The sequence below is a fragment of the Giraffa tippelskirchi genome, chromosome 2 (assembly GCF_054371585.1).
Source record: "Giraffa tippelskirchi isolate mGirTip1 chromosome 2, T2T-mGirTip1v1.2.pri, whole genome shotgun sequence".
Classification (NCBI taxonomy): domain Eukaryota; kingdom Metazoa; phylum Chordata; class Mammalia; order Artiodactyla; family Giraffidae; genus Giraffa; species Giraffa tippelskirchi.
This window is the reverse complement of record NC_137276.1, coordinates 13,626,953-13,699,041: the sequence shown is the minus strand read 5'-3', so window position 1 is coordinate 13,699,041 and position 72,089 is coordinate 13,626,953. Positions and strand designations below refer to the sequence as shown.

Below are 72,089 nucleotides of genomic sequence, written 5' to 3'. Positions count from 1 at the left end.
GGGCTGGGCCCACCTCCCGTGTGCTCTTCCTCTGATCGTTAAAGCCGTGGACAAGGTGAGCCTGGCTTGGTCAGATGTGGCAAAGATGTGGCAAAGATGCAGAACTGACCAAATTCCACAGTGACCATGGACCCAAAAGGCAGGGATGGCAGAGAAAAGCCTAAAGGCATTCAGGGTCTTCCCTCCTGGAGACCCCATGCCCTTTTCTAAATAGGCATTTTTTTTTCCTAAAGGAAGAAATGGAAGAGTCTGCTGAAAAAAAGAACCAAAATCATAAACTCAATTCATTTGCAAGTTTCGTTAGCTCTTCTGCTTGATCTTTGGACTTGAACTTAACGCTGGCTACATTTAATCAACCCGCATAGTTTCTCCAAGCACTTCGTGACGATGTGTTTTTGGAAGAGTTATGGAGAGAGCAAAGCTTAGGATCTCAAATCAGAACACTATCCAGGTGACATACAGCAGGCCACTGCCGCTCTCTGAGGGTAGTGATGCTCAGAGGATAAAATCCTTGTCCTGAGATGCTGGGGGAGTAAGCTGAACCATGGCAAGGATGATTAACTATTTGTATGGAGGTCTCTAGTTTCTATAGAGTTTTCACATTTACCTTTGTGTTCGGCAAAAGACATGTAAATGAAAAGCATTATACAAATATAAGGGGATTTATTCCTTTAAATTCTTTCCTGGTCACTTCAGGCATTTCTTATCTCCCTAAAAAGTTAATTCTTTTGATACATATTTACTGAGCATCTACTACGTGTGCAACCTTTTGCTAGGTGCTGAGGGTACAGCTGTGAAAATGAAAATGTGGTGTCAGCCTCATGATTCTTTAATTCATAGTCTCCTTCACAGGGGCTTCCCTGGTGGCTCGGAGGTTAAAGCATCTGCCTGCAATGCGGGAGACCCGGGTTCGATCCTTGGATCGGGAAGATCCTCTGGAGAAGGAAATGGCAACCCACTTCAGTATTCTTGCCTGGAGAATCCCATGGACGGGGGAGCCTGGTGGGCTCCATGGGGTCGCAGAGTTGGACACGACTGAGTGACTTCACTTACTTACTTACTTACTCCTTCACAAAACCAAAAAATCCACAAGGGCAGACCCCATGTCTGTTAGCCATCCTTCCACCCACCTATCCATCCATCCATCCATCATCCACACATCCACCCAAAACAAACATTTTTGAGTAGTGCCATCCATGTGCTAGGCATTGATCTGGCCACTAGGGAAGTTGCAGTGGACAAAACAAAATCTCTACAGCTTACATTTTGGTGGGTGGAGAGAGACAATAAATGAGAAACCAAATACATGAGGAACCTATCCAGGATAATAAGTGCTTTGTAGAAAAATAAAACAATGTGGTAGTAGTGGGGGATGTAGCGTGATGAGCAATGGGGGTTCACCCCCAGGACCTCAAAGAAACCTACAGATTTACCTCCCAGGATTTTTTTCACAGGACAGGAAGTCCTGACTGTCACTGGTCCCCAGCCAGCAGGTGGCCCATTTTCTACTGGGATTCCTGCTTCTGTCCTCTTCTTAGGAAAGAAACAAGTGAAAAGAAAGAAATAAGGAGTAAAATTTCTAGTATCCAGCAAAGGGCCTGGTATTAGTGAACACTCAGTATCAGATGAATGAATGTACAGATGGATAGATGGGTGGATGGATGAGAGGGTGTTGTCATGGAGATATATGGGATGAGTTGAAGGCTGAGGGCAGCCCCGAACCCATCCAGAGCTGAGGTGGACTTTGGGAGTGTGGATGCCTCACCTTCACCTTTGCCCACCGCCCACGGAGTTATGGAGAGAGCAAAGCTTAGGATCTCAAATCAGAACACTATCCTGGTGGCTTACAGCAGGTCACGGAGGATCCTCTGGGGAAGATGAGATGGGTGGAAGTGGCACTTACAGGAGACTCCCTGAGTCTCTTGACGACCCCTCCCCCAACTCCTCTGGCATGAAAGGCAACTCAGCCTGATCCCTGGAGCAATGTCCTGGCCCAAAGCCTCGAAGCAAAGGGTTTGGTCCTGGGGTGAGGCTCCAATCCAGGTGACCACAGGAATTCCTCTTCCTGGATCCACTCAAGTGCAACAGAGGCTCACTGGCAGCTAAAGTAAGTTAATAAGAAAGCCATATTGTGTACCTAATGAATTTTCTAAATCAATTATGAAACAGTCTCATTGGTCATTTGTTAACATCTTGAAACCTTTACAAATTAATTTTACTGTATTTAAAAAAAAAACCAACCTCTCACAGTCTGTTAACTCCATAAAGGTGTTTTAGATTTGTTTTTGAATGCAACAACAAGCTGTATGCGTGTATGTTTGTGTGTGTGTGTGGTTCAGACTGACGATTCCCAGATAAACTGCTTGGCATTTGAATGGTGCCCACCTGTCCATTCACAGACAGACTGTTTGGTGATCAGTGTCAGTGACAGTCCTGTCCTGGAGAGTGGCAGCTATGGTACAGTTGCCCTATGTGTCTGACCATCCTGGGCCAGCAGGGTGGCACCTCTGGAGATACTGCTTAAAACTGCCACCCGGCCTGAGGCCAGGTCTTCTCCTGGGGCAGACTTAGTGGCTGATGACTGCAGTAAGCAGCACTGGGAGAAAGGGACCATGTGACTGCAGCCACACTGAACTCTAGAAGGCAAAGAGACACAGGAATCAGAGCTGGGAGGCCTGGTTAATGAGGAGGTCACCAATGCAGTCCCCAGAGGCCAGGCTGCCCGGAGAAGCTCGCAGCGGTCCCATTTCAGTGAAGTGCTGTTCTCTTAAGCCCGTGACATGGGAACAAATCGATAGGAGGTGGCTTTGCAAGACCCCAGAAGCAAACTGCTCGGCCATCTTCGCTTTGGCCAAGTCCATGCCCAAGTTCTGTTTTAGGTACCCTGTTTGGAGAAAGATGCAGGGATCCTGGAAAGAGGCCAGGGGAGTTCATACTCGCTTGGAAGTGTTGAAAGGCAGGATTAAAGGAGCTAAAAGTATTTAACATTTGGAGGGAGAGAGGGACAGAGGATGTAGAGAGGTGGGGACGGCTTAATGGCTCCCCACTTTCAAGTCTGCCAAGGGCTTTGTAAGCACATCACCAGTCATTTCCATTAAGACTAATGATGGGCTTTCTTTTGAAACTGGAGGGAATTAAGTTAGACCTGAGGAAGGCTGACTTGAAGTAAAGGAGATTTATCACAGTGATGACCTCTGACCAGGGGTATAGAATCTGTCTCTTCCTGGAAACTCTGAAGAACATCTCTTTCTTCTGAACAGTAGGTACAGTCTTCACTGCAGACAAGAGTCTCATTCTGATTTGATAGGCTTTATATATACACATATATATGAACTATATATATAGTTTTTTCCTTTTTATTTTTTATTTATTAATTAATTTATTTTTAAATTTATTTATTTATTTTTATTTTTGGCTGTGCTGGGTCTTTGTTGCTGCACAGGCTTTTCCCTAGTTGTGGCAAGTTACGCTATAGTTGAGGTGAATGGGCTTCTCATTGCATTGGCTTCTTTTTTTTATTTTTTAATTAGTTTATTTATCTATTTTTTAACTTTACAGTATCGTATTGGTTTTGCTATACATTGACATGAATCCGCCATGGGTGTACATTGGCTTCTTTCATTGTGGAGCACCAACTTTAGGGTGCATGGGCTTCAGTAGTTGTAGCTTGCCGGCTCCAGAGCACAGGCTCAATAGTTGTGCACAAACTTAGCTTCCGCAGCATGTGGGATCTTCCTGGAGTAGAGATCAAACCTGTGTCTCCTGCCTTGGCAGGTGAATTCTTCACCACTGAGCCACCAGGGAAGAGACAGTTTTTTAAAAATTAAAATTTTCTTGTTTCCCATCTTATATGTCTATATAATCACATTTCTCATAGTGAAATATAGCTATGTTAAATTTGTATTTTTAAATAAATCTTTTTTTTCCCTTCACTATATGTTTATTGTAAGTAATTTTGAAAACAGACAAGTACCAAGCAGAAGAAACAAACTGAGGTAAGCCCTGCTAAAATTTCTTCTTACTTTGCTGGACATGTAAATCTATAGAATTATTCCATCTAAAGGTTTGTACTTCGAATTTTTTTTAGCTTAACCCTGCTTCAAAATTATTTTCCCATGTCATTACAAAAACCTTCAAACTTTTCCCTACATTAAATAACATATTTTTATTGTTTTGTTTACAAAAGAAATACAAAGTAATGTAAAATTTATTTCAGAATTACCTAATAGGAAAAAGGAAAGACACAGTCCCTCCTTTAAAACTACCCCCAGGGATAATGACTGTGAGCAGTTCGGGGTATATTTCATGACATGAACCCTTTTTGGTGACTCTATAATATTCCTTCAAGTAGATATACTACATTTTATTTACTTCTGTGTTCCCATTGTTGAAGAGCTACATTTTTAGGTTTTCACTGAATTTCTGGTCTTCTTTTTTTCATTGTTGATGTGTTCGTTTATTCAGTAACCATGGGCGAGTTCCATGGGCACTGTCCGAGAAAATGAGAATGAAGGAGGGAGCAAAACAGATGGAACCCATGACCTCAGGAGGCTTCCAGTTTGGAAAAGGGCACTTGACCATAAACAAGAAAACACAGAGGGTGTCGGAGGTGGTAAGTGCCCAGGAGAAAACTCTGCGGGGAAGGCAGCAGAGCGTGCCGGGTGGGGCCCGCTGGAGGGGCTGCTGCGTGGGTTCCTGGGCGTGGGCATAGCGCTCAGCCTGCCCTCTGACCTTATGACCACGGCCCACCCCCTCAGCAGACCTGGGAAGGCCATGCCCCTCCCCCTCTGATGCCAGACCTCTGCCTGCCTCCTTTCCCACATCTGTTAGAGTTGAGTCTGGAGAATTCGACCTCAGGCTTTTTCTTTCATGTGAAAACTTATCAGAAATTAAATTAACATCAGCCCTTTGCCTGTTTTCTCACCTGCTCAGTAAATGACACAATTACAACAACCTTGGAGACAGGGCAGAGACCAAAACTCCACAAGAGGAGACAAGCCCCTCCCTCAGGACTCCCAATCCTGCCTCCTCAGAGATGGCCCCTCAGACTGGGCTTTCCACAGCCTCAAAGCCTGGTTCCCAGGTGGCCAGAGTGGTGGAGGGGCCACCCCAGCCTTGTCTACCCATCAGAGGACCCCTGGTTTGCATGAGGAAGGCATTTTCACCAGCACCACGTCCAGGCCTCCCCAAGTCTCTGACAGGAGGCACCGGCCAGGGAAGGGGGTCCCAGTTGCCTGGCCTGGGTCTTCGCCACATTCAGCAACAGCCATCCTCTCAGAATACCACCTGTTTGGGTAACAAAGAATCACTTAATATTTCACTCAAAGTCACCAAATAATAAGCACGTTGGAACACTGAAAGCACCGTCAATTTGATAACTTTTTAGAATGCAAAAATTAAGTTTTTAAAAGCATTTTGTGAGACAAGAATAAAGTACAGAAAGAAAAGTTGTCTCCATCCCAGCCATCTCCTGAGTGTCCAGTGATGCTGGGTCTGCAGTCTCTCCTCTGCTGTCTCTCCTCCTCCTTCTCACATACACACATACTCTGAAAGAAAGTGAAAGTGTTAGTCTCTCAGTCCTGTCCAACTCTTTGCAACCCCACACACTGTAGCCCACCAGCCTCTCTGTCCATGGAATTCTTCAGGCAAGAATACTGGAATGGGTAGCTACTTCCTTCTCCACGGGTCTTCCATGACCTAGGGATCAAACCAAGTCTCCTGCTTTGCTAGCAGATTCTTTACTGTCTGAGCCACCAGGGAAGCCTGCACATACCCTTTTGTTGTTGTTGTTCAGTCACTCAGTTGTGTCCGACTCTTTGCAACGCCATGGACTGCAGCATGCCAGACTTCCCTATCCTTCACCATCTCCCAGAGCTTGCTCAAACTGATGTCCATCGAGTTGGTGATGCCATCCAATCATTTCATCCTCTGTCGCCCCTTTCTCCTCTTGCCTTCTATCTTTCCCAGCATGGGGGTCTTTTCCAATGAGTCGGCTTTTCACATCAGTTTCAGCATCAGTCCTTCCAATGAATATTCAGGTTGATGTCCTTTAGGATTGACTGGTTTGATCTCCTTGCAGTCCAAGGGACTCTCAAGAATCTTCTCCAACTCCACAGTTTGAAAGAATCAGTTCTTCGGGGCTCATCTTTCTCTATGGTCCAACTCTCACATCCATACATGACTACTGGAAAAACCATATCTTTGACTACACAGACCTCAGTGGCAAAGTAATAGGGGCTTTATTTGTTGTTCTTATGGAGATGGAATCCTACTTTATAAATTTCTCTCAACCTAGTTTGCTTTGAATACTTAATGGCCCTACAAGTCAGTGAATCTGAATCCATCTCAATCTTTAGTTTTTCAAGGTCATAAGCACCCACACACAAATAATTTGTATATTTAAGATTTTATTAAAATGCTGATTTTGAGAGCAGGCTTTTGAAAAACTTGCTTTCCCCCTCTTATTCCCCCACTCCCACCTTCAACTCAGGCTAGTAATCTGTTTTCTGTCCTTCTACACCCCTTTCCCAGGTGCTAAGCTAAGTCGCTTCAGTCGTGTCCGACTCTGTGTGACCCCATAGACGGCAGCCCACCAGGCTCCGCCGTCCCTGGGATTCTCCAGGCAAGAATACTGGAGTGGGTTGCCATTTCCTTCTCCAGGTGGCACAGTGGTAAAAAATCAGCCTGCCAACGCAGGAGACTGGGTCGAGAAGAACCTCTGGAGTAGGAAATGGTAACCCATTCCAATCTTATTCCACAGACAGAGGAGCCTGGTGGGCCCTCTGGGGGCCCCTGGTGGGTCCAGGGGGTCGAAAAGAGTCAGACATGACTGAGCGCGCGCGCGCGCACACACACACACACACACACACACACACACACACACACACACCCTTTTCAGTGTGATATAATGATACATAGATAAATATAGACACGTACAAGATGATGCATCTATGAAAGGCACCGATGCATCTATGAAAGGCACCGCTGCCTCTTGCTTTTCTCGTTCACCACTATGCTACGGAAATCCACCCCACCCCCCAATCTCATAATGAGGTTCTTATTCACTCATAGTGGGCATACATCTGATTTATTTGGCCATTCTTCCATTGATGGAAATTCATTTAGTGTTTAGCTTTTATTCTTGGCTACTATGAACAATGTTGTGCTAAACATCCTTATGTGTTTGCATGCAGATCAATATCTTTTAGGTAATTGCTTTTCCTTCTGTGGAATAGGTTCCCAGGAATGAAAGTTCTGAGACTTCGGTATGATTTAAGATTTAAAAGGAAAAAATACTAAAGGAGGAAAACAAATGATGCATGTGATATAAACCCTTAGCTAGGAGCTTCTGAGGCTGGGACATTTTTCATGGTCTTACTTTTCTACCCTCATTTCTAAATGGTTCAGAGTGTTCCTTCTGCCTCTTACAGATAGAGCAACAGGGCTCTCAGGCCACTCTCACATTCCCCCTGAGGCTGGTATAGGAGGAAAAATACCGAAGTAGGGGCAGAGGCCTCTCACTAGCCTTGTGATCTTGGGTAATTCTCTCCATCTGCAAAGAGCCCAGAGGATCTGGTGCGGAGAGCTGGGTGGTTGGGGACCCCTATGAGGAGGCGAAGAGTTCGGGAAGGTGCAGGCATCAGCCCTAGTAAGGCTCCAACTTGAACTTGCTTTCGGAGGCCTTGGCAGGGGATCAGTATGACCAGCCTGCCTCTCCTTCCCATACCTACAACTGTGGCCTCCCTGGGGGATTCCACTTAAGAGTTTCTTTTCCTTGATGAAAAAAAAAAATCACTGCAATTGAGCAGAATAAGCAACCATCCATGTTAGTCTCCACACAAGAATGAGTCATGATGAATGAGAAGGAAAAACCACAAAGGTTTAAGGTGATTTAGAAAAAGAAATCTTTGTTTGAAGCTGGTTGATACAATCTCCACCCCTTCATTTGGCCCTGTTGTTTATTAACCACGTAGCTAGACTGGGATGAGCCAAGGGGTGGGGCAAGCCGAGGGTGGAGCTGTGTCTCACAGCTCACGGTGTGTCCTGCACACACAATGGAGACTTGGACAAGAAAAATGTGCTGAAATCTGGAGTAACATTCGCCTGGTGTTCTGGCGCCTATGCTGTGATATATGCCATTGGTATTACGACCTGGGGGAAAGGGGTGGAGACAGAAGCAGTAAAGGGCACCTTTGATTTTGAGCCAATCGAGAGATGCTGAGCTTTGCCGGGAGGGAAGGGGGTTTCATGCAGGTGACTTTATGAAAACAGTTTCTCCATATTTATAAAAATCCCAGAGACATCTTAGGACTTCGTGGAAAGAACGGGAATAATCAGGGAACCTGGCTCTGCCACCAGAGAGCTTTGATGACCTTTTGGAGGCACTTCACTTCTCTGGGCCTCAGTTTACCCACCTGGAAACTAAGGTCATTAGACTAGATGAATTCCAGCTATGATCAGCTGTGAAACTCTAAGTATGTTTTTTTTAATTAAAAAGAACATTTAAAAAATATAACAGAAGAAATCATTTCTTATAGAGAAATCAGAAAACACGAATGGACCAAAGAAAGAAAATCGAACGAAATGTGAAATCTGAAATTACAGTGCCAAGAATAAAATCAAAGAAAAATTATAAAAAATTGAAATCATGTGACTGAGCAGTAAACATTATTAATCAACTTATGTGTCCCCTCATGGGCTTTTTAAAATAGGCCTTTATATCTTTTAATAAAGAGGAAAAAAATATAAAGTTTGTTTTTCTAGTAAACAGGGGATCAGTTTAGACACAGAGCATTACAGTACGCTTATTTGTAACTTAGTGTGACCCATGGATTTCTGTTCATGTACACAGTGAACCTCTTTCACATCACTATCAACCTCATGTAAATAACACCTGCCTTGTTCTTCAGCCAAACTAGGATGAATGCTCTAAATTTTATTAATGCTGGGCGCTTAAGATGTTTTGCATTTTCAATATTATACTAAGGCTTGAAGAACACCCTGGTAATTACCTCTGCACATACATCTTAAAATTATGTCCTTAAATAGGATGGTTAGAAAGGTGTAAATGCCTAGATTAAGGCTGGTGTGTGTCAAGGGCAGAGAGTAGAGACCAAGTGGGGTCTAACACGGGTTTTGAAGGGGAGGAGATGAGAGATGTCTGAGTCAAACACTCACCGTGATTTTGTTGAAGGGAATCTCTAACTGTGCTGATCAGGGTAGGGGCAGAGCCGGCGGGGGTTGGGTGGCTGGTTAGTGAGACGCGTATAACTGTGTTCACGTGGTGTACCAGCCATGTGGGGAAGGGTCTATGTGACACGTCTACAAAATCTTTCAGAGATGTGTACCAAGTAGTGGGTGTTGATGAGGGGGAGGTGAGTAATCCTGCATGGCTGGGAACTCTGGAGAATGTTCTCTGATAACAATCACTTGTTCAGCTATTCCCTGAGGAAAGAACTAAAGGGTTCTCCTCCATTGACTCTTGGAATGCCATTTCATTGCCCTCCTCATTATAAGAGGGAAGAATAAAAGCTGAGGTCTCATAAACAAGTGCTTGCAAGATTACTGAGATAATATGTAAAAAAGCATTTGAATTCCTTCATGAACAAGAAAAAAATGCAGAGTAGGTGCGGTGGTCCTGATAACTGAGCAGATGGTGGAGGCGCCAGCTCCTGAGGATGGTGTGTGCTGTGATTCACAGGGAGCTCCTCTGTACCCATTTCACAGATGGGTGCCCTCAGGGTGTGGCAGTCCAAATGATGGGACCAATTCTACGCAAGGGACCCACAGCAGAGGTGGAAACCCACTGCTGGTCCTTGGATGATCATCCCAGTCTTGCCAGCTTTAACCGTTGGGAGGTTGGAATGAGGTAACGTCTCAGAACGTCCTTTGTAAACTATAAAATATTATATGTCTATGTGAGAGATTACCGTGACTTATAAAGCTAAGTTACAGCAAATTCTAAATGAAAAACTCAAATGGCCAGGCTGTCTATGGCTAACTTTTCACGTTCATTTTTCCTAATGGGACAATAAGGATGGTGAACATGTACTGAATTCTACTATGTGATCTAAGAGCTTCTAAGATGTTAACCCATTTCATCCTCACAAAATCCCTGTGAGGTGGGTGCTACAGTTATCCCCATCTCAGAGATGAAGGAACTGGGGGCAGAGAGGTTAAATTAATTGCACAGAATCATGCCATCTCTGGAGAAGGAAATGACAACCCATTCCATTATTCTTGCCTGGGAAATCCTATGGACAGAGGAGCCTGGTGGGCTACAGTCCATGGGATCGCAAAGAGTCAGACACGACTGAGTGACTTAACAACAAAAATGCCATCTCTACGTACTAAGTTGGCTGACTTGCTATCTTTGGGGCATCTGTAGATCACAGAATAATATACTCAGAAAAAGAGGCCTTGGATTTGTGTTGACCATTAATGCACTTTTGGAGAGTCTAGACCAACCCAAAGAGGTGTCCTCCTGCTTTGCCAGCGCAAGGCTGCCCCTCCCAGGATGCTCTGCGCTCTATGCATGTGTCTCTCCTGGAACAGAAAGGGTTAAGTTGACCCACAACCCCACAGGACCCTGAGACATTTTCCTTCTGGGCCACATATGTAGATGGGCTCTGAAGACGAACCTCTCTCCTCCTTGGAAATCATGAATTTTTATGAAGCCAGCCCAGAATTCCCAGAATTCAGCCGGGTGCACTTTGCAGACCCTAAAATGCTGTCACCATGGAAGGTTTCATTGCTTGCACCTGCTAAAACATTTGAGGCATTTGAGAGGCAGTGAAACACATTTGCTTTTCATTTTATCTGACTTTGGAAACCTTTGAAGTGTTTAATAGTAGAGCCCAGGAAAGATCCCCGCCTCTTAATCATTTACTGGTAAGTCACATTCTCGGCTGGTAGCCTGTCAAGCAGAAACTGACCTGAGCCCAGTTTTATTAAGTGTCACATGCCCAGTCACTGTTCATTAAAGGTGTTTTAAGGTTTGAATTATGTAATTTATGAGAAAAAGAAATAAAAATTCCATTGTTTTATTAATATGCAGCCCAGGATCTCTCTCTCATAACAAATGAAGTAAAGTTGGGTGAAAGGATGGGGGTGGATGATGGAGGTGGCCTTCCGTTCTCTGGCCTTCCTTGGCCCCTAGCACCCCCACGGCCACTCCACCCAACCCCAGGCAGGAACCTGGCGAGTAGGCAGCACTCTGGGAAGGGAGTCATCTCAACCTGTCTTCCTGTGTCCTCTGCCTGAGACCTGATGACAAAGCAGCCACCTTCGTCCTCTTTCCAGCTCTTCTCTTTTCCAGCAAGGCAGGAAAAAGCATTTCTAGAATGACCTGGGGTGATGGTGTGAGTCACAGTCATCGAGAACTCAAGCCCCTTGCTTTCAGGAGAGCTGAAAGAGGGTGCAGTGCTGGGCACACGGCTGCCTGCTCCAGGCAAATGATTTCATTGCATCCTCACCTTACCTAAAGGAAAGGGGAGACTGTCTCCATTGTACAGAAGAAAACAGAGGAGCCAAGGTGGGATTCCTGGGCTGCACTTGTCCTTTTGTCTCTGTAACTGAGGGCATCCTTAGCCCAGGTCAGCCTTCTTGGACTCATTCAGCTGGGCAGTCAGGAGGGGGGGCTGGATTGGACCAGTCAGCTTGTGCCTTCTCTGGACTTGGGCTCTGTGCACAGGCCCAGCAAGGTTAGGCTGCAAGGTGAGCAGCCTTCATGAAGGACGTTTTTCTCCCGCAGATTCTCCATTTGTCATCAGAGCGCTTGTAAGTCTGAGCCCACTGAAGGCTCTGCATGCGGGGCTGCTCTGGGTGGGGTCTCCCTTATCTGACACAGTGGGAACTCTGCTTCTTCTTAGTCCCTCATTCTGCTCCCTGGCATCTCAACAAAGATGAGGGAGCCAGCCCTGCCTGCCCTGGGGTAGGGTGGCTTTGAATTCCTCCGGGGTTGTTTGCCTGTGTGCGTCTCCCTGTGATCAACCCAAAAAAACACCAACAGGGGAAAAGTCATTTTCCCAAATGGGGACAGCCCAGAATATTGAGACTGTGATAAGAGTTTGAAAGCTGATGCAGCTGAAGGTATTTTTCCCCACCTACATGCTCCCCCTGACCACCAACTTTCCCCACAGGAAAAACATTTTGAACTTGATTTTAATTTTGAACTTGATTTTCTTAATCAAGTGACTCATGTGTTACAGGTGTGAAGTTGTACCGGACTTTGCCCCCTTGGTTCAAATTTGTGAGTTTTTAATTCTGAAAGGGGATCTCAGGTGCTAAGGCTTTCTAAGACATCACACAGGAATGGTGTAGAGTTTTGAGAACAAGGGCCTTTTAAAATCTGGGTGGAGTGGGGGCAGGGCATGGCAAGAGCTGAATGAACTCCTGTTTGGGAAGCTCCCAGCCGAGGCAGAAAAGGAAAGGCCCTGTTTGGAAGAGGAGTGTTGGTGGGCCAGGTTTTGCAAACGGACCGTCAATCATTAACCCACTTAATTTTGAATTACCAATTTCACTGTTATTTCAATAGCTGGCTGCTGGTGACCTGAACTGTAGGGGCTGTTGTCTTTGATCTGCCAGGCCAATTTCCATTAGCAGTAAAACCACAGACCTCTGCTGGGCCACAGGCCAGCGAGTTCTAACATCTCCCAGTGTCTTGGAGGAGCTCTGAACTGCTGGTCCTGATGCCGAGAGAGCCCTGGGTAGAGTCTCCAGAAGCAGTCATCACAAATCAATCAACTCATTAATTTTGCACAATTTTCAGTTCTTCAGTAGGCACTGGGAAGCAGAAAGAACTGACTTATTTCAGACAGTCGAAGAGGCAGGGTGTCAGTACATAGGGTTCAATACATGCTTTGGTGGAAAAGAACAGGCAGCTGTGGGAGCTTTGAGAGGTGCATCAGGGAGGACTTCCTAGAGGAGGTGACACCTAAGCTGAGACCTGAGGCTGGGATAGGAGTTAGCTGGGCAGAAAAGCAAAGGCAATTTCAGAAAAACCTTCTACATCCTGGGAAGGAGTTGGGAATTTCAGTCAGTGATTGGTTTGAAGAAGGGATGGGTAACTGGAGTAGATTCATAGTCTAGAGCAGGGGTCCCCATCCTCTGGGATCTAATGCCTGATGATCTGAAGTGGATCTGATGTAATAATCATAGAAATAAAGTGCACAATCCTGAAACCATTCCCTTCCTCCCCCAGGCCTGTGGAAAACTGTCTTCTATGAAACTGGTCCCAGGTGCCAAAACTGTTGGGGACCACTGTTCTAGAGGATCAAGTGTGGCAAGAGGGGTGCAGAGGAGCAGGAATGAGAGTGGGGAGGCCAGAGAGGAGTCTTTCATTAAGAAGGAGGCTGCCCAGGGGGGATTTGGGGTTTCACAAATCCTAATTTGAGACTTCCCCGAGATGGCTCAGTGGCTGAAAAATCTGTCTGCAGTGCAAGAGACACAGGAAACACCAGTTCAATCCCTGGGTCAGGAAGATCCCCTGGAGAAGGAAATGACAACCCAGTCTAGTACTCTTGCCTGGGAAATCCCATGGACAGAGGAGCCTGGCAGTCTACAGTGCCAAGAGTCAGACACTAATGAGCAACTAAGCAATTAATGTGTGTGCGCGCGCACACACACACTCACATACACTCACACACACACACACTCACACAGACTAACTTGGGCAGATGTGGTGCAAGGGATTGGAGGCGAGATCCTCCTTGGAGACCTGGCTCTTGGAGATGACAGGATCACTAAAGGTGGGGGCCTCCTGGCATCTGTCTGAGCCTGAACCTACTGAGCCCCTACTCAGAGGTGGAGACCCTCAGGGAGGTATAGATAGACAGAGGGAAGAAAGGACTTGAAGGTTGATGGGAGGAGAAGTGGCTCTCTTTTTTCAAGTCGAGGAAGATTTAATTGGGCTGTTGGATAATTCTGAAGACTGAAAATTGAGGAAATAACTTCCCATGGACTCTAGACACACATTGGGCAAGAGCAGGACCAGGGCAGCCATGGACAGTCATGCAGGTTTACTTAGTACAGAGCCTTAGTACACACAGGTTTACTTAGCTGTGGCAGGTGGCCCTGGGTGTTATGGAACTTGTGTCAAGCATCAGGGAGACTTGACCTGAGGGTTGGAGGCTAATTTTTTCCCCTCATAGAGTGTGGTGAGGTTGGCAGAAATACTCACTATACCCAAAGGGACTCAGCCTTTTGTTTCAAAAAATGGTGTTAAATGTGGCCATCATCTATCAATCATAATTATTTTTTTAATTAATTGAACACTTCCCTGATAGCTCAGCTGGTAGAGAATCTGCCTGCAATGCAGGAGACCCCAGGTTGATTCCTGGGTCAGGAAGATCTGCTGGAGAGGGGAGAGGCTACCCACTCCAGTATTCTTGGGCTTCCTTTGTGGCTCAGCTGGTAAAAAAAATCCACCTGTAGTGTGGGAGACCTGGGTTTGATCCTTGGGTTGGGAAGATCCCCTGGAGAAGGGAAAGACTACCTACTCCAGTATTCTGGCCTGGAGAATTGCATGGGTCCATGGGGGTCACAAAGAGTCAGACACGACTGAGTGACTTTCACTTTCTTTCATTTTACTATGTGCTGGCTCTGTTGTGTGTTTTCACATCTTAGTTCATTGAATTCCCCCCTATTCCTGAGAAGTGGGCATCATTATTTATGTACACTTTCACTGATGGGAACATTAAGGCTCAGGAAGAGTAAATCATCGGTGCCAATTCTCATGGCTGATACATGGAATAGTGGCGGAAATAAGACAGGGTCAAAGCATGAAGGGCTGGGGGTTGGGGGCTTGTGATCCAATCTTCTCCAGCCATTCCCTTTACCAGACTGTGGAACAGCAAGGCACTGTCTGCCAGCTCGCGCAGCACAGTTCTGATTCCCGCACATCCTCCCCTTCACTCTGACTGTGCTGCTCACTTAGATGAAGCCACTTATCTTGCTTTTTCAAGGCACTGAATACAGCACTTCCTGCAGATCAAGCGGGCAGAGGAGAAGAGAGGTTTGCTGCATCCAGCCCTCCCTCTAACCGCTTCTCCCGCAGTCGGAGGCCTGGTAAACGGGAGGAGCCCATCGAGGCTGGAGATGAGGGCATTGCATCTCCTCTTCCACTGTCAGCTCTGCAGCAATTCCTGTGGCCCTGGGAACAGCACATGGGTGACAGCATGCTGCCGGCTAGAGTTGGTGGTGGATGTTGACCCCAGAAAAGCTAAGGGAAATGGGGGAGAATACTGCTTATCACTCAGCTGCCACAAGTTAGAGCAGTCTGATACCATCTCTGAACAGTTGACAGCCTCCTCTGGATGATGCCTTATCCAAACAGACTGCTTTTTCCTGGGGTGGCTAGGAGAGAGAGCCCACTTCTGATTTCACAGCAGGTTCTAGCAGTGAAGCAGGAGGCAGGTGTGCGTGCACGCCAAGTCGCTTCAGTTGTGTCCGACTCTGTGACCCCCATGGACTGTAGCCCACTAGGCTCCTCTGTTCATGGGATTCTCCAGGCAAGAATAGTGGAGTGGGTTGCCATGCCCTCCTCCAGGGGATCTTCCCAACCCAGGAATCGAACCCACATCTCTTATGTCTCCTGTATAGGCAGGCCGGTTCTTTACACAAGCACCACCTGGGAAGCCGAAGAGGATGGGCTTAGCCTCTATTCTGTGCTGGCCTGATAGGCACCTTATTTATTTCACTGACCCCTCCTGGTCACTCCCTCATGACTAATACCACCCACATTTTCCTCAGCTGAACATCAAGGTGGGAGGCTTCAACATAATGTCCAAAATCTTGGCAGCAGAGTTGGTGCTCACTTGCTTCTGGCTCATTCTGAGGGGTGTCTGGGGGGTGCGGCCTCATGCAGAGGAGACAGTCTGGAAGTGCAAAAATGTGTTAACAGTCCAACAACAACAAGCAGAGTGCCATCATTTTAGATAGATCTGTTCTTCATAAAAGCGGTGACTACTTTCCAACTTCAGGACAAGGGATATTTTCAACATATCCAAGTTTGAAATTTAACCTAACACCATTGAGATTTTTACCCAAAGGTGACAGTTATGCTGGGAGAAAAATAAAACACAAAAACTCTACCTGCCCCCAGATGAGAAAAGGACAGGTGCTGGCTGGCCAAGCGAGGGAGGCAGGGTTAGTGTCATGGGAATTAGCTCCTAGTTGCCACCTAAAGGCTGGGGGTGGGCACAGGGGCCCAGGCCAGGTGTCCATTCCCTGAGGCTGAGAGGTGACATGATGGATGGGACAGGGTGTCGTGGGCCATCCCTCCAGGCTGCCCTGGCCTTTCACAAATGACCCCCACACTGCCATTCTCCCTAATCCGGTGACTTTCAAATTGTTTATACACATAGTCTCGGGAAAGCCCTAAGTCCCCCAAAAAACTTTTAAAACATCATATTTTATTTCAATAATATAAAAAATAGATCATTAACAAGACATCTAAACATATCTTCTCTGTTGCAATGATAATCTACATTTTTGTAGAATAAGCCATTCATTTTGCTGTATCTCAGATGGGGGTTCAAGAGGAATTCTCTAGAATCTCTGAATTATTTTTTCCTTTAAATGGAATCCACACACAGTTGGGGTTTGAGAAATCTGGCCCTCATGCAACACTACAATACCAAGCCCCCAAGCTCAGAAACGGTGAACAAATGACCAGGAGAGACCCGGGTAACCCTGCTCCATGCCCGCAGGCTTTGGCACAGGGGTAATGGAAGAAGATCCATTTGCCAACTTGGCTCTTCTTGCCAACTCTAAGCAAAACCTGGCTTCAGAAATGATGAAACCCACTCCAGTGGCATGGCTGCCAAACTAGGGGGCACAGCAGTGTCCCCGGAGACCCAGCCCACGTTGAATGGGAGTAATTTCCTGACTAACCCCTGATTCTCCTGGAGGTGGCTCCTGGAATATTGCTGAGTATCCTGTTTGGCTGCTTTGGTCTGAAATGGCAAACATGTGCTTTCACCTTCTTGTGCACTGTTAGAGATGGAGGACTTGGGGTGTTGCCCAGAGCACCGTGTGGATCTGCAGCCATCACAGATATTGGCTGGACATAGACCGCTGGGTTTGCATCAACAACAATAGAAATACAGTAGCAGTGGCAGCCAGTGTTTACCAGGGTCCCACTGTACAACGTTGTCTCATTTTATCCTCCTTTGGAGAAGGTGGGGGTGTTGTCTCTACCCTCTTTATAGATACCCAGCCTTGGACAGGTCAGGTAACTCGCCCAAGACCACCCTCTATAAACCTGCACCCACAACCACTTCTCCCAAATTCAAGCTTCATGAAAGGGGTTTGCTGAATACCTACTGTGGGCAGATTCTTTTTCTTGCATGCAGCTGGGGATGACATACCTTGCCATTTAGAATCATGTCCAAACAACAGTCATTTGTCCCATGTGGCTACTGAGCACTTGGAATGTGGCTTGCCCTAACTGAGATGTATTGTGAATGTCAAGAAACTTTAGTGTCAGACGCGCTCTGAATTGAAAGATGGTGCAAATCAGAGAATGCAAATCATTTCATGAATATTTTGTATTGATTATATGTGGAAATGATAATGTTTTACATATATCGGGTTAAATAAAATGTATTATTAAAACGAAGTTTGTCTATTTCTTTTCACTTTTTTTTAAATGTGGCTGCTATTAATGACATTCCATAGGACTCTTGCCCTTTTTCTACCGACAGCACTACCTTGAGGGTCTTTCTGCTGCTCAAATGCACAAGGTTTCTGTCTTAATCTCAGGCTGGTTCAGACAGTTCCAGACTTCAGGCTTCTCTGCTTGTGGCAATGAAAAGGATTGGGAGGAAAGAACTGGGTTTTTCATCCTGCCCTCCAAGAGCAACAAGCAGAGGCCTGTGTGCACAGAAGAAACTTCAGAAGTACTGCTGCTGCTACTAAGTTGCTTCAGTCATGTCCGACTCTGTGCGACCCCATAGACAGCAGCCCACCAGGCTCCGCCGTCCCTGGGATTCTCCAGGGAAGAACACTGGAGTGGGTTGCCATTTCTTTCTCCAATGCATGAAAGTGAAAAGTGAAAGTGAAGTCGCTCAGTCGTGTCCGACTCTTCACAACCCCATGGACTGCAACCCACCAGACTCCTCTGTCCATGGGATTATCTCGGCAAGAATATTGGAGTGGGTTGTGATTTCCTCCCCCAGGGGATCTTCCCAAGCCAGGGTTCAAACCTGTGTCTTCTGCATTGGCAGGTGGATTCTTTACCACTGCGCCACCTGGGAAGACACATATACAAACAAGCAGGTATATATAGTTGGTATATATAGTTGATTCGCTAACATTGAACTCACAGCCACCAACACTATGACTCATGCTTGACTGAAGCTTATCTAACACTCCATAAGGCACATCACAGTCTTCTTGAGCTTGGAGGTAACAGACAGTAACATGCTTGGGGACTTTTTTAAACAGAGAAATCACCACCAACAGAAAGCACAAAAACATGAAAAACATGGCACTAAATATATTGCAAAAAGAACATTTATGAACATGAGTCTGGTGACTCAAAATTTTCTCCATTCTGCGCATGTCTGCACATGACCACAAAAACACCTGTGAATACTGATTTGGGTGTTACAAATAAATTTTAGCCAGGAGGTGAATCAGTTCAGTTCAGTTCAGTCGCTCAGTCGTGTCTGACTCTTTGCGACCCCATGAATTGCAGCACACCAGGCCTCCCTGTCCATCACCAACTCCTGGAGTCTACCCAAACCCATGTCCATCGAGTCAGTGATGCCATCCAATCATCTCATCCTCTGTCGTCCCCTTCTCCTCCTGCCCCCAATCCTACCCAGCATTAGGGTCTTTTCCAATGAGTTGACTCGTCGCATGAGGTGGCCAAAGTATTGGAGTTTCAGCTTCAACATCAATCCTTCCAATGAATACCCAGGACTGATCTCCTTTAGGATGGACTGACTGGATCTCCTTGCAGTCCAAGGGACTCTCAAGAGTCTTCTCCAACACCACAGTTCAAAAGCATCAATTCTGCGGTGCTCAGCTTTCTTCACCATCCAACTCTCACATCCATACATGACCACTGGAAAAACCATAGCCTTGACTAGACGGACTTTTGTTGGCAAAGTAATATCTCTGCTTTTAAGGTGTCTCTGCTTTTAAGGAGGTGAATACAGAATCTACAAATAATGAAGATCGATTGTGTTTGTTAATTGAGGTCAGTCTTGACTCTCACCTGCCACTGGCTGCTGATCTTTTGTGCTCAGAATGTACCATAAGAGTCCTGCTTGTGTCCGTTTAGCATTAGCATACTCCCCTCCATGGTAGACCAGGAGGTGGTGAAGCCCTGAATTCAGAGGAGAGGAGAGCAATTGGACTCAGCCCTGGACTCACAGTTTGTAAATCTCATGGGACTTGGGCAGGACGTGTCACCTCTTCAAGCCTCAGTTATCCAATCTGTAAAACAGGGGTCATAATGATTTATCTTCCCACCTTGTGAAGATCTAATGATGACTTTGCAAAAGTGCTGTGGAAGCAGTAAATAATCCACAGACATACAAGATTTACATGCTTTCCTAATAAGCTTTGAGCTGGGGAAGGCAGAACCCTACTAGGGTTTGAATCCTGAATGGCATTGACTGCTTATGTGAGCTTGAGAGAGTGACTGAGCCTCTTAAGGTCTTAGATCCCACCCTGTGAGATAAGGATGATACTAACATAGTATGTATAGGGATGCTATAAGCTTTCAGTGAGACATGCATGTAAAGCACTTTAACTCCCAATGAATGATGGCTATTCCTACTGTAACAAGTGACTGTGCCCCTCATTTGATCTGGGTGATGGGTGTAGTGGAAGTCAGAGTGAAAACCACAATCACAGAAAACTAACCAATCTGATCACATGGACCACAGCCTTGTCTAACTCAATGAAACCATGAGCCGTGCTGTGTAGGGCCACCCAAGATGGACAGATCATGGTGGAGAGTTCTGACAAAATGTGGTCCACTGGAGAAGGGAATGGCAAACCACCTCAGTATTCTTGCCTTGAGAACCCCATGAACGGTATGAAAAGGCAAAGAGATAGGACACTGAAAGATGAATTCCCCAGGTCGGTAGGTGCCCAATATGCTACTGGAGATCAGTGGAGAAATAACTCTAGAAAGAATGATGGGATGGAGCCAAAGCAAAAACAATACCCAGTTGTGGATGTGACTGGTGAAGGAAGTAAAGTCCAATGCTATAAAGAGCAATATTACATAGGAACCGGTAGACAGAGTGCCTGAAGAACTATGGATGGAGGTTCGTGGCATTGTACAGGAGGGAGTGATCAAGACCATCCCCAAGAAAAAGAAATGCAAAAAGGCAAAATGGTTGTCTGAAGAGGCCTTACAAATAGCTGTGGAAAGAAAAGAAGCAAAAGGCAAAGGAGAAAAGGAAAGATATACCCATTTGAATGCAGAGTTCCAAAGAATAGAAAGGAGAGATAAGAAAGCCTTATTGCAAAGAAATAGAGGAAAACAATAGAATGGGAAACACTAGAGATCTCTTCAAGAAAATTAGAGATACCAAGGGAACATTTCATGCAAAGATGGGCACAACAAAGGAAAGAAATGGTTTGGACCTAACAGAAGCAGAAGATATTAAGAAGAGGTGGCAAGAATACACAGAACTATACAAAAAGATCTTTACAACCCAGATAACCATGATGGTGTGATCACTCACCTAGAACTAGACATTCTGGAATGAGAAGTCAAGTGGGCCTTCGGAAGCATCACTATGAACAAAGCTAGTAGAGGGGATGGAATTCCAGTTGAGCTATTTCAAATCCTAAAAGATGATGCTGTGAAAGTGCTGCATTCAATATGCCAGCAAATTTGGAAAACTCAGCAGTGGCCACAGGACCGGAAAAGGTCAGTTTTCATTCCAATCCCAAAGAAAGGCAATGCCAAAGAATGCTCAAACTACCGCACAATTGCACTCATCTCACATGCTAGCAAAGTAATGCTCAAAATTCTCCAAACCAGGCTTCAACAGTACATGAACCAAGAACTTCCAGATGTTCAAGCTGGATTTACAAAAGGCAGAGGAACCAGAGCTCAAATTGCCAACATCTGTTGGATCATCAAAAAAGCAAGAGAGTTCCAGAAAAACATCTACTTCTGCTTTATTGACTACACCAAAGCATTTGTGTGGATCACAATAAACTGGAAAATTCTTAAAGAGATGGGAATACCAGACCACCTGACCTGGCTCCTGAGAAATCTGTTTGCAAGTCAAGAAGCAACAGTTAAAACTGGACATGGAACAACAGACTAGTTCCAAATAGGAAAAGGAGTACATCAGGGCTGTATATTGTCACCCTGCTTATTTAAATTAACTTATATGCAGAGTACATCATGAGAAATGCTGATCTGGATGAAGCACAAGCTGGAATCAAGATTGCTGGGAGAAATATCAATAACCTCAGATATGCAGATGACACCACCCTTATTGCAGAAAGCAAAGAACTCAAGAGCCTCTTGAGGAACATGAAAGAAGAGAGTAAAAATATTGGCTTAAAACTCAGCATTCAGAAAACTAAGATCATGGCATCTGGTCCCATCACTTCATGGCAAATAGATGGGGAAACAGTGGAAACAGTAAGAGACTTTATATTTTGGGGCTCCAAAATCACTGAAGATGGTGATTGCAGCCATGAAATTAAAAGACACTTGCTCCTTGAAAGAAAAGTTATGACCAACCTAAATAGCATATTAAAAAGCAGAGACATTGCTTTGCCTCGTCAAAGGTCTGCCTCATCAAGGCTATGGTTTTCCCAATAGTCATGTATGGATGTGAGAGTTGGACCATAAAGAAAGCTGAGCACCAAAGAATTGATGCTTTTCAACTGTGGTGTTGGAGAAGACTCCTGAGAGTTCCTTGGACTGCAAGGAGATCCAACCAGTCCATCCTAAAGGAAATCAGTCCTGAATATTCTTTGGAAGGACTGATGTTGAAGCTGAAGCTCCAATACTTTGGCTACCTGATGCAAAGAACTGACTCATTTCAAAAGACCCCCATTCTGGGAAACATTGAAGTCAGGAGGAGAAGGGGACGATTGAGGATGAGGTGTTTGGATGGCATCACCAACTTGATGGATATGAGGTTGAGTAAGCTCTGGGAGCTGGTGATGGACAGGGAGGCCTGGCGTGCTTTGGTCCGTGGGGTCGCAAAGAGTCGGACACGACTGAGCAACTGGACTGAACTGATGGATGTAGGGGAAGTCACGTGAGCCTCAGCATCTTCATCCTTAAAACTGGTACAGAAACTTCTCCCATCACTGGGTGAGAAGTAAATACCCCAGAGCACAATGCTACTTTCTTGTCTCCCTTCATTTGTTTACTCCTCTTGGACCAGCATTTCCTCACCTGTTAAAGGGGAGTAAAGCACCTGCTCAGCCAGGTGGCTGTGTGATTGGATGAGGTAATTTACTGACAGCACCAGGCACAGTGCCCAGCACCTGGAGCAGGCTCTGGCAGGGGACACGGTAAGTCCATCTGTCCTTCCTCCATCTTGCCTCCAAATGGGTCCAACAAACTGCTGGGCAGAAACAAACAAAACTTAGTTAAGGGTCACAGAGAACTTGAATTTCAGGAAGGCCAGGCTCACTGATTCCCAGGAGGATGCCTGGCTTAGGGGAGGAGTTGGGGGTGGATGGGTGGGTGGCTGGAGCAGGTCACCCTGTGGACCAAGGAATTTGATTCTCTGGAGAGCTTCACGTGTAAACCTCTGGGGTCAACCTGGGGCAGACCTGTCGGGTTTGGAGAGCTGGCGGGGGTGGTGCCAGGGGGGTCATTTGTCTTTAGCCTCAGGAGATGGTGAACTCTGGGCCTCCCGAGAACTGGGGACCAGGAGGGTTGTCCCATCATCCTTCTGCTTTCTCTCACCCAGCTTCTAAGGAAATTCCATTGCATTGTATTTACAAGGCATCCCCAACTGTCAGCTTCCTCGAACACAATGTATTTAATAAAAAGCCATTAAGCCTTGTAAAGCTGTCAGAAATCTAAATGACACTTGTAATAAAATCTTGTCGGGTGACCCGTTCCGGTTAATCAGGTCCAGCGACATCATCACCCGCGGATCTGTCTGATACCCAGGGTGCTAGGTCTATTTAGACAGCTTTATGATCCACGCGGATTTGAGTTATTAAAATTGTACAGTTTTGCAAGGAATTTGGGATTTAATAAAGCAGCGGAGAAACTACAAAAGGAGCAATAACCTTCCCAAAGGCCCGTCCTCCGGGTGCTGGGGGTGTGTGCTCTGGCTAGTCACAGATGTACCTGATGCCAGGCACACACAGGGGCGATTTTATGTATCTATAATGTGTGTATCTGGCATCTGCAAGGCTAGAAAATATATTACATGGTACGCAATGACTTCAAGGTGGTGAATTGTGCTTAAATGTAAAGATTTATGGATTTATTCAATTACAAGATGATATTACCACCAATTGCATATTGGCTCTATTAAGCCTTTTTTTTTTTTTTTGAGAAATACAACCACTAGATTGTAAATATCTTTGGCCCTGCTTACCACCTGGGTAGTTTCTAGGGTGCTAGGGCCTTTAAGGAATGACTTTACTTATCTTGAACTGCAAAAGTTGAGCTTCATGTAACCATCAGGATCAGACAGACAGACAGACACAGACAAGTCATATCCATCTGCTCAATAATCTATAAATTTAGACTAATGAGGCAGATATCAAAAAAATGTGTTGGGCGCATGGTGAATAAATCACACCTGGTCTCCTGGCATAAACTGGCACAGCGTTCCTGATATTGCAGTCAAATTATTCCATTTGTTTCTAAAGATATTTTAATCCCACATGACCTCAAACTTCCCGTGAACCAGGTCCTGGACCCAAGGCCGCCCACGGCCTTTGCAATAAATCCGTTGTCTCCCTTCTCAGCCCTCAACCCAGGCCCATAGATCACCTCTCCCTGCATCTTGCTTCAATTACTCAATTAACTGCAGTAAAGTTCTTGTAGGTTTTGCAGATGTTGCTTTATTATCAAGGCCTCAGATGAACAGGAGAGTTCAGGAGCCGAGGTTATAGGAAGGTTGATGGGGGAAGGGCTGGGATGGGGCATAGTGGATATTCCCAGCGACCACTGGGGGCCGAAGGCCCGGAGAGGAATATTGCCCCTCCTTTCCCCCCCTACATCACTCTTCCCTGTGCCGTTAAATGCCCTTCACTGCTTGAGGGAATTTGTGATGTTATCTCACTGAGAAACTGCTTGAGAGAAGTAGGTATTCCACCTTCTGATGAGATAATGCTGTGATTAACAGATGCTTAATTGGGTCATTTATCAAGAACAGGACCTGCCCCCAAGTCAGTGGGCTAAGTAAATTATTACCCACCCTGCAGGTGTTGGACTGGCAGATCTATTACTCTTCTCGAAATGGTCTTCAGAAGATTTTATATGAAAAGATGATTTATTTCCAAAAGGAATTCTATTGTGCTGTTATTTATCCCGAATGTAGCCTGGTTCTGCCCAGCCCCTCTTCCTTCGTGCACAAAAGAGGATTGTTGAAAATTAGAATCACAGACAGGGTCAGAGCCAGAAGGACTCTGAGAGATCAACTAGTACAACCTGGCCATTTTACAGATGACAACACTGAGGTTTGAGCAGACTATATCAAATTACATAGCCAGTTAGCATATTGGCAAAGATATTTCCCTCCCTTTTTGTTTTTCTTTTTTAAAGGGTGGTTTCTCTAGCTGATGTTAATAGAATTCCTAGAAAGCAAGAATTTAATTGTGAACAAGACATGTTTATACTTGAAAATAAGGTTTCTCAGCCTTGGCATTATTGACATTTTAGGGGGGTTGTTTTGTGCTAGGGGCTGTCCTGAGTATTAGAAGATGTTTAGCAGCATCCTGACCTCTACCCACTAGATGCCAGTAACATCCTCCCTCCTGGACAAGACAACCAAAAATGTCTCCAGATATTGCAAATTCCCCTCGGAGGCAAAGTTGTCCCTAGTTGAGAACCACAACTTTAAATATGGTCATCATTATCATCATCATGAAATTAATAATGTGAATACTAGCAGCTAACTTTTATTGAGTGCTAGGAATCGTTGAACACTTTTTATCCATTCTCTCATTTAATCCTCACACTAACTTGATTATGTGGGTATTTGTATTAGCCCATTTCACAAGTGAGAAACTTTCAGCTCAGGGAGGTTACGGTTTGCCCAACTTCATGCAGCTAGTAAGTGCCAGAGGTGGGGTGAGCCCTGAAGCTCCCATCCATACCACTGAATAAACAATGAATCTGCTGAATTTGGATTCATTATTAAGTGATATAACTGAACAAATTTGTTTCCTGTTGTCTCTCATAGTAAACTTCTCTTTGAGAGTCTGTTGGAATAATAAGTCATCTTGTTCCCACATTACAAGGAAAGCAAAATGTGGCTTGTCTATGAATATGCTGTCTTCCCTATAGATGATGGCGTAGTGTCCTTCCGGTATCTGGAGGAAGCATGATGCTTGTCCACGTTGCAGATGAAGGCACCCATGGCTGTAAGCTCATAACGGAATTAGCAACATCTGAACAACCACATTTCATAGAGCAAACCTCTTCGGCTATTTCTGAAATTTCCGAAGAAGCTCAGCCTGCTCTTCTTCAGTAGGCTGAGTCAGATGGCTTCCCTAGACCTGAGAGATGTCTCATATCTGGGAAAAATTTCCCAGGTGAAAAACGATGAAGGCCACAGCTTTAAAGGTACAGTGGGTTTCATGCCAGGAAATAAATTATATGTAAAACGGTGATGTGAGGTGAGACACCAGCATGGGGGATTTGTTATATCAGTGTCGACAAGTGTGTCTGGGCAGCTCCGAGGATAGTATTTGGGAGTAAAATAGAAGAATGTCTTCGAGTGTCAACTTCCCCATCCCACCTGTAGCAACTGGCAACTGTTCCAGATTTTATGACCTAGTGCTTGGATTAATCTGACTTTTACCAGAATTTACCAGAAAATAGAACTATTTTCTTTTCATCAGGGTTTCTTCATCTATTTATTTTATCCGGTTGTGAACTGTATATGGATGTATGTGTGTGTTCATATATATATATATATATATATATATAGTTGCACATATATGTGTGTATATAGATATGCGTATCTATGTACATACCTATCTATAATGTGTATATATATAGTCTTTGTGGTAAGTCATACCAAATCCTTCATAAAGAGGAAAGTATACATAACAAAACTGTGACAATGTAACAGCTCCAATGACTGGGTTTCACTCTGGAGTTTTAGGGCCTGGTGATTACTGCAGATCACTATGGAATTTTGTGATTTTATCATGTTATGAAATTTTGATAACATTTTATGATATATATTTATCACATAATATGTGATAAATATCACAATATGAAATTTACCCACCTTCCCATCAGCACTTCCATAGGCTACTGAGTGCTGTTGGCACCATGCTGTCAGAGCAAGGCCCAAGCCCCCAGCGACACCTCGAGCCAGATGCATGCTCCTGGACTGGCGGGACTGCTGGACCCTTTATTTACTTACTTCCACCTGTTTCGTGTTTTTCATTCCAACAAGAGTCCTTGTCTGTCAAGAGAGGCCATGCATCAAAATGCTGCCAGCGCTAAAGCACTTTTTCAAGCTCAGTTTTTCTTGTTTGTTCTCATCCTAATCATCGACTGTACTTTTTCTATCCAAGCTAAGAAGATGTGCAGGGCAAGTTGAGTTCTCATATAAATTAGTGTGAACTCCAGACTCAAAGAGAGTGATGGGAAACTGGCATGAATTCTAGCTCAGAGAGAGGCAGGTCTGCAGGGTGGGGAAACCCCACTGAAGGCCATGTTTTCTACCCAGAACATTCGTTTTCTTCATTACATGAAGAAAGACATTGGTGCATGCACCAGGGTAATATGTGGAGCGTATCCATAACTTCACCCATAACTATCCCAAGGACCTCATAAAAGATATAATGTTTAACCCATGTGAAAGATAAGGAAGATGAAACTAGATAAAGCTAAGAGAGATAACGGGCTTGTTCAGCAACTGACCACGTTTGGATTTAAACGCTGACCTGTCTGACCTCAATGGTAAAGAATCTGTACGCAATGCAGGAGACTGGGGCTCGATCGTTGGGTTGGGAAGATCCCCTGGAGAAGGAAATGGCAGCTCACTCCAGTATTCTTGCCTGGGAAGTCCCATGGACAGAGGAGCTTGGCGGGCTATAGTCCAAGGGGTCACAAAGAGTCAGACATGACTGAGCAACTAACACACTATCTGACCCCAGACTCAGCATTTCTCCCTTACATTTTGCTGCTAGAGAAAGCGATCCCAGGCCTTTTTGGATGCCAGGCCTTTTTGGATGCCAGGCCTTGTGCCTGGTACCGTGGTTGTGGAGAAAAGGACACCCCCGTAGGGTTCTCTGGAAGGCCCTTGGCTTCTCCTGTTGTCAATCTGGGGTCTCTAGTGGGGACCTCCTCTGTAGCCGGCTCCATGGAGGGCCGGGCTTGGCTCTGCCCCTTTTTTTATCAGTGTTGTTACACTCGTTTTTCTCTGCCAAACAGGCATCTGCCTGGTTCCCTGGCTTGGCAGCCCACTTGTGGCCCCCTTGCAGCTCCTGGCACAGGCTGGTCAAGGGACAGACTGCATAAATACCTGCGGATGGACTGTGGATGGATCTGGCCTCAGTTTTGATGGGTGAGAGGGACTTGCTAAGTTGCTCCTGACAACTGCCATCTTTCCCGTCTCCAGGCCCAGCCTGAAGCCACCAGCTCATAATACACCTCCCCCACCCACAGAGAGAGGAGAGAAAGGCAATCATTTCAGATCCTGAGATGTGAAAACTGCCTGTGGCCGCCCCCACCCCCTGCAGCTGCCCTTTTCTCCAGCCTCCCCTGAGGGTGCAGCGGGTTTTTAGCTCATGGGCAGGCTGCTTTGGTGACGCCTGTACCTGGGGGCTAGGGAGAGGGGTGTGGACTGTTTCCGAAGGAGGTGAATGCCCATCATGCTCCCTCTTGGGAAAGGGGGTGGGATTTTATTTTAACTGAACTTCTGCTGGCCTTGGCTATTGTTAAAACCCCATTTGATTATACCCCGGAGCTTAAAAGGGGTGGTGGAAGCTGAGGCTCCTGTAACTGGGGGCAGAGGACAGGGGTGGAGGCTCTCATTGGAGCAGACAGAAAGCAGACCCATTCCTTTCTGGATGTTTGTAGGTCACATAACCCTAACCTAGGCTTCAGGGTAGAATTGATAACTTGACCCCAAACTACAGTTGGTAATCAGGCTTATTCACTTGTACACCAAATCTTTATTCAGCACCTACTGTGTCCCGAGTCCCAGGAGGAAGGTAGGGCTCAAATGGCCAGGCACTGCCTTCGTGGGTTGTAAAGATGAGTGTGTGTCAGAAGTGAGTCCTCATCAGATATTTCCACAAACAGGTATCTACAGAAAAACTGGACTAGGAACCATTAAGGGATAGAGCTGAGGAGGGGGTCCTGTTTGGGTTGGGCACCACAGGTGGTTTCTCAGGGGAGGGAGCCACGTTCTGAAGGACTTGAGCTGGGAGGAAGTCGTTAAAGGGAAGAAAGAGGAGCACATGCGAAGGGACAGAAGAGCGTCTGCTTCATTTGAGGGTCTGAAAGGTGGACAGAAATGAGGGCAGGGCTCCCAAGGGTGAAGCAGACAGAGCTTTCCAGAACTTGCAAAGATGACAAAGGCTGGCTTTACACAAAACAGAGGTGGCCTCTCCTGGGTGCTTCCTTCTGTGGCAGTGCCTGCACCGCGTATGCCTATGTTGCCCCCACCCCCCTCCACAGAGCCTGCTCTTCAGAAGTAATCTCAGGCCAGTGGCTCAAATTAAAAGAAAGGAAGGAAAGGAAGGAAGGGAAAGAAGCAAAGTTTCTTAGATGATGAACCTGTGAGGGACGGGTAGGCAGGATATGATCTCTGCCCCAGGATGCTCACAGCCTCCTTAATCTGTCCCCATGGAAACATCTGCAAGACCCCAGAGGTAAGGACTCAACAGAAGCAATTATGGGAGTTCAGAGAAGACCACATGGGCACCAGGGCAGGTGGATGGGGGCCCTCTTATTGGAGGTAGATTTCTAAAGATTTACCTGATGACAGGTTAAGAGGACCACCCAGAAGGGAAGTCCCATGTCCCCTCTCCAGGGAGCTCTGTCTTTCAAGCCTGATGTCTGATGGGAAACAAATGGAATTTCAGGAGCAGGGAGGAGACTCTTGGAAGGACTGGAGTCCCTTAATGTGGAAGACCCACACTCCTTGTGAGAAGAGAAGGCTCTTTGCTCTGGTAGATTCTTCTTCCTGGACAGGAGATGTGCCCTGTGCTTTGAGGAAAGTTGTCAGGACAAGACTCAGCGCTGTGGTGGACAAAATCAGGAAAGATCCCCAGGTCTTGCCCCTAAAGACCCTCTGGAGGAGAATGGGACTCAGATCCCAGCAAGCTGCTTCCTTCTCATTTCTTCAGAACTCAGCTCAAATGTTCTTTCCTGGTCTTTAAGGCAGACAACGCGGTGGTCACTCTGTCTGTCTGTGCCTCACTTATTATGAGCCTGCCAATTTCTACCTCAGGGCCCGGGGCTGAATATGTGAACATGATGGTTTTAGGGCCCCCGAGGGTGTAGTGAGTCCCAGGCTGAAGGTACTGGTCTCCAGTCCTTCCCCCGCTCCCCACCCCACTATCCTGCAGACAGATTCGCTAAGTGTCCTGCCTTTCCGGGAGGGGATGCTGACCTGAGAAGGTTCATTGCTTAGTCAAGGCCACAGTCACCCACATGACTTTGAGACTATTCGGCCGAGCCTGCCCTCCCTGAGGCTCTGTGTTACTCTCTGCTGTCTTTCCCAGTATTTCTTCTAGTGCCCCGAGCAGTAGCTAAAGCATGGTGTGGTTGGTTGACTGGAGCCCTCTGAGCAGGTCCCCCAAGGAGCCTCCTTGGCCCCATTTTACAGATGGGAAGGATGTGGCCAAGGGCAGAAATGCGGAAGGAAGTGGGTAAAGGAATTACTCCAGTCCCAGAGGGAGTTAGCCGCGGCCGGGACAGTCGGAGGCGGGGGCAAGTCGGTTTCCACTCAGCTGCCTGAGCCGCACTCCTAGGGCCCGGCTGATAATTGCTCATTATGTGCTTAATCTGGGCACAGCCGGGCCTGGCAGTGGAATTGCATCACATCAAAGCCAGCTCTTCAAAGGAGCAGAAAGCTGGCCCCTGGGGTAATTAGCAGAGGGCCTATTCTCTCCTGCTTAGGACAGTTGGGGGGTTTCAGGCAGAGTCCAAACAGCACAAAGCAAAGCTCAAAATCGTCAACTCTGCTGAACTTGGACAGGCAAGGCGATGCCTCAAACCATTCAGTTTGTGTGTGTGTGTGTGTGTGGTATGTGTATTTGTGGTGTGTGTGTGGTGTGTGTGTGGTGTGTGTGTGTGTGGTGTGTGTGTGGTGTGTGTGTGAGTGTGGTGTGTATGTGGTGTGTGTGTGTGTGGTGTGTGTGGTGTGTGTGGTGTGTGTGTGTGTGTGGTGTGTGTGGTGTGGTGTGTGTGTGTGGTGTGTGTGTGTGGTGTGTATGTGGTGTGTGTGTGTCTGTGGTGTGTGTGTGGGGTGTGTGTGTGGTGTGTGTGTGTGGTGTGTATGTGGTGTGTGTGGTGTGTGGTGTGTGTGTGTATGTGGTGTGTGTGTGTGGTGTGTATGTGGTGTGTGTGGTGTGTGTGTGTGGTGTGTGTGTGGTGTGTGTGGTGTGTGTGTGTGTGGTGTGTAGGTGGTGTGTGTGGTGTGTGTGGTGTGTGTGTGTAGTGTGTGTGGTGTGTGTGTGTGGTGTGTGGTGTGCGTATGTGTGTGTGTGGTGTGTGTGTGTGTGTGTGTGGGTGTGTGTGTGTGGTATGTGTGTGTGGTGTGTGTGTGTGTGTGTGTGGTATGTGTGTGTGTGGTGTGTGTGTGTGTGGTGTGTGTCTGTGTGGTGTGTGTGTGTGTGGTATGTGTGTGTGTGGTGTGTGTCTGTGTGGGGTGTGTGTGTGTGGTATGTGTGTGTGTGGTGTGTGTCTGTGTGGGGGGGGTGTGTGTGTGTGTGTCGTGTGTCTGTGTGGTGTGTGTATGTGTGTGTGTATGTGTGGTGTGTGTATGTGTGGTGTGTGTGGTGTGTGTGTGTGTGTGTGGTGTGTGTGTGTGTGCGGTGTGTGTTTGTGCGGTGTGTGTGTGTGGTATGTGTATGTGTGTGTGGGGGGTGTGTGTGCGCATCTTTTATAAGCTGCTAAGACAGTTTTCTGCCCGCCTGGCCCAGATGCCCTGATCAACTGAATTGCCTTCGGCTTTTCTAGAACCCTGTGGACCCTTTCTCTAGACTGCTATGTTCTAGAGGAGCTGAAGAAAGCACACACATTCACACGCACATACACTCATCACCACCACGACCCCAAAATAAAAGCTGAAAGATGGCGACACCACCTGGCTTGTGCAGAGTTCGGAACCGCATCACTGTGGCTCTGTCTCCCCAGCCATCTGCACAGAGGGGCCCCAGGTGGCAGCCCCGACAGGCGGGGTGTTGGTTCATCCATCAAAGTGGAACTCGGTCAGTGGGCAACAGGCCTGGCACGAGGCCTCTGAGAAAATCAAAAGATGCAGCTGGTTGCTGAGCACGACCTGCCTCCTCCCTCGCTCGGCTGGAGGAGACAGGCAAGGTGACGTTCTGTCTCTAATCCCATTTGCAGGCCCCTCTTGTACAGCCAGGTACCCCACCAGCATGGCATGGAGGTGTGGAAAGTGCTAACAGACGTTATAATGGAGTCTGGTGCCTCTTCTTGATGGCCTGTGGGGCACGCAGGCTAAGAGGCCTGAGTGCGTCTGCTAGCTGAGAAACAGTGGTGTTGAACTGGCCCGCAGGGGACCTGAGACCCTTTGCGTGTCTGACAGAAGAAGTGCTGATTCCAGGACTGGTTGGTGCAAGAGAAAAGAATGGGGAATTTTTTTTTTTATCCCTGCTTTAATAGATGACAATGTTTCACTTTCTTGAAAGTTGGGAAAATAATTCATCTTACCTATCTCTTGCTCATGCTCAGTCCTGTCCGACTCTTTGTGATCCCACAGATTGTAGCCCACCAGGCTCCACTGTCCATGGGATTTCCCAGGCAAGAATACTGGAGCGGGTTGCCATTCCCTTCTCCAGGCGATCTTCCTGACCCGGGGATCGAACCTGCGTCTCCTGCATCGCAGGAGGATTCTTTAGTGCTGAGCCACTGGGGAAGCCCACGCATCTCTTAACCATATTTGAATCTTAAATAATGTGGTTATTAATGTGGCAGAACTTTTCTGAGCCACGTGAGGAAAGCATTCTTAGACACTGAACAAACTCCATCAGAATGGGGGGTGGCGGTGAATCACAGTACACAGGGATGTTATATTTAATAGAAATAAAACCATTGACTTTCTATTTTCCAATAACGCAGACTGTAGCCCAACAGTGTCTTCATTTATAATTTCTGAGCATAAAGATTTCTTGTATCAGTTATTCTGCCAACAGTGGGAAAGAAATGATTGAGCAGACACTTCGAAAGTCAGTTGAGAGTGGACATTACCCCATAAAGGAAGCCCTTGTGGCCCCAGGAACAGACTCAGACACTATCGTTTCTAAAATGGTTTAATCCAGGGCCATTCCCTTTTAGATCTCTCTGCCTCCTGGTCTCAGGCTCTCTACCCTACAGCCAGCTCCTGTCCTCGGAGCAGCAGGCCTGGCATGAGGCCTCATGTGATTCATGAGCCCCATGCTGCAAGCATGAGCCTTTAAAATAACTTCACAAAATACCTTCCCCCTGGCTAATCGTCAGATGTGAATATACCACACACCTGCTCCATGCCCTCTTGGTCTGTGCGTTGAGTACATGGGAAGTGACTTGGGGCACCTTGGGGAGTGGTGAGGCCTCATGGTAAGAAGACCTTAAGACCAGGGTTTGAGTCTGTCCTTCACCAGCTGGCTGAAATGGGCAGGTCAGCCTCCATTTCGTCGTCTCTAGGATGGGCTTTGGGGGGTGTGAAGCCATCTGGATTGGGGACACATCTTCCATGATGCTCCCTTCCCCTCCTCCACATATGGACATTGAGCTTTTGGTCTTCAAGCCTTTCCCTCTCTTCAGTTCAGCTTCCTAGAGGATAAAATCTGAGTTTAATTTTTCTCTGTGTTTAGGAGCAAAGTGCCTGGCACACAGCTGGTGCTCAATAAATGCTTAGTGAATAAGAGAGCACCTACTTGGTCTAACTTGAAGATTGGAGATATACATAGAACAATGGGTACAGTCCGGGCTGACTTAATACTTTATGGCCCAATGCAAAATGAAACATGGGGTTGCTCATTCAGAAATTATTAAGAATTTTAAGGTGTGACAGCAGAGCCCTGAGACAAGTGCAGGGCACTTCTGCATGCTGGGCCCTGAGCAATTGCTTGGGTCATATCATCATTACTGTAACTTAATGGTGCTCTATCCGTCTGCCTGGGCTGCCAACAGCGAAGATCCCAGTGGACCTCTTAAACAACAGAAATTCATTTTCCCACAGTTCTGGAGGCTGGACAACCAAGATCAAGGTGTCAGCAAGGCTGGCTTCTTCTGAGGTCTCTTTCCTTTGCTCATAGATGGCTATCCTCTCCTTGTGTCTTTATGTTCACTTCCCTCTGTGTGCATCTGTGTCCATCTGTGTCCTGATCTTACAAGGACTCCAGTCATAATAGATAACAACCCACCCTAATGACCGCATTTTTAACTCCATGACCCCTTTAAGGACCCTATCTCCAAATAGGGTCATATTCTGAGGTACTGGGGATTAGGATAGGGAGGACAGGATGATAGGGAGGCCTGGTGTGCTGCAGTCCATGGGGTCACAAAGAGTCGGACACGACTGAGTGACAGAACTGAACTGAGGGGTTAGGACCTCAACATAGGATTTGGAGGTTTTTGTATTGCTGTTGTTCAGTCACTAAGTTGTATCTGAGTCTTTGCAACTTCATAGACTGCAGCATGCCAGGCTCCTCTGTCCACCACTGTCTCCCTGAGTTTGCTCAAATTCATGTCCATTGAGTCAGTGATGCCATCCAACCATCTCATCCTCTGCTTCCCCCTTCTCCTCCTGCCCTCAATCTTTCCGAACATCAGGTCTTTTCCAATGAGTCAACTCTTCGCATCAGGTGGCCAAAGTATTGAAGCTTCAGCTTCAGCATCAGTCCTTCCAATTAACATTCACAGTTGATTTCCTTTAGGATTGACTGGTCTGATTTTCTTGCACTCCATGGGACTCTCAAGATGCAGTTCAGCCCATTATATGTACCATCACGTATAGATGCTCTGTGGTCATCATTCTGAATTTGGTTTCAACCACAGGCTATTGCAAAGAACTGACTCATTAGAAAAGACCCTGATGCTGGGAAAGATTGAAGGCAGGAGGAGAAGGGGACGACAGAGAATGAGATGGTTGGATGGCATCACTAACTCGATGGACATGAGTCTGAGCAAGTTCCAGGAGTTGGTGATGGATAGGGAAGCCTGGCGTGCTGCAGTCCATAGGGGTCACAAAGAGTCAGACATGACTGAGTGAACTGAACTGACAGGTTATTTCAAACCTACCCTGTAGAGATTTGTGTAACTTCTATTTTGTTGGTTATAAAAGAAAAAGGTAAAGTAGTAAAGCTTATCGTTCATCCCACCATCCAGGAATTAATTCTTTGATGAACATCCTTTTTGTCTTTTTTCAATGCTATCTTTTAAAATTAACTAATTAATTAATTTTAATTGGAGGCTAATTACTTTACAATGTTGTAGTGTTTTTTGCCATACATTGACATGAATCAGCCATGGGTATACATGTGCCCCTCATCCTTAACCCCCCTCCCACCTCCCTCCCCATCCCATCCCTCAGGATTGTCCCAGTGCACCGGCCCTGAGTGCCCTGTCTCATGCATCAAACCTGGACTGGTGATCTGTTTCGCATATGATAATATACAGGTTTCAATGCTATTCTCTCAAATCATCCCACCCTCACCTTCTCTCACAGAGTCCAAATGTCTGTTCTTTACATCTGTGTCTCTTCTGCTGTCTCACATATAGGGTCATCATTACCATCTTTCTAAATTCCATATATGTGCATTAATATATGTATTGGTGTTTTTCTTTCCAACTTACTTCATGCTGTATAATAGGCTCCAGTTTCATCCGCCTCATTAGAACTGATTCAAATGTGTTCTTTTTAATAGCTGAATAATATTCCATTGTGTATATATACCACAGCTTTCTTATCCATTTGTCTACCAATGGCCATCTAGGTTCCTTCCATGTCCTGGCTATTGTAAACAGTGCTGCGATGAACATTGGGGTACACGTGTCTCTTTCAGTTCTGGTTTCTTCTGTGTGTATGCCCAGAAATGGGATTGCTGGGTTGTATGGCAGTTCTATTTCCAGTTTTTTAAGGAATCTCCACACTGTTCTCCATAGTGGCTGTACTAGTTTGCATTCCCACCAACAGTGTGAGAGGGTTCCCTTTTCTCCACACCCTCTCTAGCATTGTGTGTAGACTTTTTCAATACCATCTTGATGGTACCAACTGAGATTGTACCGTGCAGGATCTTACCTAGCCCACTCCACTGAATAGTTTGAATTGGTTTTGGGAATTTTTACAGCAATATATCATATTCCAGACTCATCCACAGTTCTCAGACCTGAAGTCACCTCCCAGGATAGGTCAGTAGCAATTTTGCCTGGATGGGCAAAGGTGATGCCATCCCTGGAGCCACCTTGGGGCACTCAGACCATAGGGCAATGAACCCACCCAATCCTTGTGGGATAAGGCATTTCTTGACCCTCAATTGGCTGGGAAACATAGAACAGAAAAGAGAGTGTGAAGGATAGCATTGTGGTTTCATGGAGGAGTCTCCATCTGTCCACAATGGTTTCAAAGCTAATTGCTGTGATGTGATGGATCAGCATTCATTCCTTAATATAGCTCCCTCAAGAAAGAAGCATTTAGTCCACCAAATATTTTATCTCCTTTGTACTTTCTTAATTGCAAAAGAATCTAAAAATACAACTGGCATACTTGATATGTTCAGTATCTTGTTTAGAAAGTTAGGCTGGGAGAAAGCAATTAAACTGTCAAAATGTAATTGTTTCTCATATTTAATTTAAAGTGGCTCATTTTCATTTACTTTTCATGGTGTTGGAGTTAAAAGCAAAGAAAGTTACCAGGGCAACTGGTGGTTACGAAATGAAGATGGTGGGGCTCTGAGCATGGGTGGCAACTTAGCTACTGCTCTCAAATGAGTTTGGGTTAATAACACAATCTGATGCTCAACTTCTGAGATACTGGAAGCACAGAATTAGCTGGTTTGGGGCACAATAGACCATTTTGATGGAAGAAATGAGAGAGTCAGTTCCTAGGCAGGTTGATAAGAAATCCAGGATCCTGGTGGAGGAGAAAGGGTCTGGGGCTTTCAAGAAGAAAAAGACAAATGTTTCTTTTCTACATTGCTTTGTTTTAGTCAATATAACAATGTATCTCCCTTGAGGACGTGTTTCTCCATAACAAGATGGTTTCCTGACTAATCTTGTTATCTTAAGACATATGTTGTGGGAGTGGGTCTGGTAAGACCTTTCTATTGTTATAATCTTGTTAATTTGAGATGTATGTTGTGGGAGTGGGTCTGGTAAAAGTATATAATGAAAAGTGAAGTCCTGTCTGACTCTTTGTGACCCCATGGACTGTAGCCCACCTGTCTCCTCCATCAGTGGAATTTCCTGGGCAAGAGTACTGGAATGGGTTGCCATTTCCTTCTCCAGGGGATCTTCCTGACCCAGGGATTGAACCCCGGTCTCCTGCATTGCAGGCAGATGCTTTACCATCTGAACCACCAGGGAAGCCCAAAAGTATATAAGGCCTTGATAAGACTGGTGAGTGGGGGCACTCTCTGTCCGCCTTCTGATATCTATGTCAGAATCTGTCCCTTTTCACTTTAATAAAACTCTGCTACACAAAAGTTCTTGAGTGATCAAGCCTGGTCCCTGGTCCTGGAGCTAAATCTTCTTCAGAGATCGTGAATCTGACATCATTCACCATAAGCTACCAGAAATACACTTTGTACTGATAGTAACTCCAAAACCCACCAAAAGAGCAGGGGTGTGTGTGTGTGTGTGTGTACAGCTACTATGGATTACTGCTGTGTTTAAGTAGCTCTTGATTTCTTAATAAGCATAAATGAAGGATCATTAGTTAAACAGAATGGGCATTCTTAGTCAATTTTCTCAAAGGGAAAAGTCACACTGGCTGGTTATGTGCGTGTGTGTGTGCATGCATGCTAAGTCATTTCATTTATGTCTGACTCTGCAACTCCATGGACTGTAACCCACCAGGCTCCTTTGTCCATGGGATTCTCCAGGCAGGAATACTGGAGTGGGTTGCTATTTCCTTCTCCTGGGGATCTTCTTGACCCTGGAATCCATCTGCATCTCTTAAGTCTCCTGCAGTGGCAGGCAGGTTATTTACCACTAGTGTCACCTGGGAAGCCCCAAGCTGGTCATGTAAACATTCTTTATTCTGGAAATGCATATGAAGCATTGATGTGATGTTTTAGGCCAGGCTCCTGGGAGCTGGAGATGGACCTGACTTGATTTCACTCCTCAAGCTGCTAAGAGGCAAGCTGGGAAGACAGAGAATTTTGATTGAATGTCATAAACACAGAGATACAGGTAGGAAAGAACAGTTGGGAAACCACTAAACAGGGAAAAACACCCTGGATGGCTACACACATTTGCTCAGATGCAGCAAAAGTGTATGTAATTCAATTCATAAACATTCAGTTGCTTGCTGTACTGGGGACATAATCCAAGTCAAGCATAAGCTCAGTCCAGAGCCTGTGCTCAAGAAAGGTTTGGCCCATGAATGAAGTGAAATGAAAGAATGGAAAGTGAGCTGAGTCATAGGTGGTCCAGAAAGATCTGACAAGTGAGTAAGATGAACTGTAACAGAGATGAGTACTAAACACTGCAAAGAATATCCAGGTGAATGAGACATGGCCATAGTTCCTGCCATGGAGGAGACAGGGGGTAGGAACTGGTTGGGGGTGAGGCTATATTCACTATTCAAGCCATTTCTTTTTCATAGCATTTTTCCTTTTATTTAAAATCTAATCAGGACTTCCCTGGTGGTCCAGTGGTTAAGACTCCACGCTCCCAACAAAGTGACCACAGTTTCCACCCCTGGTTGGGGAATTAAAATTCTGCATGCGGCCTAAAAATAAATAGATAAATAAAAATAAAATAACAACAACATAAAAATGCCTCAAAAGAGGGGGGCAGAAAATGCAAGTATATATTTAAATAAACATTAAAAAAAACAAAACCCAGTGCATGCATGCTTAGAAGGACATAATATCACTTACATGATATTCCTGCCAAAAATGTATAACCTGACTCTAATCATGAAGAAAGATCAGGCAAACCCCAAGTGAGGGATATTCTGCAAAAGCAAAAAAAATTAATAAATAAAATAACAAGCATATAAACTCCAAAATTGTCAAGGTCAAGAAACACAAAAAAGGGTAAGGAACCATTCCAGGTTAAAGATAAAAAGAAATGAATTTCCTGATTTTGATAAATGTATCATTCATGTAGTTAGGAATCAGGAGATACAACAGCTGAGGGAGAGAGGAGGGACAGAAGGAATGAGAGGACAAACAGGGTCAGATGTAATTGTTTGGTGAACCTGTGTCCAGGGTTTCTGGAAGTTTCTGGGAGTTTCTTGCAACTTTTCTGTACCTTTAAAATAATATCAGGGACTTTCCTGGTGGTCCAGTGGTTGAGACTTTGCCTTCCAATGCAGGGGGTGCAGGTTCAATTCCTGGTAGGGGAGCTAAGATCCCCACGTGCCTCATGGCCAAAAACACAAAACATAAACAACAGAAGCAATATTCTAACATGTTCAATAAAGTCTTTAAAAATGATCCACATAGGGCTTCCCTGGCAGCTCAGTGGCAAAGAATCTGCGACGCAGGTTTGATCCCAGATCTGGGACGATCCCACATGCCCCGGAGCAGCTAAGCCCGTGCGCCGTAATTAGTGAGCCTGTTGCTCTAGGGCCTGGGAGATGCAACTACTGAAACCCCCACACCTAGAGCCTGTGCTTCACAATAAGAGAAACCACGGCAGTGAGAAGCCCCAGCACCACAACTAAAGAATAGCCTCCACTCTCCGCCACCAGAGAAAAGCCCAGGCAGCAACGAAGACCCAGCACAGCCAAAAATTAAGTCAATAAATAAATAAAATTATAAAAAATGCTTCACATAAAAACTCAAAAATATATAAAAGAATATCAAAATAAAAAGTTAAATAATACAAACTAATTTTAGAGATTTTTGTAAATTCAGGAAAGCTCATGGCAGCCCAGAGAATAAAACTCAATCTCTTCCTTCTGACATTGCTGTGCTCAGCAAGACATCATTCCTTCCCAGTCTTCCCTCTGTGCTTTTGTACCGTGTTTAGAATGTGCTGGATGACCTTTTAGCTGTGCATTGCATGACATCTCTTGAGTGCTTCTTGTGGTTATGGACACGCATCGTCAAAGAGGTCTGCCTTGCTTACTAACATGTTTGGTTTGGCAATAGGAGTTGTAAACGTCAAACATGGGAGTTTGACAAAGTGGTTTGGCAGAAACTGCTGACTGCTTTGCCATAACAGGTGGGTGCTGCCCGCATTCTTGTCAGTCACCAGCCCTGGATGTGGTTTCCCCATTATCCTCCAGCTGCCCTCCAGCCACTGGTCTTCTTTTGGTTTTTAAAACAGGGTTTCTCAATTTGGTGTTATTGAAACCTTTTGAACCAGGCCATACTTTGTCATGGGAGCTGTCCTGTGCTTTGCAGAAGGCTTTGCAGCATCCTTGGTTTCCCCCAAGCTGATGGCAGTAGCAGTAGCACCCCTATCCCAGATGTAACCAAAAATGCCCCTGTTGTGCAAGGATGCTCAGTCATGTCAAAAGTGTCCCCACACATTGACCATTGTCTCCTGGTGGGGCGGAGGCAAATTTGTCCCCATGAGAGCTGTGGCTCTAATGTCAGAGGCCACAAAGGGGATAGAATTCCCCCCATAGCTCATTTCCTCACTGGAACTGATAGGATTGGAACATCAGCAAAAAAGAGCCTCTAGACCAGGTTGTCACCCCTGCCTTGGCTTCCACAGTGGTTACATGGAGGAATTAGCACCTGTCCTGCTACCTCTCATTATATCGAATGACGCACATTATGCAGTGAATCTGTGCAGGGCTTGCATATAGATGGTCTGTGAGACATTCCAGGGTTCTCTCTGAGCATGAGAATAAAATAGCAGTCACTTTGCAAACACAAAAGAATGCTTAACCTGCAGATTCTTTATTCTCCTCTTCAAGTTGCTTGCCAAAATATCTATAGATCTAGAAAACTGTGACAGGGACAGTACTATTCAATTTCAAAAAGCCTATTTTATTTTCTGTCTGGATGTATGGGAAGATTCCATTTTCCAGCCTCACTTGCAGCTAAGTGGGTCACGTGACTGAGTTCTGGCCAATGGAATATTGGTTGAAATGAGGTCTCCACCTGTAGCCTGGCCCCTAAAATTTCCTCTGTGGGCTTCACATATTCTTTTCATTTATTGGCCAGCCAGATTCAGTCCAGTGGAGAACTCTGGGTGCTGGGGGATGTTGAAGCCACTAGTCAAAAGAAGTCTTGGATCCTAAAAGTCTGTGTGGAGCATAACCCCTCTGCAACAGGCTGTTGTAGGAGCAAGACACAGAACTTAATTGTATTAAGTTCCTGAGATTGTTTGTTACATAACAGGATAGACTTATCCTAACACAGGTGACCAGAGAGCCGTATTGAGAAAAACCCCAAGGAAAAGGCAGAACTAATCAGATTCTATGACGAGTTTTTCACAGGAAGAATCCATGGACTTCTCTGAGTAGAGTGTTCTTGCCTTTGTGTCTTTAGTCATCTCATTTCCACTCCTGGAATTTCTCCATTTACTACAGCCTCCACTCATGGCAATATTGTTTGTCCTTTCCAGTCAAGTCAAGGACCCCCTCTTCTAGGAAGCCTTTCCTAACTTCCTAGCATAAAAGTAGCCTTTTCTTCTCATGAACTTCAGTTCCATCCTGTCATGTCCTCATTAGTTTGTTTTACAGCTGTTTGTCAACTTTTTCCCTTGATCAGAATTGACCTTGTTAAAAGGAATACCCCATGTACCATTCATCTTTGCACCCTGCCCCCCAAGTCCCCTAAACATAACAAAATAATGAAATCAAAACACCAGCATACTATTAGTCAGACACAGTTTCAACACACACAGAATCACACACACAGAACCATAGTTAGGAAGCAAATTATAATATTACTTATATCATAGCATTTGTCAACTGCTCAACTAGTGCAGGGTTTGATGGACCCTTGACATAGATGTCTCATGCAGCCCCTGCCAAGGATCCTGAAAATTTGGCATCTTTATTATCCCTGGTTGGCAGTTTTCCCAAAGCCACACCCCAGAACTCATGCCCAATGCACCACAGATGCTCTGCCCCCAAAACTGCCAAATGCCAATTACTCCCTTAGCATCTCTAAGAATTTGTCATCGGACCCAGAGGAGAAGGTGGAAAGTGAGACACAGTGCCTCATCTAAACAGTAAGGAGGGCAGAATGGTATTACCCGCTGACTGTAACTGTTGCCAGACAAGCATTAGTGATGCGATCATTATGGTTTGGGAATACAACCCAACCACGCCTCACTTTTAACCGAGAAAAACAGTTGTGGACATGGCCAAGCTTCCCTGCCACTTGTCAAAAAAAACAAAAAAAACAGACACTGATAGAGGTAGAGTTTGTGAAAGAAAGGTCTACCATCAGCGGGTACAATCAGAATTTGATTCAGGTTAGAAAAGCTGATTTTTCCCAGGTTGCTTCACACAATTTCCTGCTGTGTAACACTGGGCTTGGAATAGCTCTTCATACAGTCACCGGCATAAAATAAATCCTTCTTTGATGCCCTTTCTGAAACAGCAGCATTGCATCATGAAAAAATGCAATTTTTCCTTATATAAGGAAGCTGTGGTACATATACACAATGGAATATTACTCAGCCATTAAAAAAAAATACATTTGAATCGGTTCTACTGAGATGGATGAAACTGGAGCCCATTATACAGAGTGAAGTAAGCCAGAAAGAAAAACAACAATACAGTATACTAATGCATATATATGGAATTTGAAAGATGGTAACGATAACCCTATATGCGAGACAGAATAAGAGACACAGATGCATAGAACAATTTTATGGACTCTGAGGGAGAAGGTGAGGGTGGGACGTTCTGGGAGAATAGCATTGAAACATGTATATTATCATATGTGAAATGGAACACCATTCCATGTTCGATGCATGAGACAAGGGCTCGGGGCCGGGGCAATGGGATGACCCAGAGGGATGGGATGGGGAGGGAGGGTGGGTGGGGGGTCCAGGAAGGGGAACACATGTAAACCCATGGCTGATTCATGTCCATGTATGGCAAAAACTATTACAATATTGTAAAGCAATTAGCCCCCAACTAAAATAAATAAATTTATTTTAAAAAAAATGCAATTTTTTTTTTTTTGTTTTGCTTTTTAAATACTGACCATTTGGGATTCCCAGGTGGCACAGTGGTAAAGAATCTGCCTTCCAATGCAGGAGACACAAGAGATGAGGGTTTGATCCTGGGTTGGGAAGATCCCCAAGAGGAGGAAACGGCAACCCACTCCAGTATTCTTGCCTGAAAAATCCCGTAGACAGAAGAGTCTGGTGGGCTACAGTCCATGGGGTCGCAGAGTCAGACACAACTGAGCACGCAAGCAGGCCACGCCCACAGAGAACTGCATTTGCATTAGATTCGTGTACTGCTAGTAGCTGCCAAGGCAGTTAGACCTCAGCCCACAAATGAGTCGTGGACTCTTTAATGGTGAAAAGCAGCCTTGGGCGTGACTGCTGCCCTTGGCCATTGAACGGTCTGTGGATGTCAGCATGAAACATGGACTTGATTCACTTTCAGACCTTGGGACTCCTTTGGAATGTTCTGAACATGGTCCTAAATTACAAACCCTGACCAGTCAGGAGGTCTCTTGTGTTCCACCAGTTCTGCTTGCTTTCCAAATAAGAAATTATTTTGAGGGAGTATCAACTGAAAAGAATTTGTATGCTTATAACCAGGGATTTTTTAAACGATGGTAGCAGCTATCTAGCCGGACAGATACAGTTTTGAATTCTGGCATTGCCGCTTGAGGCTGTGTGACCTTCAGCAAGTAACTTAACCTCTCTGAGCCTCAATCCCTACTTGAAATGCAGCTTATTGTGCAGATTGGGATCATCAAGGTTTATAAGAGTGGCTAGGACATAATCAGTGGTGAGTAATGGCAGTTTTTATTGTTGTTACTGACGTTATCAGCACTGAAATTAGTTGTGTGCAATAGCACGTGTTACTCCTGTATACTTGAGATTATATGCAATTTGGTCCTTTAGGTGAATAGAACTGCTCAGATGTATGCAATATGTGCCCATGCTCTCGTTAATCTGCGTGTGTGCATTCGTGCACACATGCACACACACACGCACACACACGCAGACAGAGAGTCTGCAGGACATCGTATGCTGGTTCTCGGGCCCCTGGGCTGGGCCACACTGGCTGGCAGGGCTCGAGTTTCTCTGTCTTGCTCCCACACATCTGCTCTCCCCTTTGCACGTCATTACCTTTGATCCATCTAGTTATCGCAGCCAAGTTCTCCTCTCTTCTTCAACTCAGGCTCCCTCCTCACTGCCCACTCCAGTGCTCAGCAGCTCATAATCTTCTTATCACACGTCATCTGTCCACTCCTGTCTCCACGCACTGCGCTTTCCCCCAACCCAACCCAATTTTCTTTCTGAAGCTCCCTGTTTTCTCCCTGCTTGTCTTCTCACTCACTTCATCATTTTAAATCTGACCTCCGGAAGCCTTTCTCTTCCAGACCCCTGGCAGGTACAGGAGTCTTCCTTCCAGCTCTTCTGGCTAAGTTCCCCCACCTTGGGCTGTGATGGGTCACCCAGCTTTGCTGGTGGAGTTTCCTGCATGCGTCCCACCTGGTTTGCTTGGAGCGTTCAAGGGCTGGCGGCCTCCTCTTCATCGGAACAGCTCACATTTACTGAGCATTTGTGCTGGCATGCTGCCTGCATGATCTCACGTGCTGTGGTAGGTATTTGCTGTCCTCATTTTATAAGTCAGCACAGAGGCTCAGAGAAGTTAAGGTGCTTGGTCCAGGCTGCAGAATTAGTAAGCAGTGGAACAGGGGTTTCAGTCTGGGTGAGTCTGACTCCATGTGTCTTGCTCTTAACGGGAGGCAAAACCTGGTGGTCAGGATGTTGGAACAATCAAGGGCCTGGCTTTTCTTGTTGTTCTCTCTACATGAATTTCCCAGTGGCTCAGCTGGTAAAGAATCAGCCTGCCAATGCAGGAGAAGCAAGAGATCCTTGGGTTGGGAAGATCCCCTGGAGAAGGAAATGGCAATCAGCTCCAGTATTCTTGCCTGGAAAATTCTATGGACAGACAAGCATGGTGGGCTACAGTCCACAGGGTTGCAAAGATTCACACACGACTGAGCACATACATATACATACGTACCTGAATTAGCCATTCATCGATCTGACATCTCGCCTCTTCCCCACCCTGATAGTGAATTCACCCCTACCTGTTGACCTGATTCATTTGTTTAGCTGTTTCTCCACACCCACCCCCTCCATTTCCTGGGTGTTACTTGGTACATGGCATTTAGGAGGAGCTTGCTAAAGGCTCAGGACAAGAATGATCTACAGGAGATGGTGTCAGAGGTAACCCAGGAACAAAGTTCTGCCCCCCGCACCCCCTTGTCTTGTAGGTTGGCGTTTAGCTCCCTTTCCCAACTCCCCACTACAAAAAGTGTCATCTAGGGATTCACTCTTGGAAATTCCCCGGGGGAAGTCCCATAGGTGTGTCACATTTGATGGCTGCCTTCTTCATCCAAGTCATGCAGCCTGGAGCTGGCATCAGCATCTCTGCCAGGCAGGGTGGCTGCTGAATGGGTGGGCAGCTCACACTCCTGGTCTGGGAGTCCAAGCCCGAAGAGTACAGGCTGTGTGAGTGGGTGAGACGGGGGACAGCCATCGCCGTGGACCACAGGGCAATGAGGAAATTGTGTACTGTGCCAAGTTTCCTGAGTGGGAGTGGCCACCACCCAGGCCACTGGGTTTTCCCGGGGGTGAGGTAGTGGGTGTGGCTCTATATGCAAATCCAAAATGCCAACAGCTGAGCATTATTCCTGCTCAATCCTCACCACATCACAATGCTTACTTGGCAGATGAGAAAACTGAGAAGCAGAAATCAAATGATCTATTCAAAGTCAACTAAAGCAGGGGAAGAGTGAAAGTCAGGTCTAGTATAAGAGTCCCTTGGACAGGAAGGAGATCCAACCAGTCAATCCTAAAGGAAATCAACCCTGAATATTCATTGGAAGGACTGATACTGAAGCCAAAGCTCCAATACTTTGATGCTGACTCATTAGAAAAGACCCTGATGCTAGGAAAGATTGAGGGCAGGAGGAGAAGAGGGTGGCAGAGGATGAGATGGTTGGATGGCATCACCAACTCAAAAGACATGAGTTTGAGCAAACTCCATGAGATAGTGAAGGACAGGGAAGCCTGACGTGCTGCAATCCATGAGGTCACAGGGAGTCAGACATGACTGAGTGACTGAACAACGACAACAATAACTGACACCACATGGTCCCAAGGAAGAAACAAATAGCCTGAGACTGAAGGAGACACCTGGGCACCTATGGATGCTCAGATCCCATCACTGTTAGAAAGGAACAATGTTCTGTGGCTGGGCAGCAAAATGGCAGCCATCCTCTTTGGAATGGGTTCCATGTCAAATCCCTTCCTTAATCCAGATGGAAGTGATTTTCTTTGCACTTGCTATGAGCCAAGGAGGGACGGGACATAGCTAAGTGGAAACAACATGGTCTCTGCTCTCAGTGACATGGTGTGCTGGAGTAGGAAGGGACAGAGAAGCCTGAGTAGAATGTAGCACATCACCCTTGGCTCTGGGCCCAGGGGAGAGAGAAGCTCATTTTGAGGGGGCAGGGTGGCTCTGGGAAAGCTTCTAGGGTCCGGTGGCATTTGAGTTGGGTCCTAAAGCATAACAGACTTGGGACAGCTTATTCCAGGGCTTGCATGTGGCCTGGGACCATTGGCTCCTGGATACAAAACTTGGAGGCTCCTGGTCAAGAGAAAGGTGACATTTGGGCAACAACCAGCAATTTTAAATATCATGGGTCTTCCTTTCAACAACTCTTCCTTAAAGTGCAGGAGTAGGGTTAGTGATTATGGGCTCTTACTACGGGCAGTGGAGAAGGCAATGGCACCCCACTCCAGTTCTCTTGCCTGGAGAATCCCAGGGACGGTGGAGCCTGGTGGGCTGCCGTCTATGGGGTCGCACAGAGTTGGACACAACTGAAGTGACTTACCAGCAGCAGCAGCAGCACTAGGAGCAGATGGCCCTGGTCCTAAGTCTTCCAAGCTTCCTATCTGTGTGATTCACTCTGTCTTAGTTTCTGCATCTGTAAAGTATGTTGGGCGCTGAGTTGTGCCTGTCTCTTTGCGACCCCATGGACTGTAGCCCACCAGGATCCTCTGTCCATGGAATTCTCCAGGCAAGAATATTGGAGTGGGTTGCCGTTTCCTTCTCCAGGGGATCTTCCCAACTTAGGGATCATACACGGATCTTCCACATGGCAGGCAGATTATATACCATCTGAGCCACCAGGGAGGCCAATTCTAGTAGCTCTCAGTTCTAGGGCTTGGCACACAGTGAACACTCATTTAATCAAAGTCTTACCATCATGATCAACATCATTCATCATTATCACTTCTGTAGTCAGCACTTGGGCAGAAGTAGTGAGGTGAGGGTGCTGTAGCAAGAACCCCAGCCTTGGTTTCCCTCACCGGGCCTCTTTAATGCTATAGCACATTTTTGCCCTTTAGCTACCTTCTAGATTTGTAGGGTGGGTTCTGTGCTCTGTAAAAGACTGTGTGTAAGAGACAGACCAAAGAGGAACGGACCTCTGTATGCAGAAGATGCCAGCTTGTCAGCCAAGAGGGATTTGTTTTAAAATGATTCCCTTATCTTAAATAAATCTGATCTCAGCTCTGCTACTGAGAAACTGGGTGACTTCAGGCATCTGCATCATTTCCATCAGCCTCAGTGTGCTCTTATCTCAGAGGGGATGGAGGAGTGTAAAGGAGTTAGAGATGCCTGCTCCTGGCATGGTGCGTTGCACTCAGAAAGCACTCATGTAGGAGCTGTGGTCTTCCCCCTTCTCTTTCCTGCCCTTCTCTCCTCCTCTTTCTTATCCTCATTCTCTTTTTCCTGAAACCTACTCCCTTCCCCTTTTTGCCTAGACTGGCTCAGAGTTTCAATCAGCTTCTGCGGCATCCTCCCTTAGGGATTCTGGTTATGGCAGCCAGCAGCAAGCCTGAGTTTTAGCCCGCATGGCCAGCTCCCTGGCTAACCATCTGATTACGGCGAGAGGACAACAAAAGGCCTGTGGGCCTGTGGCTGGGCCCAGAGCTCCTCATATCTGAAAGCAGGACATCGAGTGTCCACAGGTCTGCATCTGGGTGGCCAGACTCTCCAATCCTACTGGACAGAAACTATAAGCTGTCCTAGGTGCTGGGCTCCTGTCATAGAAAAGAATGTCTCGTGGCCAGAGCCTGCAGTGGTGCAAGCCTGTGCGTGTTAGTTACTCAGTCATGTCGGACTCTTTGCAATCCCATGGACTGTAGCCTGCCAGGCTCCTCTGTCCATGCGATTCTCCAGGCAAGAATACTGGAATGGGTTGCTGTGCCCTCCTGCAGGGGATCTTCCTGACCCAGGGATCGAACCCGTGTCTCTTTCATCTAACCTGCACTGTCAGGCACCACCTGGGAAGCCCGTATAAATGTATAACTATATAATGACAAATAGTAGTAAATGCTATAAGAGAAACAGGTAGGTGCAAAACAGAACCAAACGAGAGAGTATCTCCTGGAAATGACCAAGGAAGGACTCTTGGAAATTTAAGCCAAAAATTAAGGGATGAAAAGGACCAAAAGTTGGGACGAAAGGGCTGCAGCAAGGGCATGGGGTCAGGGAGGGGTCTGAGTGTGGGGGCGGCCAGGGGACCCAGGAGAACCCAGGCAGAGGCAGGAAGAAGTGAGATCATGCAAGGCCTTGGATGCCATGGTCAAGGGTCTGCATTTCATCCAAGTTGGGGCAACGGTCAGTCCTGGCAGGATTTTAAGTAGGGAGGGGACATGAATATTGATGAACAGGGACCACTTTCATAGGCAGTAAGAACCAAACTTCACCAGTCTCCACCGCTGCCTCTCTCTGGCTTCTCAGAACTGACTTGGTAAATTTGTGGGCTATTAAGCCCATTGAACCAGATCTTAGTAGGAATATCATAAAAATATCTGATTTCATCCATCAGAGGACAAGCACCCTGGATGGGGCGAGTAACTGGGTTACCTAACTTGGATAGAGACTTACAATCCTGAAATTCCAGAGTGTGTTCATTAAATACTTAATAGTACTTATTGGGCTTTCCTGGTAGCTCATCTGGTAAAGAATCGGTCTGCAATACAGGAAACCCTGGTTCAATTCCTGGTTCGGGAAGATCCCCTGGAGAAGGGATAGGCTACCCATTCAAGTATTCTTGGGTTTCCCTGATGGCTCAGATGGTAAAGAGTCCACCTGCAATGCGGGAGACCTGTGTTTGATCCCTAGGTTGGGAAGATCTCCTGGAGGAAGGCATGGCAACCCACTCCAGTATTCTTGCCTGGGGAATCCCCATAGACAGAAGAGCCTGGTGGGCTACAGTCCATGGGTCACAAAGAGTCGGACACGACTGAGCTACCAAGCACAGTACAGTACTTATTATGGGCTATAGTGACCCAACAGACAGTACAATTTTTAGGGAATGTCATCATTTCTCTGCGATAAACAAAAATATAGCAAACCTCATTTTTTAACCCCACCCATTTGGAATTTGCTACCTATTTCTGGGCAGTTCTGCAAAGCTAAGATGAGGTCACAAATGCAACATGATGACCACATAGTAGGTTCTTAAGAAATAGCTGTTTCTCACCCCTTTGCCTTTTGTCTATAGAAAATAGGTTTTCCAAGCAGGGGGAAAAAAACCCCACATATAATTAGAATGATAGGCACTTTGCAATTTGGTTAAGGCACACATTTCAATCACTTTGGAAACACCCATTCAGGCACAATTGCTGGGCTAATTATAAATCACTCCTTTTTATTCATTAAGCCAGAGTCCCCAAGGGCCCCCACAAAGGTGTGTTCTGTTGGACTAATTCAAGGCCTTCTTGTTTGACAGCCCTCCTTTGTCATTCTGGGGTTGGGGGACAGGCTGAACAGGTGTCTAACAGCTCAGCAGGGTCATATCAGGTTCTTACTGAAAATGCTTAAATTTCAGAAAACACGCTTGGCCTCACACTACAACCAAGTCCATATGAGGCAAAAGGATGTTGTAACGGGGCTCCTCTAAATGTGAATGGAAGGATAAAATGTCCCTTTCTTTTGTATCAGTCCAAACTGGAGAGGTTTGAATAGTTAATGATTATTGGAAAGTATTATTTCTTTTGATAAGTTTCCCCCTTACCCTGGGCCTGATGGGTGAAAACTCTGCCACAAACTGGATTTTGCAGTCTGAGATTATATTCCAAATTGCCTTCTTGAATTTATCCCAAGCAAGTTCCTTGCATTAAAAAAAAAAAATGTGTGCAGTGTTTTTGTTCAGTCATAAACAGAACTTTTGTGGTGGAAAAAAACTACACACAAATATTATTTTAAAAACATAAATATATGATGAACTTGAATGATTTTATATAGTCCAACCAGATCAATCAAAAATAATTTACATTGATTGGTCCCAATTTTTAAATTTAGGTCACACTTATCTGAGTATAATAATGATTCAAAAAAGAGAGATTTGAAGTTCCTGGAGGGTATTTTTTCCAACACTCGATCTTTGCAAAGCCCTGATCAAGGCTTTTTCTTGATGGTTAGAAAAGGAATTCCATTAATGGACTCACCATTAATTCTCAGGGTCAGTGTCCTAACAGTCCTGTGATATTGGAGGGAGAACATGTATGTATCCACTACTTTTCAGGCGTTTAGGGACCAGGGGAGGCAGGCCAGACGGAGCGGTCACTCTGGATCCCACCCTGTGGCTCCACCCCGCTTCTAACCCTTTCCATCATGGGATTATCTCATCAAAGGTACCGTTATTTATTTATTTTTTAATCAATGTCTTTTTGGAACTTCAGTGGTGAGATTGTTTAGTTTAACTGAATCTTAGACTAATTTTCTCTCTGGTCAAGAGTGATAGAAGGGAGATTCATGTATAGCTTCTGGTTTATGAATGGAAACCCTCTTGTTTAAAGAAACATTTGTTTTTACCCAAATGGGCCGGTGAGACAGTTCCAGATGCAAACAAAACAGAGCAAAATAAGATAAAAATGATGAGAGATAAATGACAGAGTACAGAGTGCAGGAACAGATCCACACACACATGATTAATTGATTTTTGACAAAGGTGCAAAGGCAATTTGATGGAAAGAGGATGGTCTCTTCAGGGAATAGTTCCTGTATATGGTGAAAGTCAACCACAATCCATACCTCACACTTTCTACAAAAACTGACTCAAAATGAATCACTGATCTAAATATAAAATGTAAAGACTTTTAGAAGATATAACAAGCATATCTTTGTGACATTGGGTAGCGAATATTTCAAAACCAAAATCTTGATCCATAAAAGAAAAAATATGATAAACTTGACCTTAACAAACTTAAGACCTACCCTTCAAAAGACAGTGAAAAGAATTAAAAAACAAAGACAAAACCCACCACACATTAGGAAAAAATATTTGCACAGCACACATCTAATAAAGGACTTGTATTAATATCAATAATTCTTATAAAGAACTCTCAAACCTCAATAATGAGAAGATGAAAAATATTTCTTAGGAAATGGGCAAATATTTGAATAAAAGTCTTTACCAAAGAAGATATACAGTGCAAATAAGCTTGTGAAAAATGCTCAGATTCATTAGCCATTAGGGAAATGCAAATTAAAACAATAATTTAGAAACCACAACATATTAAATAGAATGGCTATTTTTTTTAAAAATCTGAAAATGCTAAATGCTGGGAGAGAATGTGGAGAATTAGAACTCTCATACACTGCTAGTGAAATGCAAAACAATACAATAACTTTGGCAAACAGGCTGGCAGTTTCTTATTAAATATACACTGGACATATGACTCAACAATCCTATTCTTAGGTATTTACTCAAGTGAAAGAAAAACTTATATTCACATGAAAACTTGTGTGAGAATGTTTCTAGAAGCTTTATTCATAATAATTATCGAAGCTGAAAACCATTCAACTATGTCTCAGTTATGGAAAGGACAAACTTGTGACAGATGCGTACAGTGGCTACTCCATTAAAAGTATGACAAGTAACATTGCTCAAGATGTCACATGGATATCCTATGTTGTCATAAGAGGGGCATTTCACCTTTGTACGATGTTCCCCCCAAATCATCTCCTAATCGTGAAAAGAATATCAGACAAACCCAAATTGAGAGACATTTTGCAAAACACCTGACCAAGACTTCCCTGGTGGTCCAGTGGTTAAGAATCTTCCTGCCAATGCAGGAGACACAGGTTCAATCCCTGGTCAGTGAAGATCCCACAAGCTGGAGCAACTAAGACCACAAACCACAACTATTGAAGCTTGCATGCTCTAGAGCCCTGGAGCTGCAATTCCTGAAGCCTACATACTCTGGAGCTCATGCTCTGTAGCAAGGGAAGCCACTGCAATAAGAAGCCCACACGCTGCAACTAGAGGGTAGCCCCCATTCACCCCAACTAGAGAAAGCTTGCGTGCACAGCCAAAATTAATTAATTCATTATTAATTGAAAAAACACCTGATCAGTACTTCTCCAAACTGTCAAGGTTGTAAAAAACAAGAAAAGATTGATAAATGGTCACCGTTTTTCCGGAACAGGAAAAAGGACATTTATGAGAAAATGGCAGAATTCAAATAGTATCTGGAGCTTAGTTAATGGTAATATATCAACGTTGGTCTCTTTGTTTAGACAAGTATGTCATGGTGATGTAAGATGTTAACCTTTGCAAAAATGAAACATGGTGAAGGGCAAGTAGGAACTTTGTCCTCTCTTTTCAACCTTTCTGTACATCTATAATTATTCCAAACTGAAAAAAAATTATTAGAAAAATAAGCATGCCAGGCATGTAGTGAGCACTCAATAAATGATGACTATTGCTACTCTTTTGAGGAGAAAACCTTGGCAGGAAATGCAGATTACAAAACTTTGAACTTCCATTGCATGACAATTCATAGATGGTAAGTTGGCTCTTACAAATGTTATTTCACATATTAGGTCATAACAGCTCAGATCTTGAAGAGATGGATACATTACCACATCCAACTCCCTCATTTTCCAGATGAAGAAACAGAAGCCCAATAAAAAGCAAGAAGAGGAAAAATAATGGTGATTGAAATAATAGAAATAATGGTAAGAATTTTTTAAAAAGGAGCAGTCACAAATAACAGTAAATAATAAATAACAGTAAGTAATACCTACGGTAACTCAGGCACCATTCCAGGTGTTTATACCTGAGATCCCATTCATAACAACATTATAAGATACATTTTATAATAATCTCTATTTTTGTAGAGGAGGAAGCAAAGTTAAATATCTAGCTCAGGGTCACATAGCTTGCAAGGCTGAGCCTCAAACACAGGAAAAGAAAGAGAACTTAGATTCACTGAGAACTTACCACAGAGCAGGCAAGATGCCCAATGTCTTCTCCTAAACCTTAACTTATTTAATTCCTTACAAAATTCTGTGAGATCTATACCATTATCCCAGATTCACTAGTAAGGAACTCAAGGTTTACATAATTGTCCTGCCACACAGCTGGCAGGTGGCAGAGCTGGGATTTGAACTTAGATCTACCTGCTCCTATTCCTGTGCCCTCTTTCCCATACTGGTCTCCTCTCCATACAGGTTCAAGGAACCAGAGGCTCTACCTTTTCATTCACTGTTTATTCCACATTCAGGAAATCTTAGCTTTCCTAGTTGTCCAGCTCCTGCTGTTTCCTGTTTCACAAGCAGAAAAGACATCATCTTCTCTCCATAATTCCTTAAGACTCAAGGGGCTGACCTAGGACTCTTAAGATCTTCAAGACACAGGATGACAACCATGTCCATTCAAAAAATTCAAAGTTCATCCAATACCTAGAAAATATTAACAGAGTCAGTAAGATGTTAACATATGACAATATTAGCTGAGGCTGATGTCTGATGCTTTGGCCAAACACTCACTGTCCGCGGCTCAGAGGGTCTGAAAAGCGTTACATGTATTTAAACATATTGGGGAAAATAGTACAAAGCGATCATCTGTTTGTATCCCCTTGCACATGTGGCCACAAATGGAACACATTGGAAAGGTTATGAGAGATCAGGAGATTTAGTGAACAGGGCACAATACAGCTTTGTGGTCCGGTTTATTTTCTCATGACAATGTAAAATATAGATTGAGATGAACTCAAATCCTTCATATTTAGTTTTATAGCTTAAATTCATAAATTCTCTACATTCATTAGAAAGTGATGTACTATCTGCACCCACTTGAAAAGATAGCATCCCTGGGGACAGATACAAGAATATTAAAAAAAAAAAAAAAAAAGCCTGATCAAAGAAATATTGCTTCTTTTCTCCTTTCATTGAACAGATGTGCAATGTGTCCAGAGAAAGAAATAGAAAAATTCCTGAGTGATTTATTTGATGAACCTAGTTTTAACCGAGGTTATTGCATGCCTGATATCATGACGGGGGTTATTAGTTTCTAGTTGAAAATGACCAGAGAGAATCCCATTCACTTCATCAATATGGTCCATTTATAGGTTGTCAGGGAGGCGACACCATGCAGCCACAGCACTTTGTCTTAGACTTATTTCTCTATTAGATGGTTGCTGTCTTTATCATGAAGACTTTTGGTTATTTAAGAAAAGCCAGACCAGAAAGATATATCTGTTCTATCCCAGCATTTAAGTCATTAAAAGCAGATGCATCCCTTAGAAAAATGAATCCTCAATTCAAAGCCACATTGCCTCAGAAAAAGACATTACAAAAGTCTCATTTGCCACTGAAAAAATAAAAACAGGCCAAAACAACCAAATTTTTTTTCTTGGAAGAGTGTTGACTTTAGGCTTTGCTGGAAAGAATACTTTGTAGGAACCAGGGGTTCCCAGACTTAGTGAAGCAAGAAAATCATTTTTTACAACTTTTTACTTATTTATTTATTTATTTAAATTAGTTTATTTTCTATTTTTTAACTTTAAAATGTTGTAGGGATGAGATGGGGTGGGAGGTGGGGGGTGGTTCTGAAAGGGGAAAACATGTACACCCATGGTGGATTCATGTCAATGTATGGCAATACTTATTCATTTTTAACACCAAAAACAGCCACAAAATTATTTTTAAAAGTTTGGGGTGGAGGTTCCTCCACATAGGATTATCAACTTTTAATTTTGCTAAATAAACTCATTCACAAGAGTTTCCTAGTGTCTCCATCACTCTGTACGGAAAGGCCATTTTAAGAGAGGTCAGATTTTAAAATAACATAAACGTTTAAAAAGAACACTATCTCAGAAAGAAAGTGTTTCTTCCTGAGTGAGAGAGCTGGAGGTTCCTCTCTCTACAGACTGAAGAAGCTGTGATCGCATATCAGAGGTGACCTGCATCCGTGGGAACCTCCAGAAAATCTGGTAAGATCAGTGACAAAGTATTGATGTTAGAGGTGGAAGCTTCCGGTTCTGGAAATTTTTTTGGTAATTTCATCATACTTTACTAAATTGTTACAGCACTAACAGTAATAGAAATAATGAAAAAAATAATGATAAAAGTAAATAATAACAACGAAAAATAATAATAATCTTATTTTTATTAAAAATAAACTTTTTTATTTTATTAAAAATAAAATAATAATGATGAGTAGGTAATGCTATTTATTAAAGTTCAGACTAGATGTCAGCTGGTTGCTGCGTGCTTGACCTGTTGGCTTCTCTTAGTTCTTGCAACAACCCGTAACACGGTAGCATTACTGTCACCCGAGGGACCCAGTAACCGTGGCTCAGAGAAGTTACAGAGCTTGCCTGAGGCCCCCAGCCCTGAGTGACAGAGCTGGGATTCCACTCCAAGTCCCTGGGAGTCAGAAGCTAGTGCTTAAGCTCAGTGTCCCGCCTCCTTCAGATTAGCTCCGTTGTGCTTTCCCCGTCTCAGGCGCTGTTTTTCACACATGTGCTCAGGGTTTGGTTTTTTTTTTTTTTTCCATCTTCAAATCCTCAACACTCAGGCGCAGTGCCTGACAAATGGTAGACACCTACTCCCGATTTCTAAACAAATGTATAAATGAAGACTTTCAGTCAGAGAAATTTGTTTTCAAACATAGGGTGGTATGATAATTAAATGAGATCATAGACGCAAAACACTTAAAACTGCGCCTGACATAACACAGGAAGCCATTGATATATGTGAGTGACTTTCATTACCGGTGTTAAGAAATCAGCTCCCTTTTGAGAAAGCTGTCTTGGCTTGGTCTGCTGGAGAAATTCCAGCAACCTTGCAGAGGAATCTTCATACAGGATATCTTCTACAGAAGGACTCAAAAAATTCAGAAATGACAATTTCTAAAATGCACACATTTTTCTTTTTCTTTTGCGATATATATTATCATTATAACATGTCATTCTATTATATATGCCATACGGCATATATTATATGTAAATTAATGTCCCTTATCTCATGAATGAAGGGTGTGCAATTTAATAATAAAATAAAATCAATCTGTAGGCCCTCCCTGATGAGAGAATTTGTAAAACAAATCTTGCTTTGTTGGGCCCCAAAGGAAAGTTATAAGTGGTTGAAAATTGGGGTTCCCCTGTATATAACTTAGAAATACAAACTTTTCCTAATTTGAAAAGCAGAATTGACCAGTGCTATTTAGAAAGAGCTCCCTGACATTTCTGTGCGTGTCCTTTACAGATACAGTCTTAGGCTCAAGCTTAGATTTTTCATTCTCCTCTATGGCACTGTGAAAGCTGCATTGCGAGTCAGACTGTATTACTAGTGTCAGGGGCATTGTATTATTCTCCCAGACCTTTGCTGGAAATTTCCCAAGATGGTAATGAGAAAACGATTACAGCAAGCTCCATTTGTCTCCGATTTCTGCACCCTAAATTACCAGGGGTCCCAGGGACCATCCTCCCCAAGGCAATCTTGGGGACCAGATTGAGAAGGTGATGTTCCTGCTGATTTTTATTTCAGTCGGTGATACTCCCTGCTTCCTCCCCTGGACAGATGTTTCTCTGAGCAAAGCAGCCCTGGCTGCTGAAATGATTTCTAAGTCTCTCCCATCAGCAGAACTGGGGCACAAGGAGGCCGGTTACTCTTCAGCCCTTCAAATGGGTTAAAGTGTTGAAAGTCGGAGTTACCACTATAGCAGCAGGATTTATAAATGTCTCAGTTCCCTAGGTTACCTTGTAGAAAGCAACTTCATTGCATTTTGCCTTATAAAATAGACATTACCCAAGATAAAAAGGACAGGAAAAGAAAATTTGGGATAAAGTAGACTTATGCTTGTTTATTTTACCCCAGGCAGAAACAGGCAAATTTTTGACAATGTGGTACCCTGTGTTTGGGCTCAACGTGATTTCAATATAGTGAGGTTTAGTCTCTGGTGCTGAGAGGTGAATAACCATTTTCCATCTTTGCTCATAGGTGGAGAAATGTAAGTGGCTTCAAAATACTGTTAGATGTTGCTTATAATACATTATCTTACCAGACAAACAATGTCTGAATTGAGTTTTATAAAAATAATTTCACAGATAAATGTACACCTTAAGAAGAAGTAGAGGTCAATTAAAAGTATTTTTTCCATAGATAATATGTAAAAATATTATCTTTCATAGACAGACATATAGGCAAAATTATCTGTTTTTCATAGATGTGTGTATTTTCCAAAGAACTTAAAGTCAACCAAAAGCATCATTTTTTTCATCTTCTTCATAAGTAAATTACACAAAAAAGTCCTACAGCCACATAACGTAAACTTCTGCCCAGGCAGACCACTTTCTTTAATTCAGGAACAGCGTAACACCCCAGATCATCTCAATCTTCTGCACACTAAATATCCCTCAGATGAGGAACAACTGGACTTTTGTACTGGAAACCCCACTTAAACGAGACTGCTGCCAAGGATGCAGAAAGTAAAGATGATGTTTACTTTATCGTTTTCAAGGTAGTCAGTCTCAAAGAGTTGTTGGCTGATTGGCTCCAGTCCTTCAGCAGCAAATAGAACAATTACAATGGAAAAAAAAAGTCAACCCCCCCCCACTTCTTTTCTATAGTAGATCAAGCCCCGAGGGTTATTTTGTTAAAAAAAAAACAAAACTGGTCCAGAATCAGTTTTTCCTCCTTCCTCCCACTGCTTTCCTTTCAGTTTGTTTTTAAAGGTTTTTGTTTTTGTTGTTTTCTCAACCAATTCCGTCTGCACTTGTGAATGATAATGAATTGGTGCTCTTGGAGGAACTTGAACTTCTTGGATAAAAGATGTGTTCGATGTTTAAGTCGTTAACATTGACATGATTATCTTCAGAGTTTGGCCCCATTAACTTGATTATTGAGTCACTGTTTATTGTCATAGTCTGTCACAGAGCTTAACAAAAAAAGGTTGTCAGCACGAAAGGACTCAAGTGATGTGGGCAGAATGAGTGATCTTCTTTTGATGAAATAGTTGCTGTTACTTGCTCTCGCTTCAGGGTGGATGACATAAAATGCTTCTGACTTCAACACCAGGACACTTATTTTCAAGCTCTGTTGAAAACCTGCAGATTTGAGTAGGTATCAGTGTCCTTAACAGTGACCATGCCCTTTGAGCCAGAAATTCTACTTCTAATTCTACCAAGGGAGCAGTATAACATGTGGATTTATGTTCAAAACTAGTCATTTCAGTTTGTTTATAATAGCAAAAAATTGATGCCAATCTGAATGTCCAACTATTGAGCCAAGTAAATTATGTTATCAAGCACAACACCACGATTCAAAACCAAACCTTCAAATAATAGTTACTAAATATAGGGAAAATTCGAGGAGGGCATGGCAACTAGCTCCAGTATTCTTGCCTGGAGAATTCCATGGACAGAGGAGCCCGGGGGGCTACAGTCCATGGGGTTACAGAGTCGGACCTGACTGAGCGACTAAGCACAGAACAGCACAGCATAGGAAAAATTCATGGTCTGTTGTTAAATAAACTATGGATTAAAAAAAAAATTGTAAGCAGTAAGCCTGATGTTCCAAGATATTACATACTTGTGTATAGGTAACAACAAAACCTGCAGGATTTTTCTGGTTCTTAGCCCTGGATGGGGAGAATTATTTTTATTCATTCTTAATATTTTGCTTGATTTTCTCTATTTTCTACCATCAGTACACATTTCTCCGATAACTTGAACAATAGTAAATGCAAATTTAAAAACTAGAAGGAGGCAAGCACTTGTAATTATCTATTTATCTGAAGTATGGATCCATAGTCAAGTACACAGGTGAGCAGACATGCAAAACCATCTCACGGACCCAATCTTCCAGGACCTATATGTTGTCAAAAGGAAGTCCCATAACATGCTTTTGCAGCTCCAAGCCCTTTATTAATGCCACATGTGCTCTTGTAAGGTTAAGTTATTAAGTGATATACAATAATTGTCTCTACTCCAAAGCAGACATTTCATTTCACTCGCCTCATGTGGATCTATTTCGGTATCATTTATCACAGCCGCTTTTAAAGACCCATCTCAGTGGGCTGCTTTTTCTTGTCCCTCTCTTTGAATGCAAGCCGACCTAAATGGCCCCAGTAAGAAATTAAATATAATTACCTATAGAAGCGCACAGGGGACAATGAGATCGCACCGGCTTCCGAAATGGAAAAAGGCATTTGGAGGCCCCCATCTTCATTCCTCCCCAGAGTTAATTTGTCTGCATTTCCTCCCTTGTGGAGAACGCTTACACACAGCCTCACAATGACCTGTTTAGTTGGTGGTGGAAAATTATGTCATTTGCAAGCAAGCTTTCAGCTGTGATATTTTATAATTGTTAAGATGAAAACCCGATAATCCTCTCCCCCTTCACATAAACTGCAATCCATCTTTAAACCTGTGATAATTCCGAAAACCTGCCGCTTAATAAACTAACAAACCCCAGGCCTATGTGATTTTACGGGGAGTCAATCTTTGATCGGCCAAGCTGAAATGGGTCTGATAAGGGGATGCCCTTCCACTCTGGGAGTCGCCACTTGAGTGGGTGATTGCTGTTTCCTCCCGGTCCTCAAGTGCCAAATAAGCAGAAGTCTTCCTGAGCTTCTTATCTCTTTCACTTTCTTCTCGAGATCTCTGTCGCTTTAATCCGGCATGTCTGCTGCTGGTTAACAAGGAAATCCTATGTCAATTATCGCCAACAACTTCCTGCTGCGAAGCAGTGGGGAATCAAAGCGTTTGAGAGCCTTTTCACACCAGAGAGTGGTGCAGGGCCTAATTAAATGGCCCTCATATCCTGCAGCCCGGTGGAGGCCACATGATAGATAGCTAATGAAAGATAGCCTAATTTCTCTAAGAACTGTTTGGAAGCTGGTGGGCTGTCCGGTGGGTTGCAGGTGTGTCCTGGAGTGGGACTGTGTGTTTTCTCTTTTTCTACTTCTGCTAGATGTAGTGGGCCTGTTGTCGGCATTGGACAGCAGGGTAGGAAGAGAGCCAACCTTTGGGGAGACGGCATCTTCTTAGAGTTGCTCTCCATATCCGAAGTCCAAATGGAGCGAGAGAAAGATGTGTGTGAAGAAGCAGAATGACGTGATGTTCAGACCTGGAAGGAGACCACTGTCTATGGAATGATTTATCTGGTTCCAACATTAAGATTCCCCCTCCGACCAAGGAATTCTCTGCTATTTAAAGATATTCATTTATTTATTTATTCAGCTGCATCAGGCCTTAGTTGCATCGTGTTACATCTCAGTTCCCCGACCAGGGATCAAACCCACGTTCCTGCACTACAAGGCAAATTCTTAACCACTGGACTACCAGGGGAGTCGCTGATAGTGCTTTAATAAAATCATTTGATAAGATTGTTGCCAGTCATTCCTTTCAAGTGACTTACTCACTGAGGTACACATGCTCTATAGACAAATGAAACTAAAAATGTATGCTTTTTATTCTATTACTTTTCTTGTGTGAGAAATATTTTTGTGACTCACATTTGCTCTCACAATTTTTCTTTAGCTGGAGCAGTGATTCTCAAAGTGTGGTCCCAGGGCAAGCAACTTTACCTGTCAACTTGCAAGCAACTCAAATTTCTCAGGCCCCACTCCAAACCTCGTGAATCAAACCCTCGAAGGGCGAGATTGATGACCCCAGTTTTAACAAGCCATCCAGGTGATTCTGAGGCATGCTAAAATCTGAGAGCACTGATTTAGTACATGACTAGAAACTCTTTTGTAAATGGCCAGTTCAGATTGTTAATCATATATATCATTTGTTTAAAAAAAATCCAGCATGTTACATAGTGAACAGACACCGCATGTTATTTAACCTTGATATGATGTCTGTCTACTTTTTATCAAAATGCATGTATACAAGCCTGGGATCATTTCCTGAGTTCTGACTCATGATGTAGTACCTTACTGAGTGAAGCGACTTTGTTTTCATTTGTGGCATCGGGGGGTGGGAGGTGGGGAGTATATCCACTGAAATATTTAAACCTATTTCCCAGAGTTGTGATTCTTAGGCTTGCAGATTAAAACAAAACCAAGTTACCAATAAGGTTTGTTGCTTATTTTGTTATGAATAATATTTACCCCCCCTCTAACATTTAATAGAAGAAAGGACAGTTTTTAAAATGACAAAAAGAAAACGCATAAGAATTATAAAGACATAATCTCAGAGTAAATGTCAATCCTTTAAATGGAATGAGGTTTGCTTATGAATAGTTTATTCTGTTGTCTTCATTTTTCTCTTTTAATTATAGATTTGGGAGTTCTTTGGCATGGAGTGGCATTGGCTTGGTTAACCGATATGTAGAAATGGCTAGTGTAGGTTTTGGTTACAGAGAGGAGGTAACACTTTTTAACTTGGAAGCTTGTAACTCTTATAACTTGGAAGCAGTCATGTCACTCTCCTGCTTAAGATTATTATTTGTTTCACGGAATGAAAAATTTCTCATAATGTCATTTTAAGTGCTTTCTAGTTTGACCCTCAGCTCACTTTATTATCATAATTGTTACTACTAATAATATTGTACCTATTACTATTATTACATCTACTCCTACTACTTCTGCAGAATGCACATTAGACAAAACTCACTATATCCACTCATTCCTTAAGGTCATTTATGTGGATAACCTCATCAACAACCAGATACTATTGTTATCTTGATTTTTACAAATGAGGCACAGGAAAGTTAGATTGATTACTCAATTACTAAATGACAAAACTTGGGCTGAGAGTCAAGTGGCTCAGCTATTAAATAATTGCAAACTGGCTGCTACAGCTCCAACCATCACACCTACATCCCAGGAAGGAAAAAAGAGGAAGAAAAGCAGTAAAAACATCACCTAATAACTTTAGCTTACACACCACTCTCATGAACTTAGTTGCATGGTCACTCCTAGCTGTAGGGGAGGATGGGATAATAGTTTTTTTTTTTAATTTTGGCACATTATTGCTACCTAATAAAATTAGTTTTGTTGGTGTGACAAGGAAAAGATGAACACTGAGTGAACTACCGGTAGTTTCTTCCCTGACACATGACATTCTCATTCACTATAGGGAAGAATTCCACTAATTCTCATGTGGCTGAAGGACTACTTGTATATCAGGTGGGTTTTTGTCTTCTGGTTCCTTCACTGGGACACAAACTTAAGTGATATATGAAGGGACACACTTAATCACTCCTCTGGGAGTGAGGGTGATAATTATAAAGTGGCCATAAATATGGCTACGCTATTGGAATATCAAAATGAACCCAACTCTGTGCATTTTACATTTAGCTACGGTTTGATCTAGGACAGTCTAAAAATCATTGACTTTTCATCAAAATGTAAAATGAAAGCTTACCACATTCAAGTCATCCGTGTTCTTTTCCCAAACATCTCACTCATACTGTGTCTGGCTTCTTAGTAGAGGGATACTCCATGACAGCATCTTCATATCTTTTCTCTCCCACAGCCTTTGTTGCAAGTCTGTTCTCTCATCTACATTAATGTGATGTCAGCACAAGTCCACAGGCTCACCCCACAACCCTCATCTGAACAACAACAAAAATGGATCATGACATTGTAAGACCAACGACGACTGAGACCTTTAAGATTCTATTTCCTCTAATTTTTTCTCAACAACATTCAGTTGACTTCTGCCCAGGATTCCAGAATATCCTAAAGATAATGGTACTGGAGATTTTGTGGGACATTTGTTCCTACATTGAAATGTGAACCAGTTCTTCAAAATTCTAATTTGAGTGTTTTCCTTTTAAATGAATAATTTAAATATCAAATATCTTTCTTTGTGTGTCTATATTAAACATCATACTATCACCTTTTAAAAGTTTGTTACAGATTCACAGAAAAGCGGGAAGAGTGAGGACCATATTACAATCCATCACTATTTGAATTATGGTGGATTAGTTTAGCATCATCCCAATGGGGTGAGGACAGAGGAAACAGAAAGAGACATTTTCCCACAGGGAAAAGCACACAGCTTTGGAATGAGACCAGTTTGAACCAGGCTCAGATGCTTACTGGCAAACTTCCTAAGCTTTTCTAAGTGTTGGTTTTCTCATTTGTAGAATGGGGTGCTGTGAATAACGACAATTACAGCAATGAACATTTATTAAGGGTGTCTCACAGGTTGGACACTAAATGTATTATGTTCATTATTTTATTACTTCTCATGATCTAATAATGTAATTACTGTTAACATTTCATGATACTATCTGTTTCAGTTATCTATAGCCACATGACGACCCCTGACTTTCAGTGGTAAGCAGTAACCCTCCCTTTAGCTCACTTTGAGCTGGAAACTGAGGCTGGGCTCTGTTGAGTTACTCTGGTCTCCAATGGGCTCTCAAATCTCTACAATCAGCTGCAGGTCACCAGGGCAGCTCTGCCTCGGGGATTTGGCTGCTGGGTGACAGCGGTAAGTCTTTCCTCATGAAATCAGCTAGCCTAGGCTTGTTCGTATGGTAGAAGCAGTGTTCAGAGAGAAAAAGAGCGAGAACATTAGCCCTGCTGAGACATAGGCTCAACACCAGCACGTCATCACCTTGCTGTGTTCAGCTGGCCAAAGCAAGTCCCATACCACCAAACCCAGATTCAAGGAGTGGGGAAATGGACTCCATCTCTTGATGGAAAGAAACACAAAGTTTCCAAGGAAGGAGGGTAATGGTAGACAGTTTTGCAAACAGTCTCCCAAGTCTCTACCTCACAGGGTTGTTGTAAGGACTCACAAATAATAATGGCTAATCTTATTTAATCCTCATAATAATCCTGTGATATAGGCATGATTCGTGTCTCCATTTTACAGCTAAGTGAGCTGAAGCAGGGAGATGTTCGTTTTCTTCCCCAAGTTGCAAATGGCAAATGAGGAGTCAGACTCACATGAAAGCAGTTCAGGTGAAATTTGACTAGGACAGCATCTGGGTTAATATATGATACCAATGTCAGTTTCCTGGTTTTGACAATATGCCATGGTTACAGAAGACTTGATGGTTGGAGGAAGCTGGGCAAAAGGTCCACAGGAACTTTCTGTGCTGTAGTTTGCAACTTCTTGTGAATCTTAAACTAAGCACAATTCAAAAAATTGAGGAAGTTCAAATACTGAGCTAATGTTCTTTATATGAAGACTGTAGTGCCTAGTCACAGTAGGTGTTTAATAAATATTAGCTTCCTCTGCTGAAAGCCTATTATCCATTTAAAAGTGAAGAGATAGCATCTCAAGTTCCTAATTCAGTATAAGCCTGGGCACCACCTTAAACAGGCTTGGAAATGACTGCTCCGATGTGGCCTGGGGAAGTCTGGGATGTAGCAGGGCTACAGCTGGTCTCCCATTAGGGCAAACTTCGCAGTTACAGGGCAAAAGTGGATGTGTTTCAGGATTTCTGCTTTTCGAAGATTACTTTATGGAAAATCTTTTTCAGATCTCATGGATCCCTGAGGAGCCTCAGCTTGGAACTGGGAAAACTGTTGGGAAGTCTAATTAAAAGACAACAATGTGATATGTGGATTAGTTGAACTTGATAGGGTCAAGTCAGGCACGGTTTCTTACCTCTCCTCCGAGTTAGTGGAGAAAAATTCTGTAACAGGAAAAAAAAAATACATTGTCAAATGATAGGGTACAAATAGACCTAGTTAGGTTGGATTTTCACAAAGAGTGAGATAACAGGCTTTGAAAAAAACTATAAAGGGAAATAAATAGCCAGGTGTTAAGAGTCACAGAGCTGGCAGAACAATAATAGTAACTATAATAAGAACTAGGAGGCTGGCAGTGGACGTGGCCGTGACCCGCTGCTTTAGCTAGTTCTGAGAGCCCAGTGGGTGTGCATTAATGATTAGATGAGAAGCGGGTGATGTCCAGAACTTTGCAGAGGATATTTTATGGTAATGCCCAGTTTGTTTTACATGATACCTTGACAGACGAAAATAAGGACTATACTCGTAATGGTAATAATGACAGTAATCATAGCATTTATTGGACACTTATTCTGTGCCAGGAACTCTTTTTTAGCATGTTACCCTTGTTATCTCATCGAATTGTCACAATCTTTTACGAGTGAGGAAATTGAGGTCTGGAGACATTAAAGAACTTTTCAAGGCTTGCAGGGGAAGCGAGGATAAAAGGATGCATTGTCCCAGTGTGGCGACAGGCTCATTTTGGTAAAGCGTTTTGGGACACAACACCCACTGCGGTTATCTTCCCGATCGTCAGTTTTTCAGGTGATGTGGAGTGTCCAGGCTTGGAGCAACAAGGCTCCAAGGTCACTCCTCCCCAAGGACAGAAACCAGGGCGCCTGCTTCTTATGTGGAAAGTGTTGAACTTTCTCCAGACTCCTAGTTTTTGAATATTTCATCTGGAATTTATTTTTGTTTATGACGTGAGGTTTGAGATGTAGCATTCACCTCCACCCCAAGAGCCAACCAGTTCTTTCTGCGTCATTTGGTTTATAAACTACCCTCTTCACATTGAATCAAAGAGCCACCTTTTACATGTATTATATTCTCGTATAGACTGTGAGCTATTTCTGATTCTCTGTTTTGTTCTTGATCTGTTAGTATTCCTGTGTCAGTGGCATACTGTTTAGATTATAGGGTAGTGTAGTATATGATACACACACACATATAGGTGCAGTATAATATAATGAGTTTCACAATGTTGTAGGGGAACCCCTCCAAATATTGTTCCTCTTTCAAACTTCTCTTAGTCACTCCCAGACAGTTATTACTTACATATAAAAGCTTTAAAATAGCTTCATGCACTCCCAGCATCCCCAGCACCTCAACACACAAAACGCACAGGGATGCCAAACTGAACTGTGTTTTACTTCTAAGTTAATTTGAGGACTGATACTTTTACAGCATTAAGGTTTCTTTACTAGGAACATGGTATGTTCCTCCATTTCTCTGGGCCTTTATTTTAAGATCTCCAGTAAGATTTTATAGCTTTCTTTATATAGGCTCTATTCCTTTATTATTAAATTTATTCCTGGTTAATACGGTGAATAGGATTTTTTCACTTCCCTTTTGTAACTGGTTTTCACCAGTGTGGCAGGTACCGTGGTTCTGGCCCACATCCATCCAGACTCCTGACTGACATGCTCCTAGGTTGACATCCTTCTCAATGTGCCAGTGAATTAATATTCTCTAGGAGACTGATGGGAAATGAAATACAAATTTCCCAGTTGCCTCTCCTCTCCCTTACCTCACCCCTAGCTCTACCCTTACGGCCACGTGAGAAGTCCTCTATGGCCAACTGATGGAGGAGAAAAACCCAGTCTGGGGCTCACAAATGGGTCAATTCAGTGTGTTGTGGCAAGCTAGAAATAAATGTCGCCACACTACATTCATTTATGAGTGACCCTGGAAACTGGGAGGGGAAATCCTTCTAGCTTCAAGGAGTGAACCCTAAACTTTGTCATTAACTTGGTGAGGCAGGAGACGTGATCTGACATAAGGATAAACAAGACTCCTGGGAAGTGGTGAAAGGTCTGGCTGGTTGGACACAGATCTGAAAGGGTTAGATCAGAGGCAAAGAGGTCTAGGAAGGTGGATGTGGATAGATTCCAGGCAGTGGGTTCAAGGTGACCTACATCATTGTCCACCATCACTATTCATTTGCAGAGGGGGCCCGAAACAGCACACAGAAAGTGGTATCAGCCAGGCCCTGCCCTGTGCACCCTGGTGCTTGCACAACAGGTCCATGGATGGAGCAGTCAAGGTAGTTCCCTTTCACCATGGCTGATGCATCTCCTGCAGATGCTGCTAAATGTGTGAGCTGCCAGCTGCAGACCAATGCTGAACCTGCAAGGAGACCAGTCCTTGAGCAAAGAGAACATGACTTTTGGTGATAAATTGATTACATTGGAACTCTTTCACCCTGGAGGAGGTGACAACTTGTCTTTGTTAGGATTGAAACATATTCTGGGCATGGGTTTGTCTTTCCCACTTTTCAAGAGCTCACAGAGTTTCTATATTTTCACCTCCCCACTGAATTATTATTTTCAAACCCTTAACCCCCCCATGCCTAATGTTATTGCGCTTCAGTTTACTACACTTTGCAGGTATTGCATTTTTTTTACAAATTGAAGGTTTGCGGCAACCCTGACTTGAGCATGTCTATCAGTGCCATTTTCCAACAGCGTTTGCTCACTTTGTGCCTCTGTGTCACATTTGGATAATTCTCGTAATATTTAAGATTTTTCATTATGATTATATTTGTCCTGGTGATCTGTGATCAGTGATCTTTGGTGTTACTACTGCAGAAACAGCACGATTCTGAAGGATCAGATGATGGTTAGCATTTGTTTTAGAAATAAAATATTTTTTAAATTAAGGTATTTTTTTATATAAATTTTTTTATATAAATTTTTTTAAAAATTCAGTTTATTTTAATTTATATTTATTCTTGGGTGCACTGGGTCTTTGTTGCTGCTCCCGCATTTTTTTCTAGTTGCAGTGAGTGGAGGCTACTTTTCATCCTGATGGGCAGGCTTCTCACTGAGGTGGCTTCTCCTCTTGTGGAGCACAAGCTCCAGGGTGTGTGGGCTTCAGTAGTTGCAGTGCATGGGCTTAGTTGCTCTGCAGCATGTGGGGTCTTCCTTCCTGGCTCAGGGATCGAACCCATGTCCCCTGTATTGGCAGGCAGATTCTTAACCACTAGATCACTAGGGAAGTCCTTCTACATTTTTTTAGACACAATGCTATTGAGCACTTAACAAACTAGAGTATAGTGTTAACATAACTTTTATATGCACTAGGGAATGATTTCACTGGAGTCATTTGCTTTATTGTGGTGGTCTGGAATTGAGCACACAGTGTCTCTGAGATGTGACTGTGTTTGGAGATAGGGCCTTTATGCAGGCGGGGCTCTGATCTCATAGCTTTAATCTTCTTTATGAAGAGACACCAAAGAGCTTGCTCTCACTCTTTCTCTCTCTTTACCCTTTGAGAACATGGCGAGAGGGTGGCCATCTATAAGCCTGGAAGAGAGTTCTCACCAGGATCAGAAGCACATAGATCTTGCACTTTCCTGCCTTCAGAAAGATGGGAAATACATTTCTATTGTTTAAGTCTTCCAATCTGGTATTTTGTGATATACAAGAGGGTTAGATGTATTTATTAAAAGAATAAATAAATGAATGAATAGCAATTATTCAAGTTAAGCATTTTAGTTCACTGAGGTTAGTTATATAGTTTGATAAAATATAGTTAGTTAAGCAATGACATTAAATCATATGAAATTACCATTTTACAGATTAAAAACAACCATATATCAATAATTACATATGGTTCAATCTGATCCATATCTAACCTAGAATTTTAAAATAACTTTTAATATTTCAGATCTGTGGCTTAATAGAATATTATTCAACGTCCATCTGAACTTCAGCCAGTCTAATCCATCTTGATGACACAGCACATTAGCTTTGGACTAAAGCTTTAAAGAAATAAATCCATGTTCAAATCTTGGTTCTATCTCCTACTATTTGTGTGACCTTAGGTAAATCACATAATTTCTCTGAGCTGAAATTTCCTCATCTATTAAATGGGAAAAATACTTTCTTCGGTCAACAGTGATGTTGAAATAAAGTAAGAAATTAATTTTCCCAATGCCTATACATAGTAAAGGATCAATAAATGATTTCTAATGATACTCATTATTATTAATTTGTTTTAATTAATAAATATCTCTGTAAGATATTTAACATCTTGTCCTTTCAAAACCAATTTGTAGTGGTAGATAGTTGTGATAGATGTCATAATAGCATTTTGCTTCTGGGTAGGAATAAATATTGACTATGAAGAGGCCTGAAGGAACCTTTTTAAAAAAAGTTATGTATTTATTTGTATGCACGGTATGTGGGATCTTAGTTCCCTGTGCAGGGATCAAACCTGAGTCCCCTGCAATTGAAGTGTAGAGTCTTAACCACTGGGCCAGCAAGGAAGTCCAAGAAGCAATCATTTTGGGGCTGAAAATGTTGTAAGTCATAATCTGAGTAATGACCACATGTACATCTATGTAAAACACCATCACTGTATACTTCAGATTAGTGCAGTTTTCTGCTTGTGTTACAACTCAGTAGAATTGTTTATTTGAGGAGGGGTGACTAAGATGGGGAAGGAGCTGTTTAAATATCTGGCAACATGTTCTCAGTCACCAGTTGTGTCCAACTCTTTGTGCCTCCGTGGATTGTAACCCGCGAGGGTCCTCCGTCCATGGAATTCTCCAGGCAAGAATGCTGGAGTGGGCTGCCATTTCCTCCTTCAGGGGATCTTCTAAGCCCAGGGATCAAACCCAAGTCTCCTGTGCCTCCTGCATTGCAGGCAGGAGCCACCGGGGAAGCCCCCAACCAGCAACATACAGAGAGGCAATTAAGCACTGCATTTTATTTTATAAAAGCCATCATGTGTGCCGTGCTTAGTCTCTCAGCTGTGTCCAACTCTTTACGACCCCACGGACTGCAGCACACCAGGTTCTTCTCTCCATGGGATTTCCCAGGCAAGAATACTGGAATGGGTTGTCATTTCCTCCTCCAGGGGATCTTCCCAATCCATGGATGGAAACCCAGCCTCTTGTGTCTCCTGCATTGGCTGGCTGGTTCTTCACCACTGCGCCAGCTGGGAGGGCTTCAGAGCTTCATGTAAAATTCCTCCCCCTATTTTCCTTCTTCCTGTTCCCACCCTGCCCTCCAGCCTCTCTGCCTTTAGACTCTGTAGCACATGCTCACAACCCAGGACGCAGGTAGATGTGGTCATGAAAAGTGACAAAAGGGGAGTTTTCAGGCAATCTGATGAGCAGCAATGTACAATTTATATATGGTGTGTGTGTGTAAGGGTGTGTGTGGAATAGAGGCTGAGGGTCAGCACAGAAACTTCTTGTTTCTGGCAAATGAGTCAGTCAATACAGGATCTTTATTTAGTTGAGAGATTGTCATTACCCTACTTATGAAATTTAAAAAAGAGGCAATACTTCATATTGAGCATAACTTCTCCCAACCCAGAATTTTTCTCATATACACACTGATATTTAGGATATTCCTTTTATTTAATTTCTCTTACTATAATCAGGGGGACTTCCCTGGTGGCTCAGCGATAGTGAATTCACCTGCAATGCAGAAGACACAGGTTCGATCCCTGGATCAGGAAGATCCCCTGGAGAAGGAAATGACAACCCACTCCAGTATTCTTGCCTGGGAAATCCCATGGACAGAGAAACCTGGAGGGCTACAGTCCATGGGGTTTCAAAGAGTTGGATGCAATAAACAAAAACAACAATAATCAGGGACCTCTCTTACTATGTTATCTGTAATATCTTTGTTCCCAGGAGAAATCCCACCGTTTTCCTCTGCTTGCTGTTTGTAAGTTCATGTCCACATACCACAGGAGCCTGGACTTTTCTGTGGAAGCCATCAAAACAAATGCCTACCTCAGCATAAATGAATACATTTAAAGACTCTAGTTTCCACATGGCCTAAAACATTTTTGAATGCAGGGAGGAAAAGGAGCAGGTTTCCCTTGGATGTATGACTGGATAAAAATCTATCAACTTGGTCCTTCTGGCAGCCATGCGGATATTACCATGGTTTAAACTTCCTGGAATCTTCTGCAGCCTCACGGAACATCAGGGAAGATGGTCTTTAATCAGAACTCTTTTCCCAACCTTCCCCTGCACGTTTATCAAAAGCAACACCAGCAGTGAGACGATCAATCGCCCCAAACCGTTTTTAGACTTGTCTCTTCCTCAGAAGAAAGGAAAAAGTTGTTTCAATTCACACCACACACCACTTTATGAAGATGATTTCAGTCATGATTTCCTATGTGCCTGTGTAAAAGAAAGAGTGGAAATAAAGAACGAAACCAATAAAGACCAAACCAAAAGCACATGTCCCAAAGGGGCGCACACCAGGCGAACAATGGCTGCTCAACAGATGAATCCACCGAAATGTAAAATATTCCACGACATCGTGGCAGCTTTGAAACGCTACACTTTCTGGTGCTCATCTGTTAATCATCTGAGGGGACTTTCTCAGCTCAGCAGAAGGGACGGCCTTCTCTTTCTAAGCTCACACCACTGACAGGGCACACAGCTCAGCATCGAAGTGACAGGAAGAAAAGACAGCCAGCAAACCACTGCAAGAAGGAAAAAACAAAGAAAGAACCAGGGAAGGAGAGAGGGTGAATGAGCTATTTGTACCCTCTTTCACTTTCAAATGAAAATTCACTGAAGGTATTTTCCTGCATATAAGCTTTTCTTTGAGTTAGTTTCAAGATAAGTCTTAAAACTATAATCATATTAATGATTAATGATACCAGGAAAGCAAAGTGACATAATGAGAAGATTTAAGGTTCTACATGAAAATATTCTCTTAGGAAATCCATCTACTTTAAGTAGTATCTTTGAAAGCAAAGAAACCATCAACAGCCCTAAATTTAAAACCATACATAAAGCACCTCCCTCACTGTTATTTCTAGACAGGGTCATTCCAGATATCTAGGAGTTAGAAAAGACGGCTTTCCAGAAAACAATAGTAACCTCAACCAGAAAGAATATGTCGACCTCATACAATATGACACTTCTTGGGGCACATGGCTTGAATGTGAAATAAACTAGGTGCACACACCCACATGCTACGTGTGCATCCCTTTGTGAGCAACTAGATCGCTTGTGACATGGACCAGTGCAGGTGACCAGTGCAGGTGACCAGAAGGTCAGGCAGGGACCCTGGGCTGTTACATTACCTCCAAGGAAGACCTTTCTCCTATTTGAGATGCGTGTGCTTAGTCGTGTCCGATTCTTGGCGACCCCATGGACTGTAGCCCACCAGACTCCTCTGTCCGTGGAATTCTCCGGGCAAGACTACAGGAGTGGGTTGCCATTTCCTCTTCCAGGGGATCTTTCTGACCCAAGGATCAAACCCACATCTCCTGCAGCTTCTGCATTTGCAGGAGGATTCTTTACCACTGTGCCACCTGGGAAGCCCTTTCTCCTGTTTGAGGGAGAGTGTCTAAGTATCCCAAGATGGAGGAGGCTATCCACAGGGTGGTGAGGTTGCCACTGGCATGATTCAAGCCGATTG

General features: G+C 44.0%; 1 long non-coding RNA gene across 1 annotated transcript; it reads right to left on the bottom strand.

The window, feature by feature from the left end:
- Positions 1 to 64,957: 64,957 nt before the first annotated feature.
- On the bottom strand, positions 64,958 to 71,611 carry LOC145539783 (uncharacterized). Its single transcript, XR_014077953.1, has 7 exons — positions 71,546 to 71,611; positions 70,916 to 71,142; positions 70,591 to 70,834; positions 70,308 to 70,409; positions 70,072 to 70,164; positions 66,603 to 66,813; positions 64,958 to 66,164 (listed from the first exon to the last, which is right to left on the bottom strand). It is a non-coding gene; the product is annotated as an uncharacterized LOC145539783 (long non-coding RNA).
- Between the last annotated feature and the right edge of the window lie 478 nt (positions 71,612 to 72,089).